This window comes from Pongo pygmaeus, chromosome X (genome assembly GCF_028885625.2).
Source record: "Pongo pygmaeus isolate AG05252 chromosome X, NHGRI_mPonPyg2-v2.0_pri, whole genome shotgun sequence".
Classification (NCBI taxonomy): domain Eukaryota; kingdom Metazoa; phylum Chordata; class Mammalia; order Primates; family Hominidae; genus Pongo; species Pongo pygmaeus.
In genome coordinates, this window is record NC_072396.2 from 102,061,400 (window position 1) to 102,133,488 (window position 72,089).

The window sequence follows — 72,089 nt, forward strand, 5'->3', positions numbered from 1 at the left end:
AAAACAGATAGTATGGAAAATTGGGTGTGATACTATGAAATAATGTATAATCATATATATATAGAAGATTATATATATAAGTAAAGACTGTATGTGTGTGTATGTGTGTATATATAGAGAGAGAGAGAAAGAGAGAGAGGAGAGAGAGAGAGAGTGCTCCTAAGAGCTTTATAATTTCCTGAGTGATAAGAGGATAGGGCAAAGGCCTCCAAAATCAGGTGACAGACTCATTATTTGTTCTAATGAGGTAACTTTTGGTGGGCTCCTGGATAGCATCAGGATGGGGGCTAGTTGCCAGGAAAATGACCCATGTCATTAGATGGGTGGAACTGTCAGTCCAACCCCCACCTCCAGGAAGGAGAGAGGGGCTAAAATTGAGTTTATGACCAGTGGCCAATGATGCAATCAACTATACTTGTGTAATGTAGCCTTCATAAAACCCCAAAAGGACAGGGTGAGACGAGCTTCTGGATTGCTGAAAATATGGAAGTTCCTGGAGGATGTTATGTTTGGAAAAGGCACAAAAGCTCCATGCCCCTTCCCACATACCTTAATCTGTGCATCTTTTTCATTTGGCTATTCATCTGTACCCTTAGAAATATCTTTCATAATAAATGAATGGATGTAAGTAAAGCAATTCCTTGAGTTCTGTGAGGCACTCTAGCCAATTAATTAATGAGGAGAGTGTTATGGGAACCCCCAATTTATAGCTAATTAGTGAGAAGTGTAGGTTACAACCTCCTGCTTGTCATTGGAATCTGAAGTCAGGGGCAGTCTTGTGGGACTGAGCCCTCAATCTGTGGGATGTTATGCTATCCCAGGTAGATAGTATAGGAATTGACTTAAAATTATAGACACCCAGTTGTTGTCCATTGTGAGAAATCTCTGCACATTTTGGGCACAGAAGTGTACTGTGTTGAGTAGCATAAGAGTAGAGAGAAAAAAATTTTTTTTTAAGATGGGGTTAGAAACTTGGAAGATAGAAATTGGGAAGTAAATGATGATGATAATAATAAAGTGAATAAAGAGTTTAAAAGGGATGCGTGAGGCAATGATAGACTTAGAAGCCTGGCAAAGGAGAGTGAACTTATGTGTAACTGGAGTACCTAACGAAGAAAACTAAAACAATGAAATAGAACAAATATTTCAATACATTATTCAATGAAACTCTACTAAAAAAGAGAAGGCAAAGCTGTATATATAGAAAGCCTGTGTAAGGGACACTGTGTGTGTAAGAGAAGATGGAACCAGAATGGTCAATGCTGGGAAATGTCCTAGTAAAGTTGTGGGTTGTTAAAGATAGTTAAATAATTCTTTGAACAGTCAGACAAAAAGATCAAGTCATGTATAAAGAGAAAAGAATTAAACTAGCCTCAATTTTTTCCATAGAACAATTCTATACTAAAAGATAGTGAAACATCTACAAAGAGTTCAAGGATAGAAAATGCGAGCCAATGATTTACATCCAGTCAAACTGTCCTTCATGTGTAAAGACTGTAGACACATGCATTTGAATTGGCCAGATTTCAGAGGCTATTGTTCTGTGAGCTTTTATGAGGATACTGCAAGAGAACCATTTTGAGCCAAAAGAAGTGATGACAAAGAAAATTAAGCTAAAAGATTGGCAATGAATTTTGAATACTTTTAACTGTATAAATAAAGCCAAAACAAATGTGGGAATAGAGTGAAAGAGCAGAAGGTAAATGTTATATGCCTTAAGAATGTCAAAGTCATGTAATTAATACCAATTTGGAGAAATAGAGAAAAGAATGTGTAGGTAGAGTAAGTGTACTGATTAGCTAATTGTAATAGATGGGAATCATCTTATATGCCTTAAATATAATAAGGCATAGGAATAGTTGAGGTAAGTAATAGCTATATATTTGACTATACAAAAGAAAATTCTGAGAAAGGGTATATTAGTGCATTCATTATTTTGTTATAAAAAAAGAACACATATACCTTTACCATCTGCAAAGATAAATAGACTTGCATTACCAATTTAAGGAAAAGAGGAATTTAAGATTGTATCACAAAGCAAAACTAAACTCTACATTGTATATATAAGAGATACACATAAAGCACAGTTATTCAAAAGGGTGGCAAGTAAAAATATATCACAGGTAAATGCAAACAAAAAATGGCAAAGGTCAGGTTTTTAATACAAACAAGGTAGAATTAAGGCCAAAAGCACTGAAACGGATGGAGAAGGACACGCCAAAGTGATAAAGGATGCAATTTATATATAAGATAAAATAGTCATATATTTAACGTTAAGTAACATAGTAACAGCATTCATAGATCAGAAATCATAGAAAAAAAGGAGAAATTTATAAAAGAATCCACAGGTAGGATGATGATTCATTACAATGAAATAAGTCTAGAGATTTATAATTCTTTTTTTAAATTATGAAAACAGTTTTCTGTATGCAAATTGAAAACAGATCCCTGTAATTTTAGAGCATCAAATAGGAAATACAAAATTGAAGTATATTGTCTCTAAAATAATATAATAAAAGCATTATACATCACTACCTGAGAGACGCAGCTAAAGCAATGCTGGGGGAAAATTCAGGACTTTAAATATGTATATCAGTAAAAAAGCAGAATGTAAGCAAGTGAATTAGTAATCTGACTTAAAATTAGAGATACAGCAGCAAAATATTAAAGTTTGAATTAATAAATTAACAAAGATAGAGAATATGAGATTTGGGGGGGGTTGGAAAAGTATCCAAACTATATCGTTCCATCACAAGCCACCAAAATCTCATGTCTTTCTCACATTGTAAAATACAATCATTTTCCCAGTATGGACTTTTGGGACACTCTCACAAACACACTCAGAAATAGGTTTTAACCTGGGCATTCCATGTCCCAGTCAAGTAGCCACATGAAGTAAACCATCATGGAGTACTTAAAGGAAATAAAAGGAAAAGAAAGGGCACTAGATGGAATTTCCAATCCACAATATTCCCTAAAGTCTTAACTCAGTTCACCATTAACTTTAAAGTCCTAAGTCTAAAGTCTCAACTGAGACTTGCTAATTTCTTACAGCTCTGAGCCTGTAAAATTAAAAACAAGTTATTTCTAAGATACAATGGTGGTACAGGCATTGAGAAAACATTCCCAACCCAAAAGGGAGAAATTAGCCAAAAGAAAGGAGTAATAGGCCCCATGCAAGTTTGAAATACAGCAGGGCAGACAATAAACCTTATAGTTCCAAAATAATCCTTGACCCCATCTCCCTCTTCCTGAGCACACTGGTGCGAGAGGTGAGCCCTTGAGACTCAGACCGCCCTGCCCCCATGGCTTTGCTGATTCAAATGCTAATCTCATCCAGAAACACTCTCACAAACACACTCAGAAATATGTTTTAACCTGGGCACTCCATATCCCAGTCAAGTAGCCACAAGAAGTAAAACATCATGGAGTACTTAAAGGAAATAAAAGAAAAAGAAAGGACACTAGACACAATTTCCAATCCACATGAAATAAATAGAAGCCAGGAGTAGTACTCATGCCTGTAATTGCAGCGCTTTGGGAGGCCAAGGTGGGAGGATTCCTTGAAGCCTGGCATTCAAGACTAGTCTGGGTAACAAAGTGAGATTCCATCTACAAAAAATTTAAAAATTACCCAGTGTGGTGGCATGCACTTGTAGTCTCAGCTGCTTGGGAGGCTGAGGTGGGAGGATTGGGTGAGCCCAGGAGTTTGAGGCTGCAGCGAGGTAAGATCACATTCTGTCTCTTAAAAAAGTAAGTAAATAAATAGGTGGAGAACTAATAAAAGCAATTACATAAGTAAATATAAAATAAATATATTTTTGAAATTTTTTTCTATATGATTAAAATGAAAGTAGACTAAATTCATAGACACACAATACATAAAGATGTAATTTTGATGACAACAGCACAAATAATATGAAATGGAGCTATGTAGGAACAAAGTGGTTTTTTTTGTTTTTTTTTTTGAGACAGGATCTCTTTCTGTCACCCAGACTGGAGTACAGTGACATAATCATGGCTTAATGCAATTTAAAACTCCTGAGCTCAAGCAATCCTCCGGCCTCAGCCTCCCAATTAGCTGGGACTACAGGTATGTGCCACCACACCTAGCTAATTTTTAAATTTTTTTGTAGAGGTGAAGTCTCTCTGTGTTGCTCAGGCTGGTCTCGAACTCCTAGCATCAAGTGATCCTCCTGCGTCAGCTTCCCAAAGCACTGAGATTATGAGCTTGAACCACTGGGCCCAGCTAAGGAGCAAAGTTATTATTTTTTTGAAATTAAGTTGGTAATGATCCCAAAAAATCATTAGAAGTTCAGATGCCAATTGCAAATTCCACAGAAACATCTGAGATAATCTAAAAACATATAGCAAAAGAAGCAACAAGATAATTAAAATAGTATAGAACACTAAATATCCATTTAATACAGAAGACTAGAATAGTGGAGGCATACAGAAAAAAAAGACATAAGACATATAAAAAACAAATAGCAGACATAAATCCTACCTATTAGTAATTACATGAAACACAATGGATTATGTTCTGATTAACAGACAGAAATTGGCAGCATAGAATTTCAAAAATTATCGAATTATATGATGTCTACAGGAGGGAAACGCTAGATTCAAAGATGCAAATAGATTGAAAAATAAAATAATGAAAAAAATATGCAAACATTACCCAAAAGAGAACCATTGTGATATTTATATTGGACAAAATAGACTTTAAAAACAAAAATCTTACTAGAGACAAAGAAGAACATTTCTTAGTGATAAAAGAGTCAATCCATTAAGAAGATATAACAATCATAAACATATATGCACCTAAAAACAGAAACTTAAAAACTACAAGAATTGATGGGACAAATAATTTAACAGTAATAGAGATAAATATCACAGATACATAATCACAAAGGAAAAAGAACACTTGAACAGCACTACAAACCAACTATATTTAACAAACATCCATATGACACTCCATTCAACAAAAGCAGAATATGTATTTTTCCCAAGTGCACATAAAACAATTTCTGAGAAAAACCATATCTTAGGCATAAAATAAAAGTCACTAAATTTAAAAGCAATGAGGGACTGGGGCAGAGCAAGATGGCCAAATTGATGGTTCCACCAATGGTCCCCCACTTCCACAGGGACACCAAATGTAACAACTACCTACAGAAAAAAGCACTTTCATAAGTACCAAAAATCAGGTGAGCACTTACAGTACCAGGTTTTAACTTTATATCACTGAAAGAGGGACTGAAGATGGTAGAAAAGATAGTCTTGAATCACCAACACCACCTCTCTCTGCCATTCCCTGGCAGTGGCCATGTGGTGTAGAGAGAGAATCTGTGCACTTGGGAAAAGGAAGGTGCAGCAATTGTGAGACTTTGCATTGAACTCAGTGCTGCCCTGTCATAGCAGAAAGAAAACTGGACTGAACTCAGATGATGCCTTCCCATGGAAGGAGCATTTAGACCAGGCCTAGCCAGAGGGGAATTGACCACTCCAGTGATCAGAACTTCACCTTTGGCAAGCCTTGTCATCATGGGCTAAAGCGCTATGGGGCCCTAAATGAACTTGAAAGGCAGTCTAGGCCACAAGGACTGCAATGCCTAGGCAACTCTTAGTGCTGAGCTAAGCCTGGAACAAGTTGACTTGGGGGGTGTGCAACCTACTGAGACAGCAGCTGGGACAGGTAAGGGAGTGCTTACACTATCTGTCTGCCAACCCTAGGGACCACAGCTCATGGCTCCAAAAGAGACCGTTTCCTTTTGCTTGAGGAGAGGAGAGGAGAGGAGAAGAGAGGGAAGACTGAAGAGGACTTGGTCTTGTGCTTTGGATACCAGTTCAGCCACAGTAGAAAAGGGCAATGGGCAGACTCATGAGGCTCCCATTCTAGGCCATAGCACCCAGATGACATTTCTAAACACACCCTGGGTCAGAAGGGAATCCAGTGCCTTGAAGGAAAGGATCCAGTCCTGGCAGTATTCATCACCTGCTAACTGAAAAGCCCTTGGGCCCTGAATAACAAGCAGCTATACCTAGGTACTACACTGAGGGCATTGGGTGAGCCTCTGAGTCTTGCTAGCTTCAGGTGAGATAGCACATTACCAGCTGTGGTGGCTATGGGGCAAACTGCTTCTTTTGGAGAAAGGCAAAGGGAAAAGTAAAGGGGACTTTGTCTTGCACCTTAGGTACCAGCACAGCCACAGGCGATAGAGCATCAAGTGAACTCTTCTGGTCCCCAGTTCCAGGACTTGACATTTGTTCTGCATTTCTAGACCTACTCTGGGTCAAATGGGAGCCCACTGCCATGAAAAGTGAGGCCCAGGCCAAGGAGTATTCACCACAAGCTGACTTAAGAGTCCTTGGGCCTTAAGGGAACATTGGCTAGTAGTCTGGTAGTACTCCTTGTGGCCTTGGGTGGCAGTGGCTATGGGATGAGGCTCCTCAGCCTTTGGAAGGGGGAAGGAAGAGTGGGAAGGACTGTGTTTTGTTGTTTGAAAGCCAGCTCAGCTGCAATACAATAGAATAACACGTATACTTCTAAGGTTTTTGACTCTAGTCCCTGACTCCTGGATAGCACCTCTGAACCCACCTGGAAGACCTTGCTGCCCTGAAAGGAAGAAGGAAGGACAGAGACTTGGGTAACTTTGCCACCTGTTGATTGTAGAGGCCCAGGGTCTTGAGAAAACATAAGCAGTGGTCAGGGGGTAGTTACAGTGGGCCTTGGGAGAGATCCAGCACTATGCTAGCTTTAATACATGAAAATTAAATACTGTGCTCCTGAATGACCAGTGGGTCAATGAAAAAATTAAGAAGAAAATTGAAAAATTTTTTGTAACAAGTGATAATGGAAACACAACATACCAAAACCTATGGGATAAAGCAAAAGCACTACGAAGAGAGAAGTTTATAGCTATAAGTGCCTACATCAAAGAGAGGAAAAACTTCACATAAAAAAAATCTAACAATAAATCTTAAATAATTACAAAAGCGAGAGCAAAGCAAATGTAAAATAGCTAGAAGAAAAGAAATAATAAAGATCGGAGCAGAAATAAATGAAATTGAAATTAAAAAATACAAAAGATGAATGAAACAAAAAGTTGGCTTTTTGAAAGTTAAACAAAATTGACAAACCTTTAGCCATCCTAACTAAGAAAAAAAGAGGGACTGTCCAAATAAATAAAATTAGAAATGAAAAAGGAGACATTACAAACTGATACTGCAGAAATTCAAAGGGTTGTAAGTGGAGACTGTGAACAACTTTATGCCAATAAATTGGAAAATCTAGAAGAAATGAACAAATTTCTAGATACATACAACCTACCAAGATAGAACCATGAAGAAATGCAAAACATTAACTACCAATAACAAATAACAAGATTAAAGCCCTAATAATAATAATAATAAAGTCTTTCAGTAAAGAAAAGCCTGGGACCTGAGGGCTTCACCTCTGAATTCTACCAAACTTTTAAAGAACTAATACCAATCCAACTCAAACTATTCCAAGAAACAGAGGAGCAGGGAATACTTTGAAACTCATTTTATAAGGCCAGTATTACCCTGATAAAAAACAAAACAAAAAACCAAAAAACAAACAAACAAAAAACAAAGACACAACAACAAAAAAGAAAACTACAGGCCAATATATTTGATGGGTATGGATGCAAAAATCTTCAATAAAATACTAGAAAACAGAATTCAACAATACATTAGAAAGATCATTCATCATGACCAAATGGGATTTGTCCCTGAGATGCAAGGATGGTTCAACATATGCAAACCAATCAATGTGATACATTATATCAACAGAATAAAGAATAAAAACTGAAAAAGCATTTGATAAAATTCAACATCCTTTCATGATAAAAACCCTGAAAAACTGGGGACAGAAGGAATATACCTCAATATAATGAAAGCCATAAACAACAGACTCACAGCTAGTATCATACTGAATGGGGAAAAACTGAAAGCCTTTCCTCCAAGATCTGGAACATGACAAGGATGTATTCAACATAGTCCTGGAAGTCCTAGCTAGAGCAATCAGACAAGAGAAAGATATAAAAGGCATCCAAATTGGAAAGGAAGAAGTTAAATTATCTTTGCAGACGATGTGATCTTATATTTGAAAAAAACCTGAATACTCCACAAAAAAACTATTAGAACTGATAAATACATTAAAGTTTCAGGATACAAAATCAACACTCACAAATCAGTAGCATTTCTATATACCAACTATGAACAATCTGAAAAAAGAAATTAAACGTAATGCTATTTACAACAGCCACACATAAAATTATATACCTAGGAATTATAAATTATTTTTGACTATAGTTACCCTGCTGTGCTAGCAAATTCTAGGTCTTATTCTTTCTGTGTAACTATTTTCTTTTACACCCGTTAACCATCTCCACATCAAAAAATGGAAAAATCTTCCATGTTCACAAATTGGAAGAATCAACATTGTTAAAATGTCCATACTACCCAAAGCAATCTACATATTCAATGCAATCCCTATCAAAATACCAATGACATTCTTCACAGAAATAGAAAACACAATCCTAAAAAAAGACCCAGGATAGCCAAAGCTATCCTAAGCAAAAAGAACAAAACTAGAGGAATCACATTATCTGACTTCAAATTATACTACAGAACCCTATCTCTTGTTATATACAAAAATCAAACCAAAATGGTTTAAAGACTTAAACTAAGACCTCAAACTGTGAAACTACTACAATAAGACAGTGGGGAAAATTTCTAGAACATTGGTCTGGGCAAAGATTTTTTGAGCAACACCCAGCAGCACAGACAACCAATGCAAAAATGGACAAATGTGATTGCATCAAGTTAAAAAGCTTCTGCACAGAAAAGGATACAATCGACAAAGTGAAGAGACAACCCACAGAATGGAAGAAAATATTTACAAACTATCCCTCTAACTAGGGATTCCAATCAGAATATATAAGGAGCTTAAACAACTCTATAGAAAAAATTCTAATAAGCTGATCAAAAAATTGGCAAAATATTTGAATAGACTTCTCTCCAAAGAAGACATTCAGATGGCAAACAGACATATGAAAAGGTGCTCATCATGTATTGATCATCAGAGAAATGCAAAACAAAACTACCGTGAGATATTAACTCACCAGAGTTAAAATGGCTTATATCCAAAAGACAGGCAATAACAAATGCTGATGAGGATGTGGAGAAAAGGGAATCCTTGTACACTGTTGGTGGGAATGTAAATTAGTACAACTACTATGGAGAAGAGTTTGGAGGTTCCTCAGAAAACTAAGCATAGAGCTACCATTCAATCCAGGAATTCCACTGCTGGGTATATACCCCAAACAAAGAAAATCAGTATATTGGATATGTATTGGATATATAAAATTCAACATCCCTTCATGATAAAAACCCTGAAAAACTGGGGACAGAAGGAATATAAGTGCAGTATATATCTGCACTCCCATGTTTATAACAACTCTATTCAGAATAGCCAAGATTTGGAAGCAAGTTAAGTGTCCATCAGTTGATGAATGGATAAAGAAAATGTGGTACATATACACAATGGAGTCTCCAGTCATTTGCAACAACATGAATGGAACTGGAGGTCACTATGTTAAGTGAAATAAGCCAGCAAAGGAAAACAAACATTGCATGTTCTCACTTATCTGTCGGAGCTGACAATTAAAATAATTGAACTCATAGACATAAAGAATAGAAAGATGGTTACCAGAGGCTTGGAAGGATAGTGGGAGGGAGAGTGGGAAGGGAAGTGAAGATGGTTAATCGGTGTAAAAAAATATTTACACAGAAAGAATAAGACCTAGTATTTGCTAGCACAGCAGGGTAACTATAGTCAAAAATAATTTATAATTTAATTGCACATTTAAAATAACTAAAGAGTATAATTAGATTGTTTGTAACACAAAGGATAAATGCTTGAATACCAAATTTGCCCTGATGTGATTACACATTGCATGCATGTATCAAAATATTTTATGTGCCCCTTAAGTATACACACCTATTATGTACCCATAAAATTTAAAAAATAAAAAATAAAAAATTAAAGCAATGTAATCTTGTAAAATATGTGCTTCAGCCACAGTGGAATTAAATTAGAATAAATAACAGAGGGAAATCTGGAAAAATTTCAAATGTGTAGAAATTAAACAATGTACCCTAAATAATAAGTGTGTTGAAGAAAAAAATCACATGGGAAATGATAAATGAAAATAAGTAAATGAAAATGAAAATATAACATATTAAAATTTATGTGATGCAGTGAAAGCAGTCCTTATGGGGTGATTTAGAGCTTTATATATCTATATCAGAAAAGAAGAAAAATCTTGAATCGATAATATAACCTACCACCTTAATCACTTATAAATAGAAGAGCAAACTGAACCCAAATCAAGCCAAATAAAGGAACTAATTAGGATTACAGAAGGAATAAACGAAATAGAATACAGAAAAACAATAAAGAAATTTAATGAAGCCAAATGTTGGTTTTCGAAAATAACAACATTGAAAAAACTAGCTAGACTGGCCAAATAAAAGTGAATGGAGACTCACATTACTAAAATCAACAGTGAATGATGGGATTGTGGTTCGTGCTATTAGGTTCGTGCAAAAGTAACTGCAGTTTTTAATGGCAATTACTTTTGCCCCAACCTAATAACAACCTTACAGAAATAAAAAGGATAATACAAAATTATGAAAAATTGTGCCAAAAATTAGATAACGTGGAATGCAATGAACAAATTCTTAGAAGTACACAAACTACCAAAACTGACTTAGAAAGAAATAGAAAACCTGGATAGAAATATAACAAATAAAAAGTTTGAAAAATAGTTCCATAAAAGAATCCCAGGACCACATGGCTTCACTGATCTCATGAATTGTAGCCAACATGATAAAATGAATTAATACCAATCTTTCATAAACTCTTAAAGAGAAGAAGACATTTTCGAGCTCATTCTATGAATTCAGAATTATCCTCATACCAAAAACCAGACGAAAACATTATAGTTAAGAAATCTATAGCCTCATATCCCTTATAAATAGACACAAAAATGCACAACAAATAACTAGCAAACTGAATTTAGTAATGTGTTTTATATAAAACATTATCTATCTATCTATCTATCTATCTATCTATCTATCCATCCATCCCATGTGCAGGTAGTTATCTCAGAAAAGCAGGTTGGTTCAACATATGAAAATTAATATAACATACCATACTAGTATAATGGAAAAAAACACATATGATCACCTAAATAAACACAGAAAAATCATGTGAAAAAAATCCAACACCCTTTCCTGATAGAAATGCTCAACAAACTAAGAATGGAAGTTAACTTCCTCAACCCAATAAAGTACATGAATTAATATCCCACAACTAACATTATACTTAAAAGGTGAACAACTATAATTTGTACACCTAAAATCAGGAACAAGAGAAGAATGTCTGCTCTCACCACTTTTATTCAATGTTGTACTAAAGTTTTAGCCAGGGCAATTAAATTAAACATAAATATATCGGTTTATTTTAGAATGCTCAATTTTATTCTATTGATCTTTATGTCTACTCTTATGCCCAAACCATACAATCTTGATTACTGTTTCATTATAGTAACTTTTGAAATCACAAACAGTGAGTCTGCTTTGATTTTTCACAAGATTGTTTTGACTATTCTGGGTTCTTTACATTTCCCTATGAATTTTTGGATCAGCTTAATTTCTGCAAAAAAAAAAAAAAAGTCAGCTGGAATGTTGATGTGGATTGCATCGAACCCATAGGTCAATATTGGGATTATTTCCATCTTAACAATATTATGTTTTGCAATCCATAAACACGAGATGTCCTCTCACTTATTGTTGCTATCTTTAATTTCAACAAATGTTTTGTACTTTTGAGTATGCAAATCTTCACTTCTTTTGTTACATTTATATATAAATTTCTCTTTTATGGTATTGGTAAATGAAATTATTTACTCTATTGCATTTTTGGATAGCTCACTGCTAATGTACGAAGATATAATTGGTGTTTTTATATTGATCTTATATCCTATGAACTTGCTGAATTTGGTATTAACTCTAATAGATTTTTTTGTGGATTCCTTAAGATTTTCTATATATGAGATCATTTCATCTACAAATAGGTACTTTTTTCTTACCAACCTGAATGCCTTCCATTTAGTTTTCTTGCCTATTTTCAACAAGGTTGCCAAAAAATTTAATGGGGTAAAGAATAGCCTTTTCAACAAATGGTACTGGGACATCTGGATATTCACTTCTAAAATATGAAATTGGATTCCTATTTCACACCATATACAAAACTTAATTCAAAATAGATTAAAAACCTAAATAAAAGAAGTGAAACAATAAGACTCTTAGAAGAAAACATAGCAGTAAAATCTTTGTGACCTTGGATTAGGCAATGGGATCTTAAATATATATGTATAACACAAGCATCAAAAGGGGTAAAAATAGATAAATGGGAATATATCAAATTAAAAATGTTTGTGCTCCAAAGAATACTATCATGAAAGTTAAAGGAGAACTCACAGAACGAGAGAAAATATTTTTAACTCATATATCTGAAAAGCATATAGGACCCAGAATATATAAAGAATTTAACATTAGACTATAAAAAGACAACCAAACATTTTTTGTTTTGTTTTTTCTTTATTATTATACTTTAAACTCTGGGATACAGGTGCATAACGTGCAGGTTTGTTAACATAGGTATACACGTGCCATGGTGGTTTGCTGCACCCATCAACCCATCATCTACCTTAGGTATTTCTCATAATGCTATTCCTCCCCTAGACCCCCAACCCCCAACAGGCCCAAGCATGTGATGTTCCCCTCCCTGTGTTCATGTGTTCTCATTATTTAACTCCCATTTATGAGTGAGAACATGTGGTGTTTGGTTTTCTGTTCCTGTGTTAGTTTGCTGAGAATGATGGCTTCCAGCTTAATCCATGTCTCTGCAAAGGTCATAAACTCATCTTTTTTACGGCTGTACAGTATTCCATGGTGTATATGTGCCACATTTTCTTTATTCAGTCTATCATTGATGGGCATTTCAGTTGGTTCCAAGTCTTTGCCATTGTGAACAGTGCTTCAATAAACATATGTGTGCATGTGTCTTTATAGTAGAATGATTTATAATCCTTTGGGTACATACCCAGTAATGGGATTGCTGGGTCAAATGGTATGTCTGGTTCGAGATCCTTGAGGAATTGCCACACTGTCTTCCACAATGGTCGAACTAATTTACACTCCCACCAACAGTGTAAAAGCGTTCCTATTTCTCCACATCCTCTCCAGCATCTGTTTCCTGACATTTTAATGATTGCCATTCCAACAGGCATGAGTTGTTATCTCATTGTGGTTTTGATTTGCATTTCTCTAATGACCAGTGATGATGAGCTTTTTTTCATATGTTTGATGTCCACATAAATGTCTTCTTTCGAGAAGTGTCTGTTCATATTCTTCGCCCACTTTTTGATGTAGTTGTTTTTTTTCTTGTACATTTGTTTAAATTCCTTGTAGATTCTGGATATTAGACCTTTGTCAGATGGATAGATTGCAAAGATTTTTCTCCCATTCTGTAGGTTGCCTGTTCACTCTGATGATAGTTTCTTTTGCTGTGCAGAAGCTCTTTAGTTTAATTAGATCCCATTTGTCAATTTTGGCTTTTGTTACCATTGCTTTTGGTGTTTTTGTTATGAAGTCTTTGCCCATGCCTATGTCCTAAATGGTATTGCCTAGGTTTTCTTCTAGGGTTTTTATGGTTTTAAGTCTTACATTTAAGTCTTTAACCATCTTGAGTTAATTTTTGTATAAGGTGTAAGGAAGGAGTCCAGTTTCAGTTTTCTGCATATGGCTAGCCAGTTTTCCCAAAACCATTTATTAAATAGGAAATCCTTTCCCCATTGCTTGTTTTTGTCAGGCTTGTCAAAGCTCAGATGGTTGTAGATGTATGGCATTATTTCTGAGGCCTCTGTTCTGTTCCGTTGGTCTATATATCTGTTTTGGTACCAGTACCATTCTATTTTGGTTATTGTAGCCTTGTAGTATAGTTTGAAGTCAGGTAGCACAATGCCTCCAGCTTTGTTCCTTTTGCTTAGGATTGTCTTGGCTATACGGGCTCTTTTGTGGTTCCATATGAAATTTAAAATAGTTTTTTCTAATTCTGTCAAGAAAGTCAATGGTAGCTTGATGGGGATGGCATTGGATCTATAAATTACTTTGGGCAGTATGGCCATTTTCACAATATTGATTCTTCCTCTTCATGAGCATGGAATGTTTTTCCATTTGTTTGTGTCCTCTCTTATTTCCTTGAGCAGTGGTTTGTAGTTCTCCTTGAAGAGGTCCTTCACTTCCCTTATAAGTTTTATTCCTAGGTATTTTATTCTCTTTGTAGCAACTGTGAATGGGAATTCACTCATGATTTAGCTGTTTGTCTATTATTGGTGTATAGGAATGCTTGTGATTTTTACACATTGATTTTGTATTCTGACACTTTGCTGAAGTTGCTTATCAGCTTAAGGAGATTTTTGGCTGAGACGATGGGGTTTTCTAAATATACAATCATGTCATCTGCAAACAGAGACAATTTGACTCCTCTCTTCCTATTTTAATAGACTTTATTTCTTTCTCTTGCCTGATTGCCCTGGCCAGAACTTCCAATACTATGTTGAATAGGAGTGGTGAGAGAGGGCATCCTTGTCTTGTGCCAGTTTTCAAAGGGAATGCTTCCAGCTTTTGCCCATTCAGTATGATATCAGCTGTGGGTTTGTCATAAATAGCTCTTATTATTTTGAGATATGTTCCATCAATACCTAGTTTGTTGATAATTTTTAGCATGAAGCAGGTGTTGAATTTTATCAAAAAACTTTTCTGCATCTTTTGAGATAATCATGTCATTTTTGTGATTTGTTCTGTTTATGTGATGGATTATGTTTACTGATTAGTGTATGTTGAACCAGCCGTGCATCCCAGGGACGAAGGTGACTTGATTGTGGTGGATAAGCTTTTTGATGTGGTGCTGGGTTCGGTTTGCCAGTATTTTATTGAAGATTTTTGCCTCAATGTTCATCAGGGATATTGGCCTGAAATTTTCTATTTTTGTTGTGTCTCTGCCAGGTTTTGGTATCGGGATGATGCTGGCCTCATAAAATGAGTGAGGGAGGAATCACTCTTTTTCTATTGTTTGGAACTGTTTCCGAAGGAATGGTATCAGCTCCTCTTTGTACCTCTGGTAGAATATGGCTGTGAATCTGTTGGGTCCTGGGCTTTTTTTTGTTAGTAAGCTATTAATTACTGCCTTAATTTCATACCTGGCTATTGGTCTATTCAGGGATTCGATTTCTTCCTGGTTGAGTATTGGGAGGGTGTATGTGGTTCAGGAATTTATCTGTTTCTTCTAGATTTTCTAGTTTAATTGCAGAGAGGTGTTTATAGTATTCTCTGATGGTAGTTTGTATTTCTGTGGGATCAGTGGTGATATCCCCTTTATCATTTTTTATTGTGTGTACTTGATTCTTCTCTCTTTTCTTCTTGATTATTCTGGCTAGCAGTCTATCTATTTTGTTAATCTTTTCAAAAAATCAGCTCCTGGATTCATTGATTTATTGAAGGGTTTTTCATGTCTCTATCTCCTGATCTTAGTTATCTCTTGTCTTCTGCTAGCTTTTGAATTTGTTTGCTCCTGCTTTTCTAGTTCTTTTGATTGTGATATTAGGGTGTTGATTTTAGAGCTTTCCTGCTTTCTCCTGTGGGCATTTAGTGCTATAAATTTCGCTCTAAACACTGCTTTAGCTGTGTTCCAGAGATTCTGATATGTTCTGTCTTCGTTCTCATTTGTTTCAAAGAACTTATTTATTTCTGCCTTAATTTCATTATTTACCCAGTAGTCATTCAGGAGCAGACAACCAACCTTTTAATTAAAAGTTGGCAAAGAATTTCAATTGACATTTCTTTAACAAAATAGAAATGACCAATAAGAACATGAAAATATGCTCAATCCCAAGAGTTATTATGAAAATGCAAATCAAAACCACAATTAGGTACCACTTAATACTCACTTGGATGGTTATATTAAAAAAAGGCAATTACAAATGTTGTCAAGGATATGGAGAAATTGTAAACTTCATTAATTGCAGATAGGACTATAAAATGATGAAACCATTTTAGAAAATAGTTTGGCACAGAAAGCTACCATTAAATCCAGTAATTCTACTCCTAAGTATATTCTCAAGTTAATAGAAAACTTATGTCCAAAAAATACTTTTACAGGAAAATCATAGCCACATTATTCATAGTAGCCCCAAAATAGAAACAATCCAATTGTCCATCAATGTATAAATGCATAAACAAATGTGATATATCCACACAATGGGACATTATTTAGCAATGAAAGGCATGAAGTACTAATACACGCTACAACATGGATGAACCCTGAAAACATCATATTAAGTAAAAGAAGCCAGACACAAAGGCCACATATTATATGATTCCACTTAAATAAAATGTCCAGAATAGGCAAATGCATAGGAGGAGAATGGAGATTAGTGTTTGCCAGAGGTTAGGGATGGGGGACTGAGAAGGAGGACTGAGGTAAGGAGTTTCTTTTTGAGTTTCTTTTCGGCGTCATAAAAGTATACTGAAATTGATATTCATGCTTGAGTAACCTTGTAATTTTAATAAAAATAACCGAATTATACACTTCAAAAGAATACATGTACCCCTGAACTTAATAAAAGTTGATGAAAAAAAAAGAATGAATCTTATGGTATGTGAGTCATATTTTAATAAAAAATTACAGAAAAAATTCTCATCAAAATCAACAGAATCCAGCCATACATTATAAGAAACAAGAGCAATGGAATTCATTGTAGGAATCAAGAATTGTTTACTATTTGGAAATCTATTTTTAAAATTGATCATATTAATTGATCCAATGAGAAAATTATATGTCATCTCCATAGATGCTGCAAAGGCATTTGACAAAATTCAATGACAAATCTCAACTTTTAAAAGTTAGTGTGAATAAACCAATGCTTATTTAACATGATTAACTGCATTTATCTCAGCCCCAAATTCAGCATCATAGGGAAATACAGCAAATGTTACCACTAAAATCAGCTAGAAGTTAGGAATGTCCACAGTCTTCACTAGTATTTAGCATTATACTGCATGCAATAGCTAATACCATTACATAGGATAAGGGGAATCAAAGTATAAAAATTGGAAAGAAGAAAAAAGTACTATTTTTCATTGAAGATCATATAATTGTGTAAATGGAAAATACAAGAGAATCAACTGAGAAAACTACGGCAAGCAAACAATAGTTCAGTAATGTAGTGGAATATATATTAATATATGGGATCAAAAGTATCTATAACTCATTTACAACAGACTAATATCATAAAATACCTAGGAGTGAGCTTATAAATAAGTTCTTAATAAGTTCATTATCTTTATGTGTAATACCTACATATTTATTTTTTCTTTTTTGTAAATCATCTAGTTTATTTCCCGGACACAGCAGGATTGTTTACTTTCTTAATTTCATTTTGTTACCAATAACCGATCTTCATTTTTCATTTGCTATACTTTTGATTGTGGTAAAATACACATACCATAAATTTGCCCTCTTATTCATTTTTAAGTACAAAATTCAGCAGTTTTTTTTCTACTTATTTATAATTTCAACTTTTATTTTAGATTCAGGGGCTACGTGTGCAGATTTGTTACATAGGTATATTATATGACACTGAGGTTTGGGGTACAAATAATCTCATCACCCAGGTAGTGGGTATTATACACAATAGGTAGTTTTTCAACTTTTGCTTCCTTCCCTCTCTACCCCCTCTAGTAGTCCCCAGTGTCACTGTTCCCATCTTTATGTGTATATGTACCCAATGCTCAGCTCCCACTTACAAGTGAGGACATCGGCTATTTGGTTTTTCGTTCCTGTGTTAATTTGCTTAGGATAATGGCCTCCAGCTGTATCCATGTTGCTGCAAAGAATGATTTTGTTCTTTATTATGGCTGCATAGTATTCCATGGCATATATGTACCACATTTTCTTTATCCAGTTCACCATTGGTGGGCACCTAGGTTGATTCTATATCTTTGTTATTGTGAATAGTGCTGTAATGAACATACAAGTGCATGTGTCTTTTTGGTAGAATGATTTCTTTTGAGTATATACCCAGTAATGGGATTGGTGTGTTAAATAGTAGTTTTGTTTTAAGTTGAGAAATCTCGAAACTGCTTTCCACAGTGGCTGAACTAATTTACATTCCCACCAACAATTTATAAATGTTCCCTTTTCTCTGCAGCCTTGCCTGCATTGGTTGTTTTTGAACTTTTTAATAGTAGCCATTCTGACTGTTGTGAGATGGTATCTCATTGTGGTTTTGATTTGCATTTCTCTGATTAACCATGTTGAGCATATTTTCAAATGGTTGTCAGCCACTTGTATGTCTTCTTTTGAGAAGTGTTTGTTCATGTTTTTTGCCCACTTTTTAATGGCGTTATTTGTTTTTTGCTTGATGAATTGTTCAAGTACCTTATAGATTCTGGATATTAGACCATAGTTTGTTAATATTTTCTCTCATTCTGCAGGTTGTCTGTTTATTCTGTTGGTAGTTTCTTTTGCTCTGAAGCAGCTCTTTAGTTTAATTAGGTCCCACTTGTCAATTTTTGTTTTTGTTGCAATTGCTTTTGAGGACTTAGTCATAAATTCTTTCCCAACGCTGATGTCTAGAATAGTATTTCCTAGGTTTTCCCCTAGGATTCTTATAGTTTGACGTATCACATCTAAATCTTTAACTCATCTTGAGTAAATTTTTGTGTATGGTCAAAGTTAGGGGATTAGTTTCATTCTTCTGAATATGGATAGCCAGCTATTCCAGCATCATTTATTGAATATGGAGTCATTTCCCCATTACTTATTTTTGTCAACTTTGTTGAAGATCAGATGGCTGTAGGTGTGCAGCTTTATTTCTGGGTTCTCTATTTAAGTTCAGTACTGTTGAAGAAAACTTGAAAAAAATCAAAAGAGTTCAATAACACATGGATAGGCCTGCCATGTTCCGATGTATAAAGATTCAGCGTTACATAATATAAATTATTCCCAGGAAAATTTATAATGTAGCCCCAATAATAACGCTAACAGGTTATATCTTTAATCTGGGATTAGAGAGAAGCTAATTTTTCAGTCATATGGAAAAATACAAAAATATACAACAACAATACCAAACAAAATTCTGAAGAAAAGAAGCAATGGGGTTATGTTTGAATGTGGCCCACCCTGACAGATATCTTCATGTGTGATGAATTGCTTATAGTTTCCCTGTTGCTCCCCTTTGATATCTGCCTTCTGTCATGTCACCCCCATCTTAACAGTCAAATCTGAACCCCAGCTATATACAGAGTTATTTTCTCCTCCATGAGAGCCCTGGACAAAATTCATATAAGGAAACATAATATAATCCCTGTTTAAGTATCCCTGAACATTCTACAATAGGGAGGATTTGTATACTCTGATCAAACAGAAAGCCTCTTAGAGTGTTGTTTACTGCCAAAGGCTAGCTTATTCAAGTTTTAGCTCTGGCTTCATGAAGATACTTATAAACTCCAATAATCAAGAGGTAAATAAGAGGAAGTGCAAGACAATTCTACTACCATCATGAACCAGGACCCTGTAAGCATCTTCTACACAGGAAAATATTCCATCATTATTTGTCATCCAATATAATCTCCCTGGTCAACGAAAAGATTCTCCCACACCAACTGCAGGAATCTTGAATATTTAAAAGAAGATGTGCCTATGTTAGTGATTTTCTTCTGTTTACAGGTGAGGCTTCAGACCTTTTTCACAAGTGCACATGTTAAATATGCAGTCAATTCTCTATCCTAATCGACATAAATGCACAGCATCCTGCCTATCATTCATACTGAGTTGTGTGTTAACTTCAAAAAGGGATGGATTCACATTTCAATGAGCAAATGGATTTGTATGTGTGTATAAGGTGACAGGTAATCTAAAGGAAGGCTCATGTAAATTTAGTATGTATATTTTTCTCTGTACATGTAATTAAGCTGTTAAAAAGAAATATTTTCCTTAATGTATCTGTTAGCAAGATGTTAATGTACCTCCTGAAATATTTTACTTGTTACTTCATATACAACTTAGGTTAAAGAAAAAAAGAGCAACATATTAATATTGAACATGTAAGAATCAGTTAAGGTAGATTGTCTAAGATTGCCTGTGTGAATATGTGATATAAAAATACTTATGGATATTATGATCAACTGTTCTAACTTTATAGCCTACAAATCATTTTACCCAGTTTCATTTTTGTTCTTTCTTTTATGTATTCTACTTCTCCTTCCCACTTTGAATTGAAATTTGGAAAATTTAACACAGGAAAAGATTTCTGGATAAGGTGAAGAGTAAAGCAGCCATTACTTGGAGCTTTTCTCAACATAATGTTTTACTAAACCTTGAAGGAAGATGATGATTACACTACCTTATATATTTAACTCCTGTCTATCTTACAGACTAATTACCTGTGGAGTTGTTACTAAGTGATCAATCTAATAATTCAATTTAGTTCTTAAGGTGACCAAAAATCTGGACTGTGTTCAATTTCTTTTTCTTGGTTGCCCCATATCATAATCAAACAAGTTGTTATGTATAATAAAATAAAGATTGCCCCCCAAATACTGTCAGTAATGTTCTTCTGTCAGTATATGTCTCCACTGTAAAAAAACTCTACTCTCATTTGCTATGTAAGTGCAAAAAATGAGCAAACAATATATGCTTTCATTTAATGACCATCATATATTTAAGACTGTTGTTTCCAATGTTTTTCATTTCATGCAAATATGCTTCATATAGCTGTCACCTCTTCCATGCTTGGTAGCTGAATTTCCTGCTGAGCTCTTTTGCTCTTTTTGATCAAATAAAGACCATCATTTTGTTGGGAAGTTCCATTTGTCTTTTTCTGCATTGTAGTATGAAACACCTAAATGCTCTTTCCAGCTGCTTTAATTTCCTGATAGTCATTATAAATCTTTGGACTCTATTCTAAAACTAAAAATAGTTTCCTTTTAAAATCCAACAGAAAAATCTGTCAGAATACCTTATTAGGCTCGCTTCCTTGCTCACCTGCCAAAAAGATCATGATTATATTGATAGAAATAAATATATAGATTAATTGACCTAATTTGTTAAAATTTCAAGAGCACATCCTGTGTGTGCAAACTAAAGAGTTGTTTTTACAAATGAGCTTCACAACTATTGACACTACATTATAATTTTCCCTCTTTTTATGAGGTGATAAAACCATATTAATAAAGGTTCCCAGGCATATGTATAGAAAATAATATAGAAATAGTGAGTAACAACATAGTAAATGTGTAAAAAGTACATTAAACATGCATGATGTATTGAGTGAAATCAGAAACAAATTAATCGCTCTGCCCCATTAACATTTATTCAGAGGGAGAAAGATCTTTTTTTATTATGGATAAAAACTTGGAAAATCCCATAATATTTTTAGAACAATGTTCTTCAGTCACTTTTAGTGACAAAAATCAATAATTATATCTTTTCCTCTTGGAAAATACCAATATAAAATAGGAAAAAATGAGGATGAACTCTTGATGTTACATTTGAATTAGAATATCGATACGAACTCGTGATTTCTTAAAAGTGTATAGTGTCCTCATAGTGTCTATTAGCAGAGTGTAGAAGCAAAACCATTGAGTAGTAATGAGTACTCTTAGCACCCAGATCTTGGTTTCTAAATACCATTTTCCATAAAAGAAAAGGGAGCTCCTTGAAAAAATAAACAATTCCCAGTCCGGAGCAGGCAAGGTACAGATAATTCTGTATAAGAACATTGAGTTGTGCTAGAAAGCAAGTATTCAGAGAATGATGGGGGATGTCAAAAAAAGCTACACATCAAAAAAGGGCCCTCATTGTCCATATCTGGAGCAATTTGAGCATCAGAAAAAAATGGTAATATCTTGTAACATATTAGAAAATAATTAACGTGTCCATAATGACACTCAAAAAGAGGGTGGGAAGAAAAGCTTTTCTTTACAGATGAATGACAGCTAATAAAATAGAAGGAATGATGTAAACAAAATCATCATTTTAGAACTACAAATAAAATAATCGATTAAGGCATGAATGCAAGGTTATTGGGGAATAGGATATTCACATAGTTTCAAAGTATTACTCTGTAGATTAAATACTAAATTACAAAGGTGAAAAATGTACCTTTAAAGTGGACAAATCTAGGATTTACCACTTTAGATGCAGATAAAATATTTTGGGCAGGAACACTATGCGGCTAATCTTGTGTATTTTCAATCATGACATTACTGAGTCAACTGGTAGAGAAATAACTTTTTAAAAGAAAGCAATATTCCTTAGAGATCATATATATGGTTTTAAATTATAGATGAAAGCAAGGGAGTAATAAACAAAATTTTGGATAGCGCTCCCTTAGAAGGAAAAGTAGGTGTTGTGATGGGGAAGGCACATAGGCAGCTTAAAGATACTGATATTTAATCAAGTAAATGGGTGGTTTTATACATGGGTGTTCATTTTGTTATTCTTAAACTGTACACATGCATTATATATGCTCTATTTTATGTATGACAAATTTCAGAAAAAACAAAGGATGAGCCAATATCTAGCAGACAAACTCACAAAGATAATTTTTAAGAAAAATTAGAAACTACATCTTTTTTTCAGGCACATATGAAAATGAAAATTTGATATTTTAATTTTTTCATTAAAGTTCTGGGATACATGTGCAGAATGTACAGGTTACATAGGTATACATGTGCCATGGTGGTTTGCTACACCTATCAACCTGTCATCTAGGCTTTTGTCCTAATGCTCTTTTTCCCCTTACCCCCCAACCCCCCAACAGGCCCTCGTATATGACGTTCCCCTCCCTATGTCCATGTGTTCTCATTGTTCAACTTCCACTTATGAATGAGAACATGTGGTGTTTGGTTTTCTGTTTCTGTGTTAGTTTGCTGAGAATGATGGTTTCCAGCTTCATCCATGTCTCTACAAAGGACATGAACTCATCTTTTTTATGGCTGCATAGTATTCCATGGTGTATATGTGCCATATTTTCTTTATGCAGTTTATCATTGATGGGCATTTGGGTTAGTTCCAAGTCTTTGCTATGGTGAATACTGCAGCAATAAACATACGTGTGCATGTGTCTTTATAGTAAAATGATTTATAATCCTTTGGGTATATATCCAGTAATGGGATTGCTGAGTCAAATGGTATTTCTGGTTCTAGATCCTTGAGGAATCGCCACACTGTCTTCCACAATGGTTGAACTAGTTTACACTCCCACCAACAGTGTAAAAGCATTCCTATTTCTCCACATCCTCTCCAGCATCTGTTGTTTCCTGACATTTTAATGATTGCCATTCCAACAGGCATGAGATGTTATCTCATTGTGGTTTTGATTTGCATTTCTCTAATGACCAGTGATGATGAGCTTTTTTTTCATATTTTTTTTGTCCACATGTCTTCTTTTGACAAGTGTCTGTTCATATTATTTGCCCACTTTTTGATGGGGTTGTTTTTTTCTTGTAAATTTGTTTAAATTCCTTGTAGATTCTGGATATTAGCCCATTGTCAGATGGATAGATTGCAAAAATTTTCTCCTGTTCTGTAGGTTGCCTGTTCACTCTGATGATAGTTTCTTTTGCTGTGCAGAAGCTCTTTAGTTTAATTAGATCCCATTTGTCAATTTTGGCTTTTGTTGCAATTGCTTTTGGTGTTTTCGTCATGAAGTCTTTGCCCATGCCTATGTCCTAAATGGTATTGCCTAGGATTTCTTCTGGGGTTTTTATGGTTATAATCATTTTTATAACATCCCAGCTCTAGGCAGAGTTAAAGCCTTCTCCCATAATCTGGATTTTGAGATTCCCCTGCGGGGATGTATTTTCAGAGGCAGGTGCACCCTTTCTTGTACTGCAGAAACTTAGTTTTTCTCCTGTCTCCTGGAAAATGCTGCAGCAATCAGACAAGAGAAAGAAATAAAGGCCATCCAAATTAGAAAACTGGGAGTCAAACTGTTCCTGTTCACTGATAATATGATTATATACCTAGAAAACCCTAAAGACTCACCCAAAAAGCTCCTAGATCTGATAAGTGAATCCAGTAAAGTCTCAGGCTACAAAATCAACGTACACAAATTAGTAGCACTGTTCTACACCAAAAATGACCAAGATGAGAATCAAATCAAGAACTCAATCCCTTTTACAACAGCTGCCCAAAAAATTAAAATGGAGTTAGAAATATACTTAACCAAGGAGGTGAGTGATCTCCACAAGGAAAACTACAAAACACTGCTGAAAGAAATCATAGACAACACAAACAAATGGAAATACATCCCATGTTCATGAATGAGTAAAATAAATATTGTGAAAATGACCATACTGCCCAAAGCAATCTACATATTCAATGCAATTTCCATCAAAATACCAACATCATTCTTCACAGGACTAGAAAAAAACAATCCTAAAATTCATATGGAATGAAAAAGAACCTGCATAGCCAAAGCAAGACTAAGCAAAAAGAAGAAATCAGGAGGCATCACTTTATCCAACTTCAAATTATACTACAAGGCTATAGTTAACAAAACACATGGTACTGGTATAAAAATAGGCATGTAGACCAATGGAACAGAAAAGAGAACCCAGAAATAAAGCCAAATACAGACAACTGATCTTTGACAAAGCATACAAAAACAGGAAGTAGGGAAAGGACACTCTATTCAACAAATGTGCTGAGATAATCAGCAAACTACATGTAGAAGAATGAAACTGGATCCTCATCTTACTTTATACAAAAATTAACTCGAGATAGATCAAACAGTTAAACCTAAGACCTAAAACCATAAAAATTCTAGAAGACAACATCAGAAAAATTCTTCTAGACAATGGCTTAGACACAAATTTCATGACCAAAACTCCAAAAGCAAATGCAACAAAAACAAAGATAGATAGATGGGACTTAAGTAAACTAAAAAGCTTCTGCACAGCCAAAGAAATAATCAGTAGATTAAACAGACAACTCATATAGTGGGAGAAAATATTCACAAACTATGCATCTGCAAAGACTAATACCCAGAATCTACAAGGAATTAAACAGATCAGCAAGATTAAAAAAAAATCCCAGCCAAGCGCAGTGGCTCACGCCTGTAATCCTAGCACTCTGGGAGGCCGAGGCGGGCAGATCACGAGGTCAGGAGATCGAGACCATCCTGGCTAACATGGTGAAACCCCGTCTCTACTAAAACACAAAAAATTAGCTGGGCGTGGTGGTGGGTGCCTGTGGTCCCAGCTACTTGGGAGGCTGAGGCAGGAGAATGCTGCGAACCCGGGAGGCGGAGTTTGCAGTGAGCAGAGATCGCGCCACTGCACTCCAGCCTGGGCGACAGAGCAAGACTCCGTCACAAAAAAAAAAAAAAAAAAAAAAAAAAAAATCCCATCAAAAAGTGGGCAAAGGACATGAATAGACAATTCTCAAAGAAGATATACAACCAACCAACAAACATGAAAAAATGTTCAACATCACTAATTATCAGGGAAATATAAATTAAAACCACAATGAGATATCACCTTACTCCTGCAAGTATGACTATAATTTAAAAAATCAAAAAAGAATAGATGTTGGCATGGATGTGGTGAAAAGGGAACAGTTTTAAATTGCTGGTGGAACTGTAATCTAGTTCAACCACTATGGAAAACAGTATGGAGATTCTTGAAAGAACTAAAAGTAGAACGACCATTCAATCCAGCAATCCCACTACTGGGTATCTACTCAAAGGAAAAGAGGTCATTATATGAAAAAGACACAGCATACACATGTTTATAGCAGTACAATTTGCAGTTGCAAAAATATGGCACCAACCTAAATGCCCATCAACCAACCAGTGAATAAAGGAAATGTGGTATATACACACCATGGAATACTACTTAACCATAAAATTGAATGAAATAATGGCCTTTGCAGCAACTTGGATGGAGCTGGAGGCATTATTCTTTGTGAAATGACTCAGGAATGGAAAACTAAATATCATATGTTTTCACTTATAAGCGAGAGCTAAGCTATGAGGATGCAAAGGCATAAGAATGATAGCATGGACCTTGAGGACTCGGGGGGAAGAGTAGGAGTGGAGTGAGGGATAGAAGACCACATATTGGGTACAGTATATACTGCTCAGGTGATGGGTGCACCAAAATCCCAGAAATGACCACTAAGGAACTTATCTAACCAGAAACCAATTGTACCCCCAAACTATTGAAAAAAAAAGAGAGATTGTTATTTCTATTATGTACTTTCTCTTGAATCACTCACCATGGAGAAACCAGCTGTCATGTCATGAAGACACCAAAGCAGCTCTATGGAGAGGTGGTAAGAAACTGAGGTCTCCTGATAACAATCAGAACTAACTTGTCAGTCATGTGAATGAACTGCCTTGGAAATTAGTTCTCCAGGCCCAGTCAAACCTTTAGATGCCTGCAGACCCAGTGACATTCTTGACTATAACATCATGAGAAGCTGAGCTAAAATGACCTAGTTAAGGCATTCCCAGATTCCTGACCCACAGAAATTGTATACATTTAATTGTTTTAAACTGTTAAGTTTTGATGTACGTTTGGTGTAAAATTTTGGTGTAATTTGTTATGAAGCTGTGGAGTACAAGATTTTGATCTATAGCCTTTGTTCAGTTTTCACTTAGTTTCTGTCTATTCTTAGAGTTCCCCTATTCTTCTAAGATTCCAGTCAATAGCCTGTCCCATTCAGTTATTTGAGAATCTTATTATCTTGGATTTTAGTTGATTTCTGCTCATCTGTAGTCATGGCACCAATAATTTCCGCTCCTTCCAAACTGAGTCAACCTAGACCAAGACAGGGAGGTAGAATAGACTGTTTTCTTTTACCAGTGAGTAGGCTCTAATTATTCTATTTTGGTGCCTTTTATGGCATGGATGACACCTTCAGCCTCCTCTCCCTAACTCTTGTCATGTTTACATGGATGATAGTTCTTAGACTGGAATAGAGCTATAACTCTGGCTTGAACCCAACTTGTTTAGCTGAGTCCCAACACTCTAAATCTGAGTTTGAATCCCAGTTCTACCACTAATTGGTGTATGATTTAAATAAGTGATTCAATTTCTCTGTACTTACTGGTTTTCCAACTCTAAAATATGGATAGGACTTACTTTACAGAGTTGTAAGGAGAAAATGAGATCATACATGTGAAGTTCTTAGCCCAGTGTGTGTGGGAATGAATCTTTCATGTACCATTTAAATCTATAATATAGCTACCATTTTGACTCTAAATTTTGCACTGCTAAAAAAACTCACACTACTGGACCCTTCCAACAGACTAAACCTCCTTGGATACTAATTTCAATCCACTTAAAGTTTTAATTTAACACTATTCTTTGAACATCATGATCTTAAATCTATAGTCCACCCTCTATAAAAGATAGTTGCTCAAATCCTGGTCTTTTCCCCTTTGTCAGTAGCCATCCCTAGAATTCCCCAAATGTGGTCAATTTTTTTCTGTGTTTTCACAACCTGGGGCTTCACTGTGATTTTTAAAAAGGAATATTATTTTTCTGCAGGTATTATATATGTTGCTTTGTCTGATCAGAATACTTTCCTTTGGTAAACAGCCCATTTCTTACTACACATAATTCTGATAGGGCTGTTACTTACAAGACTCTGCTCCATGCAAGACCATAGGGTGGGTATGTGACCTAAGCTAGGCTTATCCGATGTTTTTTCCTGCTAATTTGATTGTTGAGTGGTTATACATGGAAACTAAGGTGATGAGACCTATGAGTTCAAATGGAAGCACCCTGTAGAGATGGTGCTGGAATAACTAACTAAGATATTTAAAATTGCTCTGGTTCTTTTTCTTTGTGAGGCCTGATTTCTCTAATCATCCTTTGCTGTAGTGACGGACACTATATCCATCCCATAAATTTCTTTTTTATGATTTAATCTAGTCAGAGTTATATTTTAATGCTTTCAAAATTTATTTTTGAAAAAGTCTGCAAAACATAACATTCATTGTAAAAATATTGGAAAATATAGATTTGTAGAGCTAAAATATTGGAAATCACCCATATTTCCACTATCTAGGGAGATCTACCATTTTGTATTACAATGCGTACAGCTTTATTTCACTTAACACTATGTCATAAGATTTTTCTACAGCATTTCGCTTCATAAATATAATTGTAGAGGTTGCTTGGTTTCCTTTGTATATATATGCCATAATTCATTTAATTGTTTTATTATCATTGGATATTTTGTTTTTTTCCAGATTTTTGTATTTTAAAGATTCCTGCAATGGAATGTCTGCACATGAATTTTTGTTTTCATTGTGAATTACTTTTTTTTTGTAGTGTGTTGATTGAGCTAAACTCCATCTAGATTTTCTTTATTTCATTTCTAGTCTCCTTTGATCTAGAAGTGGTCATTTGACATACTTTAGAACAGTGAAATGGAAGCAGAAGTTGCTGGGTGAGACTTTTGTGAAAGATTTTTAAGAGGTTTAGAGTTCTTCTGGCATACCTTCTTTTCCAAATCAAACAATGATAATAATAATGGAAGGATAAAGGGCCTTCATCTGCTACTTTTACTGTGCTGAAAACACTCTCCTTACTATGCTGTCCTCTGTATGAATTCTCTCAGCTATCTTCTCTGCCTAAATAAAAGTTTTAGGCCACCTAGCCTAAAAGTCCCTGACCTTACCTTTAGTTACACAGTCAATGATTTTACTACCTACATCTTACTTTCCTGCTATCCACCACAAGGATCAACTACGCCCCACCTCTTTGCATTCTTATTGTCCTGACTCTGGCCTGCATAATAGAGGAAAGGAAGGTCAGAATGTGAAAAGAATTAAGTACAGCTTAGTAATTAACAGCATGTTCTCTGGAGTCCAATTGATTTTTATCCTGGCTTTGTCATCAGCACTTTTCTTAATCTCCCTGTTTCTCAGTTTCCTTATCTATAAAATGGGGAAAATAATTGTAGTCACTTCACAGGATTGTTATGAGGACTAAGCAAGTTAATAATTAGAAAGCACATGTATTAAGTGCTGCATGAATGTTTATAAAATCCTCCATCTCTTTCTGTCTGATCTACCATCCTCAAATTAAAAAGAATAAAAAGAAGAAAGAAAAGAAAACCAACAGCACCACTGCGTTAATTACTGCTCCCATGGCTTTCAGACTTGAAGATTTTCTATTCTGGTGTTCTTGTTATGTAAAACAAAACAAAACAAAACAAAGAACACAAAACATTATCACAATTTCTCTGTCTCATTCAAGACTGCTAATCTTTACCGATCCACTGTTAGCAGACATGCAGTCCCCCCACCCCATGCTTAGAAATGGGTTGGTTCAGCTCAACCAGCAGAAATTATCCTCTTCTTTTGATCAGTAGCCCATGTTTGTGAGTGGTTAAATGAAGACAGGGGTACATTTTTTCTAAATTAAATTTTATCTACCCTTATTCCACATATAATGCAGTGGATCTGAGACATTTCATATTTACAAAAGGCACTTTGTAAATACTTCCCTACCATTCCTGAAATAGTTGATATTTTAATTTTACTGTCTGTAACTGTGCCTACTTTTTAAAAAAGGCCAGATTGAAAATTATTAATAAAGTCCTTAGGGCCGTCAAATGGATAATATAATGGTAGCACTGCTTATTGGATCAATTGTGTCATTCAAGAGAAACAAAAATAAAAATAGAATCAAATAGATAGAGAGGGGAGAACTTGGCAAGACCATTCTTAACATTTGCATGACACAGAATTTTCCATCATAAGTTATTACAGAAATGGTGAAATTCCTTATGATTTGATGAATTTTTGTTTTAAGAAAATATGTATTTAATTAAATGAATCTTGTTGTTCTTAAAATATTTTCTCTGATCCAGATGATAAGTTCATATATATGCCAGCTAAAAGAATCGTTGTTTTTGTGGTTGATCTATTCATAAAGAGTCACTACAAATAATATTTCTTATATTTGAATCTTTAGAGGTGGCACAAGGGCAAAATTACCTGTTAACCAACATTCCTTCATTTAGAAGTGATAACCTTTCCCATTTTAACAAAATTTTATCTGAAGAAAAAAATGGATGAATGTAATGTCATTCACTTTAAGATATTTAGATTTCTAGTTAATAAGATCTTTTTTTTATCCATTAACTACTTGAAATGTCTAATATTCATTCATTCAAAAAACTTTTATTGGTTCTTGTAATATGTAAGGCATAGGGAAAACACAAATAACAAAGACAGACAATATTTAGCTATAATAGCTTCTTCCCAGATATTTGGAAAAATTTCACACTTTAGTAATAAGGCTTGTATTCATGAAGATCACAAATTTTCTCAATAAACATATATATCTTGCTTTATTAGTAATTAATAAAATTATCTTAATGTATAAAACAAAAAAGTTTCTCATCAGCAATGAGTAACACCTAAAATGTCTATATGCTGTAATTACTTTAGCTGTAGAATAAAGCAAATATAGACAATTAAAAATAATCCCCTCCTATGTTTAAAATGATCTCTATGTTGAGAAAATCACATATTTAACAATCAATATATTTTCAGAAGTACAAAGGTAAAGTTATACATAGAGAGACCAAGAATAAAAATACAAGCCTGTCATCAACGGTACAACTTCTTTGTGAATGCTCCACAGACTTAAAATATAAAAGACAAAATCTTCCCCAAAGCACAATTTTAAAATAAAGCAGTTTAGAATAATCTTAGCCCAATTGATCTGTCCCCTCTTTCACATCAAACACAGTCACAAGACGCCTACATCCTGAAATCATCTTTCACCAAACTGACAGATTTAATGGATCACATATTCTGAGTTTAAGTGACCTATTTTGTCTTACGTTTTCTTTGGGATTTAGAAAACAAATGTAATGTAACTATATATACTTACCTTTCAGTTTCAGGACATAACAGGTCAATTGCCAACATTTCTTACAGGAAGAAATTGATAAACTCACAAACTTTGTAAGACTATCTTTAAAATAAAATTCACCCCATCTTTTTCACATTTATTTTGTTAATTTTATTCTTACTTCTCACTTGCTTGTAGATTTTCTAAATACCAAATTGCCACGTGAGACCTCACTGGTCGACTGTAAAATCTGTAAAGCCACAAAACTGAAAAAATGTCCCTTGACAATAATAAATCCTCAAAAATTCAGCAATACCAATTGCTTTTTCCATTCACCTTGCTGATAGCAAAGAATATTTATGAAAGATTTCTTAGACTGTGAGACCTTTAGCACGTCATTTCCATTCAATATAGTTAGCATTCCATAATAATCAACTATTTCCAGACACAGTTTCTAAAATCACAGCAAAAGCCCCTTGGAAAAGTATTTGGTTTCTTATACTTTTTATTTTAAAAATATGATAACTAGAAAAACAAACAAAATCGCTGTCCAGGATGGTGTTTCATATAAGAACTTATTGTATGTCTCTTCTTCAGACTAGAAATAGTGTAATAACAGTAAAAATGGAATTCTGTAAATAATTTCTAAAGAGTCAGAGTAACAATGAAAAACAAAGGTTTACAATAAGAGGAATTAGCTGGTTTAGAGATTTTTTAGTATGAATGGATTTGTCTTAGCAACATTTTTTGGCCTCTTCAAAAATTCAGTATTATTACTCTCAGACATTTTTAAAAAATTAAGTAGGAATTCACAATACACTTCTCTTATCTATTTTTAAATTAATCTGTGGAAAGTGAATAAACACAGCAAGAGTCCAATGTCAATCATGAGGGAGTAAGAGTTTGACAGTTCCAAATACTGGAGGCCAAAACACAAGGTCATTGAGCAGATTTTCTAAAAATGTCAATAATTCTCAGACTATCTCTGCAACACTTATATGCATTATGTGTTCTAGACCAGTGAATCTCAATATTCAGGCCTTGACCAGCAGCATCAGCATCACTTGGGAAATTGCTAGAAATGCAAATTATCAAGTCTCTCATCAGATGGGCTGAGTTGGAAACTCTGTGGGTGGCACTCAGCCATCTCTCTCTCTCTTTTAAAAATTCCAACTTTTATTTTAGATTCAGGGATACGAGTGCAAGTTTGTTCCATGCAAATATTGTGTGATATTGAGGTTTGGGGTATGAATGATTCCATCATCTGAGTAGCAAGCATAGTACCCAGTAGGTAGTTTTTCAGCTCTTGCCCCTCTCCCTCCTGCCTTTGGGAGTCCTCATTGTCAATTATTCTCATCTTTATGTCCATGTGTACCCAATGTTTAGCTCCTACTTGTAAGTGAGAACATGTGATATTTGGTTTTCTGTTTCTGCATTAATTTGCTTAGCATAATGGCCTCCAGTTGAAACAATGTTGCTGCAAAGGGCATGCTTTTGTTCTTTATTATGGCTGCATAGTATTCCATGGTGTATATGTACCACATTTTCTTTACCCAATCCACTGTTGATAGGCACCTAGTTTGATTTGATGTCTTTACTATCATGAGTAGTCCAGAAATCTGTTTTAACAAACCCTTCAGGTGATTCTGATGCACACTAAAGTTTGATAATCATTATAGAATGTTACATTTAATTTTCAGCAGTTGTAAACAACTCATCATGGAATGAACTTTTTACAAATGCTGTATTGTGTATGTATTACAAGGACATTACAATAGCACAATGTGGTGAAACTTAAACTTTAAATGTATCATAATATAAGAACTGAATTATGCCCTTTTTCTTTACCAATTTGATTCTTTTTCCTTCCCTCTTCTATCTACCTCTAAACAGGAGATTACATTAATTTTCCCATTAAAGTCCTTTAATGGTTGCCTATCTCACTCAAAAAGCTAACTCTCCTCAAAATGGCCTACAAGTCCATGCAGGATCTGCTGCCCACTTTCCTCTCCTCATTATTTCTCTGACCTCATCTTTTTCCACATCTGCACTCATTCCTTCAACATCAGCTATAGTACCCTTCTCACAGCTCTTCATAATTGCCAAACATACTCTCGTATCAGAGACCTCGAATCTACTGTTCCCTCTGTCTGTCAACACTCTTCCTTCAGACATTTGTGTGGCTGACTTTATGTTTTATTCCTCCTTTGGGTCTTTGCTCCAACGTTTCTTTCTTGATGATGCCTTCCCTGGCCACCCTTTCTAAAATTGCAATGTTCTCTCCATTCTCTTGTCCCAATTGACTGCTATATTTTCCTCCTTGGCATTTTATGTCTATTCTTGGAATATATTCTGTTTACATCTTTTATGGAAGTATGTCCCCACTAGAATGCACACTAGTGATAGCCATGATTTCAATCAGTTTTATTCATCGCTGATTGCCAAGTGGCTAAAACAGTACCTGACACAAGGTTGGATTTGATACATACTTGGAAAATGAATGAAGTGAGAAAAGAGGGAAGGAGGAAGGGAGGGAAAAGAGAAGGAGGGAAGATAACTTGGTAAGGTTCCTCTACTTGTTAGAGCTACTCTCAACTTGGCATAACTATATTTTCTATATAGTATCAAAATTCTCTTTTTGCCTAAACATCTCAAATATATGCTTATATTTATAATCTTTGCTACTTATCTATCAAGTAGTTTCCTTGTAATCTTTCTACAATATTGATTTCTTCCTTACATTTTAACTAAAACTGAATGCCATCTTGTCTAATTTTAATAAGATCATAATCTATGTTTTCTTTTTCTTTTTCTTCCCCAAATAAGTTTATCCATTATTTTCTTTTCTTTCTTTTCTTTAATTTTATTATATTTTATTTTAAGTTCTGGGATACATGTGCAGGATGTGCAGGTTTGTTACACAGGTAAACATGTGCCACGGTGGTTTGCTGTACCTATCAACCCATCACCTTGGTATTAAGCCCTGCATGTGTTAGCTATTTATCCTGATGCTCTCCCTCCCCCTACGCCCCATGAAAGGCCCCAGTGTTTGTTGCTGCTCTTCCTGTGTCCATGTGTTCTCATTGTTCAGCTCCCACTTATAAGTGAGAACATGCGGTATTTGGTTTTCTGTTCCTGTGTTAGTTTGCTGAGGATAATGGCTTCCAGGTCCATCCATGTCCCTACAAAGGACATGATCTCATTCCTTTTTATGGCTGCATAGTATTCCATGGTGTATATGTACCACATTTTTCTTATCCCGTCTATCATTGCTGAGCATTTGGGTTGATTCCATGTCTTTGCTGTTGTGAATAGTGTTGCAATGAACATACTCATGCATGTATCTTTATGATAGAATGATCTATATTCCTTTGGGTATATACCTAGTAATGGGATTGCTGAGTCAAATGGTATTTCTGGTTCTAGGTCTTTGAGGGATCACCACACTGTCTTCTGCAATGGTTTAACTAATTTACACTCCCACCAACAGTGTAAAATCTTTCCTATTATTGCACCATTGCACTCCAGCCTGGCCAAAAAGAGCAAAACTCTGGCTCAAAAAAAAAAAAAAAAAAAAAAAAAAAAGCATTCCTATTTTTCCACAGCCTCTCCAGCATCTGTTGTTTCTTGACTTTTTAATAATCACCATTCTGACTTGCATGAGATGGTATCTCATTGTGGTTATGATTTGCATTTCTTGAATGATCAGTGATGGTGAGCTTAGAGAACCAAGAAAAAACAACCCAAAAGCTAGCAGAAGACAAGAAACAACCAAGATCAGAGTGGAATTGAAGGAGATAGAGACATGAAAAACCCTTCAAAAAATCAATGAATCCAAGAGCTGGTTTTTTGAAAAACTTAATAAGATAGACAGATCATTGGCTAGACTAATAAAGAAGAAAAGAGAGAAGAATCAAATCGACACAAAAAAGAATGATAAAGGGGATATTACCACTGACCCCACAGAAATACAAATAATCATCAGTGAATACTATAAACACCTCTATGCAAATAAACTAGAAAATCTATCTATATATATATACTAGAAGAAATGGATAAATTCCTTGACACATACACCCTCCCAAGACTAAACATGGAAGAAGTTGAAACCCTGAATAGACCAATAACAGTCGTGACATTGAGGCAGTAATAAGTAGCCTACCAACCAAAAAAAAAAAAAAAAAAAAAAAAAAGCCCGGGACCAGATAGATTTACAGCAGAATTCTACCAGATGTACAAAGAGGAGCTGCTACCATTTCTTCTGAAACTATCCCAAACAATTGAATAAGACGGACTTCTCCCTAACTCATTTTATGAGGCCAGCATCATCCTGATACCAAAACCTGGCAGAGATACAACAAAAAAGCAAAACTTCAGGCCTATATCCCTGAGAAACATTGATGCAAAAATCCTTAATAAAATACTGGCAAACTGAATCCAGCTGCACATCAAAAAGCTTATCTACCACGATCAAGTCGGCTTCATCCCCGGGATGCAAGGCTGGTTCAACATATGTAAATCAATAAACGAAATTCATCACATAAACAGAACTAGAGACAAAAACCATGTGATTATCTCAATAGACACAGAAAAGGCCTTCCATAAAATTCAACATCCCTTCATGTTACAAAGTTTCAATAAACTAGGTATTGATGGAATATATGTCAAAATAATAAGAGCCATTTATGACAAACCCACAACCAACATCATACTGAATGGACAAAAGCTGGAAGCATTCCCCTTGAAAACTAGCACAAAACAAGGATGCCCTCACTCACCACTTCTAGTCAATATAGTATTGGAACTTCTGGCCAAGGCAATTAGGCAAGAGAAAGAAACAGAGGATATTCAAATAGGAAGAGAGGTAATTTGTTTCTCTTCATAGATAACATGATCCTGTATTTAGAAAACCCCATCTCTCAGCCGAAAAGCTCCTTAAGCTGAAAAGCAACTTCAACAAAGTCTCAGGATAAAAAATCAATGTGCAGAAATCATAAGCATTCCTATATACCAAAAACAGACAAGTAGAGTGCCAAATCATGAATGAACTCCCATTCACAATTGTCACAAAGAGATTAAAATACCTAGGAATACAGCTAACAAGGGAAGTGAAGGACCTCTTCACGAAAGCTACAAACCACTGCTCAAAGAAATAAGAGAGGACACAAACAAATGGAAAAACTTTCCATGCTCATGAACAGGAAGAATAAATATCATAAAAATGGCCATACTGCCAAAGTAATTTATGGATTCAGTGCTATTCCCATTTAACAACCACTGGCATTCTTCTTCACAGAATTAGAAAAAAAAAAACTTTAAAATTCATCTAAAACCAAAAAAAGAGTTCATATAGCCAAGACAAGCCTTAGAAAAAAGAACAAAGCTGGAGGCATCACGCTAACTTACTTCAAACTACACTACAAGGCTACAGTAACCAAAACAGCATGATACTGGTACAAAAACAGACATATAGACCAATGGAGCAGAATAGATATCTCAGAAATAAGACTGCACATCTACAATGATCTGTCTTCAACAAACCTGACAAAAACAGGCAATGGGGAAAGGATTCCCTATTAAATAAATGGTGCTGGGAAAACCGGGTAGCCATGTACAGAAAATTAAAACTGGATCTCTTCCTTTTACCTTATAAAAAATTAACTCAAGATAGACTAAAGGCTTAAATGTAAGACCCTAAAATATAAAAACTCTAGAAGAAAATCTAAGCAATAGGTCAGGTACGGTGGCTCATGCCTGTAATCCCAGCACTTTGGGAGGCTGAGGCAGGTGGATCACCTGAGGTGAGGAGTTCAAGACCAGCCTGGCCAACATGGTGAAACCCTGTCTCTACTAAAAAAAAAAAACAAAAAAAATTATCTGGGTGTGGTGGTGGGGACCTGTAATCCCACCTACTGGAGAGACTGAGGCAGGATAATTGCTTGAACTCAGGAGGTGGAGGTTGCAGTGAGCTGAGATCACGCCATTGCACTCCAGGGTAACAAGAGCAAAACTCCGTCTCCAAAAACAAACAAACAAACAAACAAAAGGAAATCTAGGCAATAACATTCAGGACATAGGCACAGGCAAAGATTTCATAACAGAAACACCAGAAGCAATTGCAACCAAAGCAAAAATTGACAAATGGGAGCTAATTAAACTAAAGAGCTGCACAGCAAAAGAAACTATCATCAGAGTGAACAGACAACCTACAGAATGGGAGAAAATGTTTGCAATGTATCCATCTGAAGAAGGTCTAATATTCAGAACCTACAAGGAACGTAAACAAATTTACAAGAAGAAAACAAACAACTCCATTCAAAAGTGGGCAAAGGACATGAAAAGACACTGACCCCACAGAAATACAAATAATCATCAGAGAATACTATAAACACCTCTATGCAAATAAAGTAGAAAATCTAGAAGAAATGGATAAATTCTTGGACGCATACATCCTCCCAAAGCTAAACAAGGGGTTTTATTTTCAATCTGTCTTAATTACTGTGTTTGATGCGTATTTCTTGTATAAAAATTGAGTTGGATTTATTTTTCAGGTATAATCAAAAATCATTTCTTTTTTAATTGGTAAGTTTAGTCAATTCATATTTATTGATATGACATATTTTGTATATTTTTATTTTCATAAAATAAAGTCTTTCACAGTGTTATCTGCTTGTTTTGCTTTATTTTAAATCTATAGTTTTAAAAAACTTTATTTTACCATGTTAAGAACACTTAACATGAGATCTACCCTCAACAAATTTTCAAGTGTACAACAGAATATTGTTGACTATGGGGTCAAAGTTGTATAGCAGATCTCTGGAATTTATTCATCTTGTGTAAGTGAGACTATGCACATTTATTAGCAACTCCACATTTCCCCCTTCCCCAGGTTCCTGGAAGCCACCATTCTACTCTCTTGATTCCATGAGTTTGAATATTTTAGGTACCTCATATAAGTGAAATCATGCATATATGTTCTGTGACTGGCTTATTTCACTTAGCATAGTATCCTCAAGATTCATCCATGTTGTTGCATATTTCAGGATTTCCTTCTTTTTTAAGGCTTAATAATATTCCATTGTATGCATATTCCACATTTTCTTTATGCATTTATTCATTGATGGACATTTAGGTTGTTTCAATATCTTTGTTATTGTGAATAATGCTGCAATGAACATTGGAGTGCTACTATCTCTTTGAGATCCTGATTTCCATTCTTCTGGATAAATACCCAGAAGTAGAATTTCTGGATCATATAGTCGTTCTATTTTTAATTTTTGTGGAATTGCTATACGTTTTCCATAGTGGCTATGCCATTCTGCATTCTCACCAACAGTCTACAAGGGTTCCAATTTCTTCACATTCTTGGTAACACATTTTTGGTAACACTTGTTGTCTTTTTAAAAATAACACCTTACGTCCTAACAGATGTGAGGTGGTGTCTTAACCCATTGTGGTTTCTATTTGTATTTTTTTGATGAATAGTGACATTGAACATCTTTTCGTACACATGTTGGACATTTCTAGGTCTTCTTTGGAGAAATTTCTACTCAAATCTTTAGCTCACTTTTATAACTGGGGTATTTATTGTTTTGCTATTTGAGTTTTATGAGCTCCTTACATAGTTTGGAAATTAAACCCTTATTTGATATATGCTTTGCAAATATCTTCTCCCCTTCTATAGGTTGCCTTTTCACTCTTGTTTCCTCTGCTCTACAGAAACTTTTTAGTTTGATGAAGTGCCACTGGTTTATTTTTGTTTTCATTACCTGTTCTTTTAGAGTCATATCCATAAAAATCTTTACTAAGATCAATCTCATGAAGCTTTATCCCTATGTTTTCTTTTTAGAGTTTTAGGTCTTATATTTAAGTATTTAATCCATTTTCAGTTGATTTTTTTGTATGGCATAAGATAAGGATCTAATTTCATCCTTTTCACTATAGATATCTAGTTTTCCCAACACTATTTGTTGAAGAGACTATTTTTCCCCCTTATGTATTGTTGGTATCCTGTTAAAGATCAGTCGAATCTTATATTGTGAATTGATTTCTGGACTCTATTTTGTTTCATTGGTTTATATGTCTGTGTTTATGTCAGTTCCCTAATGTTTTAACTACTGCACCTTTGCAACATATTTTAAAACCAGGAAGTGTGATGCCTCCAGGTTTGCTCTACTTTCTCAAGATTGTCTTGGTTATTTAAGATGTTTTGTGGTTCCATATAAATTTTAGTATTATGTTTTCTATTTATATAAAAAATGCCATTGAAATTTTGATAGAGATTTCATTGATTTTATATCACTTTGGGTAGCATGGATATTTTAACAATATTAAGTCTTCCAATACATGAACACAGAATGTCTTTCTATATGTCTGTGTCTACTTTAATTACTTTCATCAGTGTTTTCTAGTTTTGAGTCTACAAGTCTTTCACGTTCTTAGTTAAGTTCATACCTGAGTATTTTATTATTTTTGGTGCTATTGTAAGTGGATATCTTTCTTAATTTCCTTTTCAGATAGTTTATTGTTAGTGTCTTGAAACACAACCAATTTTTGCATGTTGATTTTGTATGTTGTAATGTTACTGAATTTGTTTATTAATTTTAACAGTTTATTTGTGAACTATTTAGAATATTCTACATATGAGATTGTGTCATCTGTAAACAGGGACAATATTACTTCTTCCTTTTTGGTTTATATGCCTCTCATTTCTTTTTCTTGCCTAATTGCTCTGGCTAGGACTTCCAGTACTATGTTGAATTGAAGTGGTGAGAGTGGACATCCTTGCCTTCTTGATCTTAAAGGAAAAGCTTTTAGTTTTTCACCATTGAGTATGAAATTAGCTGTGGAATTTTCAAATATGGCCTTTATTATGTTGAGGTAATATCTTTCTATTCCTAGTTTGTTGAGAGTTTTTATAATGAAAGGGTGTTGAATTCTGTCAAATGCTTTTTCTGCATTTATTCACATGATCATTTAATTTTATACTTTGTTCTGTCAATGCAATGTATCAGATTGATTTTCACATATTGAACCATCCTTATATCCCATAGATGTTCATATAATTATTCATAGTCATCTCCTATGATTTTTATTTTTCTGACATCAGTTGTGACCTGACATTTTCACTTATGATTTAATTCATTTGAGTCTTCTCCTTTTTCTCTTAGTTTAGCTAAAGGTTTAGCATTTTTTCTGAACTTTTAAAAAATAACTCTGCTGATTATTTTCTATTGTTTTATGTTTTCTATTTCATTTATCTCTGCTGTTATCTTTATTTTGTCCTTCTGATAACTTTGGGCTTAACTTTTTTCCTTTCTGTAGTTCCTTCAGGTATAACATTAGACTGTTTAATATATTTCTTCTTTTTCAACATAGATGTTTTTTGCTATAAAGTTCTGCTATGGTCTGAATGTTTGGGTCCCTCCAAAATTTATATGCTGAAATCCTAAGCCCCAAAGTGATGGTATTAGGACATAGGACATTGGAGAGGTAATTAGGTAATGAGGGTGGTACCTTTATTAATGGAATTAGTGTCCATATGAAACACAACCTGGAGTGCTCATCCCCTTCCCACCCAACATGGGAGTCTGCAGCAAAAAGACAGCCATGTAGGAAGTGGCCCTTGCCAAACACTGAGTATGCCAGTGCCTGGATGCTGGAATTTCCAGCCTTTAGAACTGTGAGAAATTTTTGTTTATGAGCAACACAGTTTTTTGCTATTTTTGTTACAGCAGCCTGAATGGACTGACAACTTCCTGGTTAGTAATGACTTTGTTGTACCCAAAAGTTTTGGTATGTTGTATTTTCATTTTCATTTGTCTCAAAGTATTTCCTAATGTTTCTTTTGATTTATTCATTGACCCATTGATTGTTCAAATGTGTATTGTTTAACTTTCACATATTTGTAAATTTTCCAGTTTTTCTTCTGCTATTGATATCATTCCATTATGGTCAACACAGATTCTTGGTACGACTTTAATTTTCTTAAATTTGTTAAGACTTATTTTGTGACTTAACATGTGATCTATTCTGGAGAATATCTGATCCTCTGGACAATGATATATATTCTGCTGGTGTTGGGTGAAATGTTCTATATGTGTCTATCAAGCCCATTTGGTCTACAGTTTTGTTCAAATCTGCTGTTTCTTTGTTGATTTTTTGTCTAACCCTAACCCTAATCCCTATCCATTACTGAAAGTAGGATATTGAAGTCCCCTACTACTGTAATATTATGGTATTTCTATCCATTTCTCCCCTCAGTTCTGTCAATGTTTTCTTAATATATTTAGGTGACCTGATGTTAGATGTATATAAATTTATATTGTTATGTCTTGCTGGTGAATTGACCCCTTTTTATTATATAATGCCCATCTGCATCTCTTGTGATAGTTTTGACTTAAAGTCTATTTTGTCTGATAGCCATTCCTGCTCTCTTTTGGTTGATCTTTACATAAAATATCTTTCACTATCTCTTCACTTTCAGCTTGTGTGTCATTAAATCCGAAGTGAGTTTCGTGTAGACAGCATATAGTTAGATTTTATTTGTTAATATTTTCAACCATTCTATATCTTTGGATTGAGAATTTTAAGCCATTTACACATAAAGTAATTATTATTATTATTTATTTCCATAGGTTATTGGGGAACACGTGGTGTTTGGTTACATAAGTTCTTTAGCGGTGATTTGTGAGATTTTGGTGCACCCATCACCTGAGCAGTATATACTGCACACTGTTTGTAGTCTTCTATCCCTCACCCACTTCTTACCCTTTCCCCCTGAGTCCCCAAAGTCCACTGTGTCATTCTTATGCCTTTTCATCCTCATAGCTTAGCTCCCACTTATGAGTGAGAACATACGATGTTTGATTTTCCATTCCTGAGTTACTTCACTTAAAATAATAGTTTCCAATCTCATCCAGGTCACTACAAATGCCATCAATTCATTCTTTTTTATGACTGAGTAGTATTCTGTCATGTGTATATATATATATATATATATATATATAGGTATGTAGGTATATATATATATATATACCTACATACACACCACAGTTTCTTTGTACACTCATTGATTGATGGGCATTTGGGTTGGTTTCACGTTTTTGCAATTGCAAATTGTGCTGCTGTAAACGTGTGTGTAAGTATCTTTTTCATATAATGACTTCTTTTCCTCTGGGTAAATACCCAGTAGTGAGATTGCTGGATCAAATGGTAGTTCTAGTTTTAATTCTTTAAGGACTTTTCACACTGTTTTCCATAGAGGTTGTACTAGTTTACATGCCCACCAGCAGTGCAGAAGTGTTCCCTGTTCACCGAAGCCATGCCAACATCTACTATTTTTAAATTTTTTGATTATGGCTACTCTTGCAGGAGTAAGCTGGTATCGCATTGTGGTTTTCATTTGCATTTCCCTGATCATTAGTGATGTTAAGCATTTTTTCACATGTTTGTTGGCCATTTGTATATCTTCCTTTGAGAATTGTCTATTTGTGTCCTCAGCCCATTTTTTGATGGGATTGTTTATTTTTTTCTTGTTGATTTGAGCTCATTGTACATTCTGGATATTAATCCTTTGTCAGATGTATAGATTGTGAAGATTTTTTTCCCACTCTTTGGGTTCTCTGTTTGTTGACTGTTTCTTCTTCAGGCCAATATCTTTGATGAACATAGATGTGAAAATCCTCAACAAAATACTAGCATGTTAAAAAGCCTTCAACAAATAAGGCATTGAAAGAATATACCTCAAGCTAATAAGAGCCATCTATGACAAACCCATAGCCAACATCATATTAGATGAGCAAAAGCTGGAAGCCTTCCCTTTGAGAACCAGAAGACAAGAATCCCCATTCTCACCACTCCTATTCAACATAATACTGGAAGTCCTAGCCAGATCAATCAAGAAAGAGAAAGAAATAAAAGGCATCCAGATACGAAAAAAGAAGTCAAACTATCTCTGTTTGCAGACAGTATAATTCTATACCTGGAAAACCCCATTGTCTCTGCCCAAAACTTTCTGATAACTTCAGCAAAGTTTTGGGATACACATCAATGTACAAAAATCAGTAGCATTTCTATACACAAACAGCATCCAAGCTGAGAGCCAAATAAAAAAGGCAATCACACTCACAATACCCACAAGAAGATTAAAATACCTCAGAAAACAGCTAACCAGGGGTTGAAAGATCTCTACAATGAGAATTACAGAACATTGCTGAAAGAAATCAGAGATGACACAAATGGAAAAATATTCCATGCTCATGTATTGAAAGAATCAATATCATTAAAATGGCTACACTGCTCAAAGCAATTTACACATTGAATGCTATTCCCATCAAACTGCCAATGGCATTCTTCACAGAATTAGAAGAAATTATTTTAAAATTTGTGTGGAACCAAAAAGAGCCCAAATAGCGAAAAATAACCAAAGCAATCATAAGGCGGGGGGAAGCTAGAAGGATCACATTTCCCATTTTCAAACAATACTACAAGGCTACAGTAAACAAAACAGCATGGTACTGTACAAAAACAGACACATAGACTAATAGAACAGAATAGAGAGCCAGAAATAAAGCTACGCACCTACAACTGACGGATCTTTGACAAAGTCGACCAAAACAAGCAACGGGGAAAGGACTCCCTATTAAATAAATGGTGCTGGGATAACCAGCTAGCCATATATAAAAGATTGAAAGTGGACTGTTTCCTTATACCATTTACAAAAATCATCTCAAGTTAGATTAAAAAATTAAATATAAAACCTAAAAATACAAAAAAAACACTGGAAGATAATCTGGGAAATACCATTCTGGACATAGGCCTTTGCAAAGATTCTATAATGATATCTCCAAAAGCCACTGCAACCAAAACAAAAATTGACAAATGAGATCTAATTAAACTAAAGATTTTCTGCACAACTAAAGAACCTATCAACAGAGTAAACAGACAACCCATAGAATGGGAGAAATATTTGCAAACTGCGCATCTGACAAAGGTCTAATATACAGAAACTATAAGGAACTTAAATTGATAAGCAAAAAGCAAACAACTTTAAAAAAGTGGACAGAGGACATTAACAAACACTTTTCAAAAGAAGACATATGGGTGGCCAACAAGCATATGAACAAATGCTCAACATCGCTATTCATTAGAGAAAAGCAAATTAAAGCCATAATGAGATACCATCTCACACCAGTCAGAATGGATATTATTAAAAAGTCAAACAATTATAGCTGCTCGCAAGGTTGTGGAAAAATGATCACTTATACCCTACTGGTGGGAATATAAATTAGTTTAACCATTGTAGAAAGCATTTTGGTGATTTTTCAAGGAACTTAAAATAGAACTACCATTTATCCCAGCAATCCCATTAAATCCCATTATTGGGTACATACCCAAAGGAATATAAATAATTCTACCATAACAACATATGCACATGTATGTTTATCACAGCACTATTCACGATAGCAAAGGTGTAGAATCAACCTAGATGCCCATGAGTGGTGGACCAGATAAAGGAAATGTGGTACATATACACCATGGAATACTATGCAGCCATACAAAAGAACACAATTATGTACACTGCAGCAACATGGATGCAGCTGGAGGTCATTCTCCTAAGCAAACTAACATAGGAGCAGAAACCAAGTATCACATGTTCTCACTTGTAAAAGGGAGCTAAACATTAGGTACACATGGACACACAGAAGGGAACAACAGATACTGGGGACTCCTTGAGGGTGGAGGATCAAAAAAGTACCTATTGGGCACTATGTTTATTACATGGGCAATAAAATAATCTGTTCACCAAACCCCCATAACACGAAATTTACTTATGTACAAACCTGCACATGTGCCCCTGAATCTAAAATAAATGTAAAAAGAAAGCTAAATAGTGAAAATAAAAAGAAAAACAAACAAATAAATAAACTTACAAATAAAGGCAGATCTTTAGAATAAATTACCAACAACAACAGAATAATTGGTTATGGGCAAGTAGAGTTGATTCCAGGAATTTTAAGCTTTTTAAAATCAGGTAAGATATCAACATAATCCATTAATTACATTAGTATATTTAAGATAAAAATGAGAAACCAATCGATTATACTTAGAAGTCATTAATAATAAATCCCCAAGTAAACTGTTAATAGAAGGAAATCATTTAAATATAATGTGGGCTATTAAAGAAAAAATTATTTAAAACAAAAATTAAAGTATTTAAAAATTCTTACAAATGCATTAAGAAAAAATAAAATAGAAGATTTGAACTTAAATATTTAATGGAATATATGTATACTTGTACATATATGTGTATATATATGCATATGTATATTCCTTTGCATTTAACATTTGGAGGGCATACCTTTTATTTTTAAGAACACATGGAACAATCACAAGAATTGAATACATATTAAATCATAAAGAAGCTGGCAAAAATTTCAGAGTGTAGGGATGTGGAGAATAAAAGGCTCCACAGATCATCCTCCCATTCAAGGACACTCATTTAACAACTGTCTACACAGAAAAATCACCTTCATAAGAATCAAAAATCAGGTGAGCATTCATAGTACCTGGTTTTAACTTCGTATCACTGAAAGAGGCACTGAAGAGACAAAACAAAAGAAACAAACAAAAAAAACAGTCCTGAATTGCTGGCACCATCCCTCCCCCACTACCCAGCAGAAGCAGCATGATGCAGAAAGCATCTCTGGTCACTGGGGGAGAGAGAGCACAGCAATCGTGAGGCATTGAACTTATAGCTGCTCTGTTAGAGCAGAAAGGAAAACCGGACCAAACTCAGTTGATGACTGCCCATGGAGTGACCATTTAAACCAGCTGTAGTCACAGGGGATTTGCTGATCCCAGCAACTGGAACTTGAATTCCTGCAAACCTCATCACCACAGGCTACAGTGCTCTGGATCTCTTAGTAAAATTGAAAGGCAGGCTTGGCCACAATGACTGCAACTCTTAGGCAAGTCCTAGTGCTGAACTAGGCCCAGAGACGGTGGACTGTGGTGGGGCACAGGACGAACTGAGACACAAGCTAGGATGACTCTGGGGTTACTGGTATTACCCCTCCCCTAAATCAGGCTGCAAAGCTCATGACTCCAAGAGACCCCTTTTTTCTGCTTGAGAGGAGAGGGAAGAGTGGGGAGAACATTGTCTTGCATCTTGCAAGGATAAAGCAGGATAAAGTATTGGTTAGAGTTGTCAGGTCCCCATTCCAGGCCCTAGCTCCAGATGACATTTGTAGACATACCCTTGGCCAGAATAAAACAAAAAACAAAACTGCTGCCTTGAAGGAAAGGACCCAGTAATGGCAGCATTAATCACCTGCTAAGTGAAGAGCCCTTGGGCCCTGAATAATCAGCAGTGATATCCACACACTTCACTGAAGGTCTTGGGTGAACCTCTTATACATGTTGGCTTCAGGTGAGACTCAGCACATTACCAGGTGTGGTGGCTATGGGGTAAAATGCCTTCTGCTTGACAAAAGAAGAGGGAAAAAGAGGACTTTGTCTTCTACCTTAGGTACCAGCATGACTACATGGGGATAGAGTACCATGTGGGGATCTTGAGGGTCCCCGATTCTAGAACTTGACTCTTGGACAGCATTTTTGGACATATCCTGGGCCAGAGGGGAGCCCACTGCCTTGAAGGATGAGTACCAGTCCAGGCAGCATTCACCAAAAGCTGATTTAAGAGCTCTATGGCCCTTCAGGAAAAATTGGCTGGTAAACTGGTAGTACCAGCCTGGGGTGGCAGTGGCTACAAGGTGAGGCTTCACTGCCTTTGGAAAGGAAAGGGAAGAGTGGAAAGGAAAGGAAAGGAAAGAGAAATCTACACCATGTAGACTTCTAAGGATTTTGACTCTAGTCCCTGAAACCTGATGGCACCTCTGGACCCACCTGGGGCCTGGGGGAACTCACTGCCCTGAAGGGAAGGACAGAGGCTTGGCTGATTTTGCTACTTGCTGATTGTAGACCCCCAGGGCCCTGAGCAAACATGAGCACTTTCCAGGGAGTGGTTACAAAAGGCCTTGGGTGAGACCAAGTGCTGTGATGGCTTTGGGTCTGACCCCAGTGCAGCCATAGTGGTCATGGCCACAGGTGAGCTTGTGTCACTCCACCCTCAGCTTTAGATGGCTCAAAACAGAGAGAAAGACTCTATTTGTTGGGGGGAAAGTAAGGGAGGAGAACAAGAATCTCTGCCTAGTAATCCAGAGAATTCTCCCGGAACTTGTCCAAGACAATCAAGGCAGTACCTCTATGAGTCTCTAAGAACCACAGCATTACTGGGCTTAGGGTGCCTCCTAAAGCACACACAACTTAGATCACAACACCAAAGTCCTTTAGAATATTTAGAAAGCCTTCCTAAGAAGGATGGGTACAAATGAGGCCAAACAGTGAAGACTACAATAAATAAGACATACTATTTGATAGTCAATAATAATTTAATTGTACAATTTAAAATAACTAAAAAAGTGTAATTTGATTGCTTGTAATACAAAAAAATAAATGCTTGAGGGGATGAATATCCCATCTTCCATCATGTGATTATTTCACATTGCACGCCTGGATCAAAACATTTCATGTGCCCCATAAATACATATACCTACTATGTACTCATGGAAATTAAAAATTTAAAAATTTTTAAAAATTCAGAATTGATATTGGGCAGATTATTTTCTAAGGACAATGCAAGTAATTTGGATTATCAATAAGAAAAAGAATAAGAAAGGACCCTGAAATTTTCAGACATTAAAATGCACTTCAAAATCACTCATGGGACAAATAAGAAATTATAACAAAAAATTAAAATACTGGCCAGGCGTGGTGGCTCATACCTGTAATCCCAGCACTTTGAAAAGCCAAAGCGGGTGGATCACCTGAGGTCAGGAGTTCAAGACCAGCCTGGCCAACATGGTGAAACCCTTCTCTACTAAAAATACAGAAATTAGCTGAGCGTGGTGGCAGGTGCCTGTAATCCCAGCTACTCGAGAGGCTGAGGCAGGAGAATCACTTGAACCTGGGAGGCAGAGGTTGCAGTGATCCGAGATCACACCATTGCACTCCAGCCTGGGCGACAAGAGCAAAACTCTGCCTCAAAAAAAAAAAAAAAAAAAAAAAAAAAAAAATTAAAATACTTAGGCATAAACAACAATAATAATAAAGTCAAAACTTTTGAATGAAGCCAAAATGCCTTTTTCCAGTCTCTTAAGCTGTAATATTCAAGGTCTTCATGTTTATTCCTGCCTCCACACCTTTGCTAGTGCTAATTACTGCCACCCCCAAAAAGATCATTTTTTTTAGTTCAAATTTTCTGAAGTTCACCTGCAGTTTCACTTTGTTTGTGAAGACTTAGCATCCACTTGTTTGCTAATTATTTCTCATGTTAATTTTGGATCCCAAACTGGTTGGTAAGGTTTTTGAGGGGACAGGGATCTTGCTTTATTTATATACTTTGCATTTTCCATAGCACAATGTTAAGCATCACCCATTCCCATCTCTGTGCCTACTATTTGGGTTCAAAAAAGGCTTTTGAATGATTTATGAAATTATTTAATACCTTGCAATGAACTATTCCAGTATTGTTTAGGACACTGTATCATGGAACAATATTGCTACATAGTCTGCTGGCTTTATATCTTGCTTCATTCCTCTTCAAAACAAGATTTATGACGTAGAAAACTTTGTCATTTAAATTCAAGGTTTTAATTTGAAAATAACGTGTATTTTTTTGCTAAGTATACCATTAGCAACTTGAGCTTTTTGTGGGGGTATGAGGTGTAAAATTGTGCTTAACATGAAGTGACAAAAAAAAAAAAAAACTCGCATCAGAATAAGCAAAATGAAGTCTTTAATCAGTTAACATTTTACACATTTTATCATTTCATTTGTTATACTAATAATAGGCCAATACACTCAACAGGTGGAAGTGCTTGAGGGCCATTGAGCATTGAATTTTCCTAAAGTAGCGCAATTAAAGAAACACCTGTGTTAAATAACCAAGTGCTAATTTACTATGAAAATATGCGAAGTGTTTAACAGTGCTCCAAAATTGTGATTTGCTTTTGATCGACTTAGTGGATTTACAATGAGTAAATGACAGTTTATTGTCAGGCAAATGATTACACTTTATAAATTAGTTAAAACTATCCATATCCTCATTAAATACATATGGAAACAGAGATGTATGCAGAGTGAGGTCTCTTCAAAGAAGCTCTGTTTGCTCTCTCATAAGGTAAATATAAAAGAAAGCAAACAAAAGTTTGCCCTCTCTTATCCATCTCATTAGAGGTTTTGGTTTTGATTTTTAAGATTGGATTTTGTAACTCTACCCAAAAAGTTGCATGAAATGGCTAAAACTTCTTCTAGAGAGATAATAATGTATCTTTTATGTGGATAAAACAAAAAACTAGGAATGCAATCAAAGTAGTCAGTAACGTATAATACACACTTAGAGGAAGGACGGAGGAATCAATAGTTTCTAGAAGGGAAAAGACAAAATGGATGAGGAAAGAAAAAATATTTTCATGCTCTTCAAAGGACATTACAAAACTGCAAACAAAAACTGAAATAATGTGGTGGTAGACTCTGACTATTGGAAGTAATGTTGATTCATCATAATATTGAATTGTCTAAAGCAAGAGATAGACAAAAGTAGATTTTAACATCTTTTAGACAAAGACACAGCTGTTTTTATAAGTAAAAATGCCACAATGGATTAAGGGAGTCTGAAAAAATCTACAAAATAATGTATTTTGGACTCTACCCGAAGACTTTCTCTGTATTTTGGCCTATAATTATTCTCAGAAACACATTTTGCCTTTCTTATATATGAACTCAACCAACGAAATAGAACTCTAATGCACTTCTAAGAGGATAAACACAAACGATAAACAAATCATTAAATAAGTTACTGAAATATTAGATCCCTCTTGTCCCCCAGCAGTGTTTTTCTCCCTTAGTCTACCTTCAGTTGTAGGGCAAGGAAAACAAGACCCACTTTGGTTTTAGCTGAACTGTAAAATATACAGGATTAATTCTCCACCAAGCCAGTGTATATTTTGTCTGTGCTATAAGAGAGGAGAAAACTCGATCAATAAAGTATATATAGGTTTGGAAACACTTTTTGCATGTAAGATATCTCCCAAAATACATAGTGTTTTATACACACACACACACACACACACACACATATGCGTGCATGTGCATGTGCACACATTCTTTGGGTAGATGACTTTTACATCCATTGTTTAGACAAGAAAAGTAGCAAGGTTGGAAAAGCCTGGTAACAATAAAAATGCTAGGAAGATGAAGATTAAGTACCACCAGTTTTGCAAAAGGTAACTTGTACCATTTATATCCTGAGGAAGTGATTTTGTATGGGAGAGTTGGAAGGGAATATTGTGAAGAAACAGCAAGTATGGAGTTATGATAGAGGATAATGTTCCAGAAGGGCCTGTGGAGAGTGGGGATGAGGTGAGGAGTCAGGAGGGTTAGGAGAGTATATCAGTGATACTGATTCCACAGTGATGTTCTATAACAATCTCAAAACCTCATTAGCATACAACAAGTGTTTATTGTTCACGTACCTAAGACAGTTTTCTAGGGGATGTATTGATCTTGGTTGGGTTCTCTCACATGTCTGGGATTTGGCTGGCTTTTCAGTCATCTAAAGTGACCTGCACTGGCATGACTAGGGCAACTTGTGGCATGTGTGTTCTACACATCTCTCATCATTCTGCAGGTTATCCCAGGTATGTTCTTATGGCAATGGAAGAGAAAAAAAAGAGAAAAGACATGCCCAATCATCCAACCATTTTCAAGACTCTTTTCATTTCTTTTGCAAACATCCCAAAGGACGTCATGTGATGAAACCCAGAGTCAAAGACCCTGAAAAATAATATGGCAAAAGGGCATAGATAAAAGGAGAGATGAGACTATTTTTGTAACCTACCATAAGGTTCCTGGGGAGAAGAGACAACTCTATCCTCAACTTTGTAGCCCAAAGGTAAAACAAAAACAATCTAACATCTATAGTGATAAAACTTCAACAGGCTTAGAGATTTTGTTTCTTTTTCATTTTTTTTTCTCATCAAATTGTGCTAGATTATGCTGCAGTAACTGCAAAACCTCAAAATCTTAGCTGCAAGTAGGGTCATGCCCAGAGCAGTAACCTAGGGATCTGCGCTAATGGAAGCTGTGTCTCAAGCCCTGCTTAAACTGCTGCTGAAGATGCAGGAAATACGAAAAAGGCAAAGTGAACACCAGTTATTAAGTTTTTATCTATGAAGTAACACATGTCCTTTCTGCTCATATTTTGTTGGTCAAAGTAAGTCACGTAGCCTCAACAAAACACAAATGGGTAAGGATGTACAATCAAGTCCTCCAATGTAGCAGAAGGAAGAGAAACGGTATTTGTGAGGGATCCTAAAGACTGTAGAGTTTTGCACTGGGGAGTAGTTCTTAAAGAGGCCATCAATATATCCCCACCTAAGAAAGAAGCAAAAAGCACTTCAGTTGAATTATTTTGTTTATAAGCAACTTTGAAGAATAGTATTTATTTTTATAGTGAGAAATGCCTAACATATTGAGAAATATCTGGAAAAAAATTATCAAGTTCATTATTATAATTGCCTTTTTGAAAGAATAGGTAGGTCAGCCAACCCACAGTGGAAATACTTAAACAATTTTCAGAGGCAAGACTATTAAAAGCAAAGTTCTAATTAGCTAATTTGGCACAAAACAACTTCCTTTGGCCTATAAAATTTTCAAACATTATTTGATTGAGTTCAGAATACCTGGGATTAAAATTGATATTTCTAGTTCAATGTCCTCATATAACAAACACTATGCTGTGATCTTGTGAAGAACAAAAAATAATATAGGCACACTGAGAAACTGGAGAAAAAAATAATCTGAAAGCCAGATTTCTATATTAGGAAGTCTTTCAAATTATTGGCTGAAGTAGTTATTGTTATTTTAAACAGGCTGCTGTTGCCATCAAATCTAATGCTCTACTTCTTATTCTCCCCATAAAAATAATATTTTGTGAAGTTTTTTTTCTGAAAAACAAGGCAAAATAAAGTATTACATTTTGAAAGTATCTGCATGATAAACAGAAAAGTGAAACCAAAGGAATATGTGCTCCCCTTCTTACATTATTATAACTGTAGAATCTGTGATTAGCTGGAGACTATCATGGGGTATACTGTGTACATGTTTGTGTTTCTTAAAAGAAGGTGATGCCCTGCAGCTCACAGATAACACAAATAGCATATGATGCAGTAGTTGCTAAGGGCAACCACACGTATTTTCTGTCATTTCTTTATCCCTAAATGGCTGAACTTAATGATGTTCCCAATACCATAAAATCTGTGGATCTGTCCTTAGAAGTTTGACAGGATACAGTCTATAATGATTATTGGTTGTGTGTGTATTGGGGAGGGGGTGTGAGGCATTTCAAATGAGTGGACCTAAAATTCATTGCTTTATGCTGAGAAAAAAAAGTATGTACACTATATTAAAATCTGACTCAATATCAAATAGACCCAAAACATGAATAAATATTGAATAATCCAAGAAGATTGATTTAGCATGTGATATTGCTACCTTTTATGTTCAAATTTCCATAATGTGGTTGGGCCAACAGTAGAAAATGAATTTTATGCATTCTTTTGAAAAAATTCTAAAGATCAAAAAATTATTCTGGTTGATGATAACCAGAGAAATACTCAGCAACAAATATCATCAGCTGAGGGAACAGGTATTTGTATCCACTTTTGTTTGAATTTAATAGAAAACTATATAATAGAATTCAATAGCAATCTCTTCTAAAATAGAAAAGGAGATTAAGAGAAAAACATATAACTCATATTTTCAAGGAAGAATCTGTGTTTCATAGGAAATAGCATACATAGTAAAGTTCTAATTAGCTAATTTGGCACATTTAATCACATTAAGACTAAGCACAAATGCTTACTAAATGTGAATATTCAGTTCCACCCACCAAGATTTTCAAGTTTTTGTGTTGTCCTTTGTTTTGGAAATGATGTTGCTATTGTTGCTTTCCTCAACTTCTGCCACAGGGGTCCATAATAAAAAGTGAATGGGTTCAAAGAGAAACAATGGCTAAAGGATCTCCTGTCACTTTGGAAGAATTATTATTGTCTCTGCACCTATTGCCCTTCAGAGTTCTAACACAGCACCAAATCCTTGGTAATACAAGGGCTTGAATAAAGAATAGAAAATGTGTCCACAGAGTTAGTTTTTACTTGTATTGAATCTATAGTTGACTATTTACATTCAAAAATATATATTTATTTCTACATAAAAAGTGTTACTAGAAAAATGTGGAGCTTCAATATTCAAACTTAAGTATGCTTCCAGGTCTCAGAATATTGTAATAAAAAGTTAGTTTCTAAGCACATTTATTCTTGTCAACCACAAAGTTATAAATGACCCTTGTAGGCCTTAGGATATATTGATTCTTGTGTTGCATTAATAATTTGCTAATTGACACACTAGTGTGCATTTAGTTATAAAAGGGTACGTATGTGCATCAATGTGTGTGTGTGTGTGTGTGAAATTACTGAGTTAGATCTGAGCACAGGAGAGCAGCTTTCTTCCCATGTTTGGTCTGCCCTGAACATGAAAATTTCTGGCATTACTGCTAAGGATCATGAAAGCAAGAAAAGGAATAAATCAGCCCTTTATGTAAAATGGCCTTTCAATGTGTGGAAAGTGATGTCAACTCAGGGAATTTGTTTTATGAGAAACAAAAGAAAAGTAGAAATAAAGGATGAGAATAGAAAGACAAAATTTCTTGATTATTTTAAGCTTCTGTTTTGAAAAATTTATCATTTTCCAAATTCTTAGCCAGTTCCTACCAATCAGTAGCCACTATGAGCCAAAGAGTAACTTCTGAAATAGAATGTAATCCATCAAAAGCAATGAATCTAAAAACACATGAACACATGAGTGTACATGAGTGTGTGTGAGATATGTGTCAGTTTCCAGATAAACACTTATCAGTGCCCTACAATCCATACAGATGAAAATAGAAGTTTGAATGGTAGAAATTACCATACCCTGGTGGTGCTACCTTGGGAAGCTTGCTGCAGGAGGTAAATAAATCTCCAGTAGAATTTTGAAGGGAAAAATTTGATTTGGCAGAGAAGTAGAGGCTGAAGAGGTTATAATGGTAGGAGAATAGCATATTCTGCACACCGCAGAAAGGGGATAGTTATGCTTGGCAATATCACAGCGGACTAAGCAGAGTACAGTGGGAGAAGATGGTGAAAGGGTTCAAAAAATACAATGTCTAAAAGGCCTCCTGTCACTTTGGCAAAATTATTATTGTGTCTGCAGCCGTCATGTCTTCTGGTGGCAAAGGAACCCTTGTAGGACAAAAAAGTTTCTAAAATGCACTGACTCTTGGAGGCCATTAGTATATATTGATTCTTGTGTTGCATCAGTAACTTGCTAAGTGACACACCAGTGTATATTTAGTGAACTGCAGCAATGCTTTGCCAAATGAAATCCTAGTGGCCATGACAGAGTTAATGTACCCCTGAACCTTTTGGTATATTCTTCAGAAGAACCTTGCCCACAGAGAAAATTTGCAAAACACGGCTCTCTAATAGGATTGATTTTTTTTTTTGTAGTTCAGCCTATTCAGAACATTTAGGGGAGGAGGCTAATATCTGTTTGACTAGGCTTATAAGACAGGACAGTCTTTTTTTTTTTTTTTTTTTTTTTGAGGCTGAGTCTCGCTCTGTCACCCAGGCTGGAGTACAGTGGCATGATCTCTGCTCACTGCAACCTCCGCCTCCTGGGTTCAAGTGATTCTCCTGCCTCAGCCTCCCAAGTAGCTGGGATTACAGGCACCCGCCACCATGCCTAGCTAATTTTTGTATTTTTAGTAAAGACGGGGTTTCACCATGTTGGTCAGGCTGGTCTTGAACTCCTGACCTCAGGTGATCCACCTGCCTCGGCCTCCCAAAGTGCTGGGATTACAGGTGTGAGCCACAGCAGCTGGCCTTTTTTTTAAAAAATTTGGCTTACAATGTTTGTTTGCTTATTTGTTTGACCAAACATTCTACGCCCCTTTTCTATCTGTTTGCTTGCTTATACCCTAGCTTATTCCAAAAAGGGTTTAAGGTAGTTTTGCTTAATTTGCTACTTAATGTGTCTGATTTATATTAGCATTACTACCTCTGTAGAACTAAGATCCCACCAGACTCTTCTAGGATCACTAGAGTTTGATTGTATGTGAAGCATTCCATCTCCTCCTCAGTCCTCCTTTTCTAGGGCCTATTCTCACTTCATTTAGAAAGGAAACAGGCACCTCATTGTTGTAGTACCTCAGCCTGATTATATCATATATGAAATAATCACAGTGCTAATCAGGCTGGTTCTGCTGGTCTCACTCCACGACTGCAAATCTCAGCAGCACACAGCAGGGCCTGACAACTTCCATACTGACAACTCCTCCCAGAAAAAAATGCTTACCAATTAACCTTCAGTCACAGTGGATCGAAGACTGACATTCATTATTTTAATGAAAACAGTAAGAAAGAACACTATTGAAACACCCAAAGACTAACTCATTATTCTGTTGGATGTTCGGCTTAGCAAAGTACAAAAAGCAAGCTCAGGGTCAGAAAGACAGGACGCTGGATGTAAAGGAGAAATAAAGAACAGGTGCCCCCTGCTTCTCATGAACCATCTCCGAAAGCTTTTGTAACCATTTTCCAGAGGAGAAGAGAATAGAAGTCGCTTGTACCTCAGGAGGGAACTATTTCAAGATGACTGAAGTATAACTGCACATAAAATGTTACCATGGCTTTCTTCTTAACTTTTCTGTTCCCGTGGCCAGTGATATGTTTCTTCTAGAGGCTTTGCTTTGTTGTTATTCTGCATCTACACTTTAAACTCAAACTTTTTGGAGCAAAAGTTACTTTATTGATGTATTTGACAGAGTTAATAAATAATCTTCCTTTTTTTCAAGAGTATTGTTGAAATAACATAAAATGTCCTCTTCGTTCATGCTTAAGGAATCAAAAATATGTATTGAACCATTCATTCACCTTACACTTATTGAGTGCCTACTATACGCCAGAAATCTCACTACATACAATGGATCTAATCATGTATAAGACAGAGGTCTCTGCTTTTGGGAAACTCACTGTTTAAAATCTTGGGGTGGGAGGGGGGATGTGTTTGGTAACATAGCCTTTCCTTGCAGCCACTTTATTTGAAATACTTCATACAGGCAAGCCCAGGCCTGAGGAAGGCCTGTGATACTGTTCAGACTTTTCAGCTCTACTTCAAAGCCCACTTACGTAGGGATGCCAGTCGGATCCACTGCTTTTTTGAATCATGGAAATTAGCTTAGAATTGAAATCTAAATCATTAAAAAAGAAAGTAGAAAAAGACTATGAGATTGGGGCAGGAGGGCATTCAAAAGCTCACGGTAAATCCAAACAATAGACCCCTGCTAGAGTTTAAATGTCTTATTTTGTTCTCTTAGTTTTTCATGCATCATTTCAGGATATTTTTTCTTTTCAATTAAACATAAGCATACAGACTATTTCGCAGGAGCCTAAAAGAAATGTGCTCTGGAACCATCTGGCTCAGTCTAACCTTTTCAAACATTGAGCGTTATCTCTTTTGTGCACAGAGAACTAGAGGAACTTTCTTCGGGTACAGCCCCAGAGTCTTCCCTGGAGGCCAGCCCAGGCTCAATTTTTGTTGAATAGCTGAGCTGTGATCAGTGGTCTATACATGTGATTTGTGTCTACACTTCCTTATACATTTCTAGAGACACAAGTCATCCTGGAAGCAGTATATCATCTCTTTGTTTCGGTATTGTAGACAGTGCCAGTCTGGCTATTAGGTGTTATAGAGAGGAGTAACCATGTTCAGTTCCAAGGTAGGGGAGCGCAGATGGATTTCCCTGCCTTTCTTTCCTTGCTTCTGTAAGCCTTGATCAGATTTGCTTTTATATAAACCTGTTCTCCAATCCACTTGAACAGAAAATCAAGCAGGATACATTTTCAGACCTATCACATCTCCTACCTAGGATTTCTAGCATATATGTAATTTACATATATTAGAAATATTTAGAATTTGGAGATCACCCAGTCTCTCTTAAACCAAATGGCATTTGATCTCAAAGCCAACATTTTCAACAGAAGGGATTTGAAGTGATTCATTTATGCATAACATACAAGGTCAGAACATGAATTTATACTCAGGTTAGGGTTTGTCTCAGTAATTACAGATTACTGTAATTACTCCCAACAGGACTTAAAAAACAGTTGCAGTGTACCGGTTAAGAGAACAAATATTAAAGATGGGCTGTTGGGTTCAAATCATTATCCCTACACATGCTAGCTGTGGCTTTGAGTAAGTTGCCTAAACTCTCTTTGCTTCGGTTTGTATATTTGTAAATTAGAATCATTATTTGTCTTCTACCATTACAACATAGCTCACAGGGAATCTTGTCTTATTTGCTGTTTCTCAAATGCACTGTGCCTGTTAACAGGGCAGATGCTTAAGATTTATTGAATGAAGAGAGCCTAACTACCGAACTTGGGTTACAGGAGGATTAAATAAATGTATATACAGAAAGTGGTAGTGCCTGTTATGCTGTAAACCACCAAAACACGGCAAGTGACTATTATTATCATTATTATACCCTCAAACTTGAATAGGAATGAGCAGGCTTCCCCACCTGCTAAATTTGGAAGCTCCATCATAAGCTTTCTCAACAAAACATGTGTTCTGATTGAAATATGTTACTTATTGAGGACACATTATGTGCCAGGCATGGTGCTAGATGCTTTACGGTATTTCATATAATCCTTTTAGTAACAGTTGGAGAGACCTGTTATGTTTATCTTACAGAAGACAATATAGAAGTGGTCTGCATTTGCAGCAAACATTGTGGGGAATACAGAGATGTGTGAGATGCATATTGTTTGCCCTTAAAAACATGAGATAGTTACAATAATTACCTTTTGGGGCTGTTGTAAGGTTTGAATGAGAAAGTAAACGCCATCTACTATGTACCATACCAGGGACATAGTAAATGCTCAATAAATCTTAGCGATAAGGATGAGGATGATGTCAATGATGACTGATTGTGAAGATCATGATGTTGGCATGATGTAAGGGAGGAATAACAATGAAAAGGTGGGATGAGAACAGAGAATCTTTCTTGAGAGCCTAGGGACTCTGGCCTGAAGCAAGGAATCAACTGACTTGCCATTTGATTTCCCTTTCCTGTGGGGCAGTTATAGTATTTCTATTAGGAGAGATATCCAAAATCCATGTAATCAATGGTAGATATAACAGGAAGAGGAAATTCTTATGCTCTTGACCTGCATAATGACTATGGGACACATTTTACCCTCCTTCAATTGAAGGTCAAAATTGAACTTTTAAAAAATTCTTAATTATTTTTTTCCAATCTATTAGTTTACATATTATGACTAATTTTTTTTCTTGCTCAGTTTTAACAAGGTGGGGATTTGGGAATAGAGTTAATTACAAAGAAATACACATTTATCACCATATTGTAACACTCTAGGTAGCGCTTAATTAAAGATTAAATTCTTTTTAAATTAATATATGACACTTTGTCTTTCCAGACAAAAGAGAAGGTTCAAGGTTTAGAGGAAAGGGAATCGAGCTTGAAGTTGCAAGAGTTCCTTAAATAGAAAATGACCCAATGAAATTGGGTAAGTTAGTCAGCATTTAGAGCTTTAATTTCCTAACTTTTCAAAATGTAGTTTATAATAAAAATATTGCATATTTGCGTGCAATGTAGCCATACTTGTGCTCTTCTTTTGTTCTTTACGATGACCCTGAAAGGAGTTGGGCAGGCATTATTATACTAGCTTAACAATGAGGAAACTGAGTTTCAGAAAGGTTAAATAAATGTCCAAGGTCACATACACAGCTAGTAAGGGTTACATCCAGAGCTCAAAACCTTGTTTTCTATTTCACATACATTGTTTTCTTTACATTACACACACAAGTTCTCCAGGAAGAAACGTGATGAATGGAAAAGGTTGTCTCACCAAGAAGCTGCGTAATATTGGACAAGTTACATTCCTTCTCTGTGCCTTCTCTTCTTTACTCATAAAGTGAGAGACATAATTAATTTTTGCAAAGTCTCCACAGAGCATGCTTTATCATCATTTTCATAAATAAGGGAACCTAAGCAGATAAAAGTAACCTGCTTTGCTTAATATCACACAGAAAGCAATAGAGAGAAGCTGCTTCCATCTCCAGAATGATGTAACTTTTGCCTAGCAAGGGGTAATTATCTACACAGTTCAAAAGAGGAAAGAAAGAAATGAATATATTTTTACATGCTAGGATGCATAGTGAAGTCTACTTCCATGGTATAAATAACAGGTAAAGAGGAGAAATTTCTACTGCCCCAAAATTCACAAAAATCTCTATCTTTGGAAATCTACTAAGTGATGACAAGGGTGATAGATTACTCCAATTATGCTACCAAACATTGGTTCTTGCCAACATTTTCCTAAGAGCCATATTCAAGTATCTGAAAAGGGGGAACTTGTAGATAATTTTGTTGATTTTCGTGGACTGTGTACTTTATTCCTACACTTAGGAGTAGTGATGATGTTGCTAATAATGGAGATGACTGCTAATGAATAATCCATGCATGCTGTTGAATTGGCAACAACAAGGCAAACTTTTACAATTTTATCTTTAATTAGCTTTTCCTCTGAGCACATACTGTGCATTCTCTATGCCTAGAAAGCCACTCCCCTGATGACATTTGCACCCAATCTTTCCCTAGTTAATTCCCCTCATCCTTCCTGTCTCAGTTCAATAATGACACTCCTCCAGAAAACCTTTCCTAAGGTTTATGCTAGTTCTCCTCTTAAGTAGAAATCCGTTGTTTTTACCAACACAACAATGATTTCGCTTCAGAGAAATACGGCGTGGTTTTCTTTGAAAGAACTTTTCCCCCATGCATGTAGTGTTGATAGGGCTATCAATCAAGGCCACTCTTCTTTCCTAACCAAGTAATGGAAATTTGACCTGCACTAGGCCACTCTGACTCTCCCTCACAGGAATTTGTACCTTGTGCAGCATTGCAAAGACGGAAAATCGAGCCAATTCATCTGACAACCCTGTCCATTAATCCCTGCTCCCTGGATACCTGAAGCTGCTCTACTACTTGTTTCTTAGACTCCTGGTTTATCAGCTATTCCTTCTTTACAGCCTTACATACTTTTAATTTTTACTTATGTTAATCCAAATAACCTAATCATACATCCCTGTTATATGGTCTTACGATACATGAAGTTCTTAATAGCACTTATTTCATTTTGTAAGTGTATATTTTGGCTGATTATTTGGTTAATGTTGGTCACCATCACTGGGCTGTGAGCTCCTGGAGAACAAAATTATATCCTCAATTCTTAGAATAGTTTTAGCACTTTCCAGTAACTTAATACAATTTTATTTAGTGGATGAATGACTGGAATTTCAGGTTCTGATTGCTCTCTACTCTTTCTTAGGATGGGGATTCTCCACCAGCACATGCCATCAATACTTCCTTTTCTAAAGTCTCATATTTTGGGCCTTTTTTTTTTTTTTTTTCAATCTCTTGCTTTCCCTCCTCTTCTTGCCATCTCCCTGTCCCCTCCCCTTCTTCTCTCTCTTCCCAGTCTCCAATTATGCTGATGTCTTCTGGACTGGGTTTCTCCCTTGTCATAAAACTCTACTTTGACCATCTTTTACTTTCAGGAAAAATTTCCAAGGTCTTTCATGATCTTAAGCCTGATTGCTTCTGTTGTCATATATCCTGCCTTAACCACACTTGTCTTTTCGACTCTGGGCAGGTAGAACTCTTACAGTTCTTGGATGCACCAAACTCCCTTATATCCTTGCCCTTTTGAAATAACAACTGTCAGCTCTTCCTGCAGTGACCTTTATCTTCCTCTGTTCCTCAGTTCTCAGCCCTAAAGTTTCTTCCTCCATGAAGCTTCCCCCCACCACAACATCCACCTTTGCCTAATCTTGGACTAGTTTGGATAACCTGCCTTTGTGTTCCTAAATCTCCTTCTCTACCACTTTATTCTTACATTTGTTATTTATTTTATTTTTAAATTTTTCTATTGTTTTACCTTCTCCTTTTAAACTGAGGCTTTTAAGGGCAGAGACCTAAAATTTTTACCTGTATCTCCTCAGAGCCCAGCATGATACCTGGAATACAGCAAGTGTTCTGTAAATGTTAAAAAAAAAAAAAAATTACTAAATAAAAGATTGACATCCTCCTAGCTGAACTCTTTTCACCGCAGTTTTAGTGTCACACTTGTAATCCTCTCTTATAGTTTTTATTGATTTCAACTTTTCATTATAGATATCTGTATACATGTCTTACTTCTATGGTTTTTATACCTTAAAAGTAGAGCCTACTTCTTTATCTATAAATGTATTCTGCAGCATCTGGCATACTTCCTGGCCTATAACGGGTGCACAACAATTACCTGTTGAAAAAAAATGAATAATGAATCAAGCCATACTAGTGATATGGTGTATTAAAATGTATAGATGAAATAGTCACATTTCATAAATAGTTTTTAAGATGACAGTGACTTATTTCTAAAGGAATGAATCCCAAACATGGAGTTTCAGATCAGTTAAGACAGAAATGAGAGGATGGAAAGCCTTTCGTGATACTTCTCAAATTTTATTACATTAGCAACTATAATTTCACCCTAAATAAGTCCAGCCAGCCTTAAAATTAGATAGTTATCTGAAATATTAGGCTATTTAGTAGTATGCAGACTACAGGATCTACAGTATGATATCAGATACTTCTTAGAATAATACAATACTACTGATTCAATATATATATTTCAATGACACTCTGGATGAAAACAAAAAGTCTTTTTTTATCAGAACACATAGGTGTAAATCCCTAGTTTTCTTTAAATGACAGAGGGATGAGGAAGACAAGTCCAAGACTGCACAGGCACATTTACGTTACTCCACCATGAATAGCTAAATCTTTGTGGTTGGCCTCATGTTTGGTTTGTTAGAAGATGAGGTTTGTTAGTATAATGTCAGATGAGAGACAGAGAGAGGTTTAGTAATGCACAATGCATTTCTTTGTAGAGTTTTTGATGGTGAGATTCTTTCCTAATTCAACTTGAATAAGCAAAACTTTCTGGAAGATATAAGATTAAAATGAGAGATAAAGAAAGAGAAGGTGGTAACTTGGACTTGGACCTTGTTTTTAAACAGTATTAAAATAATACAATCACAGGCATGCTAGCAAAGCAAGACCAAGTTTAATGGGAATTGAGTTTAAATACCTAGTTGCAATTCCCCTTTATACCAAAAGGCCAGCAGTTCACATCCCAAATTCAAATAATCACTTTTTGCACAATGTTACTAGTGGCTGTGATTTGATATGGGATGAAACAGAAATAGATCTTGAATAAACTTTTTAGGTTCAGGATGGTGCACATACCATCATCAATGATTCCAGATGTTTCAATATATCTGTTTTGCTTGAATACACTCCCCAAAGTGTGAATCTTCTGAATTTACTCCTCAAATGCTTGTCAATCTTATTAATCTCACACACCTCACCTAGAAAGTGGCTTATCAAAACTAACCCCAGAGATTCTCCATCAGTTCTTCTTTCTCTTCTTTCTCTGTCTCCCTGTCTGTGTCTATGCTCTTTTTTTTTTCTCTCTCTCATTTATAATACTTCGGGAGGAACACAAACTTTAAGATAATAGAAAGAGCCTGTACTGAGAATCAGGGGAATTGGAATCTACCTCCAAAACTGCAGATATATAATGTATATGAACTTTTCAAAGAATCATATAAATCCTGCAGGAAAGATATTTAGTCCAACATCTCATACATTTATTTGATAACATAGCCTTTTTCCCTCAAAACCACAATTGAACATCATGAAAAACAACTGCAGAGACATTGATTATAATATTCTAAAATTCACTGCATGTAAAAAGTGTTTGAAAATGTTTGTGATATTTAATCTTGGAAAAGAAGAGACTTGGGAAGTTGTATGTGTGTGTGTGTATGTATTAATACATAATACATATATATGTACAGTATTTTTTTAAGATATTTCAATTTACTGTGTGCCATTGTACAATACACCGAAAACAGCCAAGAAGATGTTGGAGGATATCTGTTTTGGTCAATTTGTCACAGAAGTTAGATTATATCTAAAATATCTTCCAACTCTAAAACTAGATGATTTTGTAAATAATTAGCATATGTTTTTTTCTTTGAATTTTCATATTTCATTTTAATCTCAGATGTGTTCCTACATGGAGACAAAGAAGGTACTTCCATCATGATCTAATTCAAGGGGTAGAATTACTGCCTTACCCCCGACCCCCATCATTACAAATATTTTTCCTTCAATCTTGCCACTTAGCCCCAAATAGTAGTAGGTCTCACAGTGATATATGAGGATGGAGTTTTGGAGATAGAAAGACCCAATTCTGAATCTTGGCTTTGGTTCCTACTATCTTTGTTATTTCAGGCAACTTACTTAGGCTCTTTGAAACTCAATTTACTCGTCTATAAACTGTGGATTATAAGGATTAGAGTTAATACATCTAAAGCAGCCACTATATTGTTAACCTTCAGTAGGTGCAAAATGGAAGATGGCTATTGCTATTTCTTTCTGTTAAGTTACTGTTTTCTTCATAAGTTATCTGTTAAAATTCAAATAGTCTTGAGAGCAACACGTTTGAACATTATCAACCATTATTACTGCAGTCCAAGTAAATGAGTCAGATATTTGAGCACAGGAGAGATATGTTTTGCTCAGTGGAATGGTGGAGGTAGGACATAGAAGGCTGAGAAGCAAGGGAAGTTACTGAAAGATCAGGTAGGGACCACTGAAAATAAATATTTCTTGGGGCCATCTCTGATCAACCTCTTTGAATTCTGGAGAGCTAAGAAAAATAGAGGCTAAAAAATAATTCACAACTGGGAAAACACAGATACCTACCTCTGATCCCTTGTTTAGCCCTGCCCCGGGACTAAACAATGGACCAGAAAGAGAAATAGCAATGGAAAACAACCATCATTTCGGCAACACAGTAAAATTTTTTTTCAAAAAAGATATTAATCCCTGTATTATAATTTATGCTTAAATACCTAAAATGAATTATATACTATTCTCTAGTCAAAATGAATTTAATAGCTTTCTAGCTAACTGGTAATTCCACCCTCTCCCCCAGGGGCAGAAAACATGTCACTATGTTTAACCTTTTTAATGTTTTTAACCCTCTCGGTATCTTTAAAGAGAGATAAGCTTTCATTTTACATTTTTAAATGCTATGTATCTGGTTTACACACCATAATACAACTCCCTATGCACCAAAACTGCTTTGACAAATGGAAATTTGATTGGTAAGGGCCTTTTAGCAAAAATCCACATTTTAGAAATAATTCCCTACAAGCATTGTACATTTTCTAAATAAGATACGTGCCACCACAGGCAAGGTTAGATTGCCCTTATCTTATGGAGCTCAGCAGAGTTTCCATTTTTTGAATAGCATCAGATAAGCAGTCTGTAAAGGCTCTACAACACTTCATTCAGTGGCAGTATTTCCACAAATGTGTAGCTACATGCAGCGCACAACAGGTTGGAAAAATTGAAATTGCATTAAAAAAATCTGCCACAGAATTTCTATATTCTTTGTAACTGATATCACCACCTGGAGGGTTCAAATAGGTAATAAACCTATTTGAGCAAAGGCATAGCAAATACTTCTGTAAGGAGAAAAGAGCTCTGCAAGGGAGCCCACAAGGCTTCAGGCAATTCTCATGTAGCAAAATCCCACTTAAAACAAACCTCCCCTTTCTCTTGGGATCTCCTGTAATCCTGGAATTAGATGGATCAGTACTGGCTGTGGTTGCTCTTTGCTCAGAGAATTTGCTCAGGTTGTATGGGGCTCATTCTGTTTTCCTTCAAATTTCAAAATTGAGTGTTGAGAACATTTTACTTATTAATGAATTTCTCAAGGTGGTCTTTGATCCATGATTCTACTTTGTATTCTCCAGAGGCAAATTTGAACCTCGAAAGCCTTAATTTCATCAGTTTGGAATGAACAATGCAAATTTTGCCTCTAGTGTCTCTCATCTATCAGACTGTGAGTTTTTCTGGGACATGGATATGGCCTATTTTTCCTTCATATCCCTCCTCTCTAGCATAGTGCCCAATATGATAAAGGTTGAATAAATATTTGTAGAATGAATGAATGAAGGAAGGAATGAATGAATGGCATAAAGTACTAAAGAATATGGCTAGCATGTAAGAGCTCACCTGCCTGTTTACTGCTGTATGGAATTAGCTTATGTGGGTAATCTACACAAGTGATCACTTACAAACTTTTGGGAAAAACTTACATGTTGATTTTAGTCTATACAAACAAAGATATCCCTTTAGTTTTCCCAAATGTCTCCTCTCTTTCAAAATTCTTTTGTGAAAACGATGGGGCAAATGAAAACACTCTTGTCTTCCTGTGATTAAAATTTTAAAGAAAAAGCATGGTATTTTCCCAAAAGGATTCTTGACTTTGAAATCTCCTTGCTCTACTTACTGCTAAAACTTTGGTTTATTGACCTGTTACAAGGTCTATCAATGTTAATTTTACTTACACTGGGTAAACAGGAAGTATTTTCTTTTCATTTGTTAAATGGTTGTCTATTGTGTCTGTATCATATAAAGAAGTACAAACTATTTTAATGGGAATTTCTCAAATACATGAGCTATAAATATAGTACATTAAGCAGATATAAATACTATGCATTTTTCATAAATTCAAAAGATTTGAGAGTCAGGAAGATTTAAATTATAAATGCAATTTTTTGTCTTCCATCTTAAAACCTCCAAGAAACCTACAACATTTAACTCTTATCCTATTCCTTTAAGATGGAGTAGGAGGAAGATATTAAAAAGAGTCTCTGTTCTGCCTTCTAAGATCATTACTTTATTTTCCAGAAGTGTATCCTATTCCGGTAAGACAGATATGTCCCATTGATCTTAGAAACATGTTGTTCCACGGCTGCAATTTCTTTCTCTGAAATCATCTTCCGGTATTTTAAATTTATTACCAATTGGCTGGTGCAGTGTGGTTTTCAGTTGCTGAAAATTTAGAGTCCATTACAAAAGTGAGGTTTGGAGTAATTTCCTGGAGTATGTTTGGTGCCATAGTTGCCACAAACTGATTTTTTTGTCACTCTTTTGGCTGCTGATCCCAATGGGAAAATCAGTCCTTTTATTTGCACAGATCTGATACAAGGAATGCTATCTATAGACACCCTTTGTCAAAGTTGTAATCATCTGTTTTGTAAGAGAGAAATTTGAGGCAGAAACATTAAAATGCACCTGAAAAAATCAACAGTAGAAATCTGAGTTCATTCTGTTTGATGGCTTCCTCTGCTCCTAGACCTTAAGGCAAGGTCACTGTTGCTGTTATCATGGGAATCTGGGTCATGGGGAACAAAACTCAAACCCATTTTTTAACAGGATAAGAAAAAAAAGAATTTTTCCCTGAAGCAAATTATTCATTTTTCTTAAACACTCACAACCACAGGACAAGTTAGTGGTCTAGTCCCAAAGAGGAAATAATCTGTAACAGATGAAAGCTCAAAAGACATCTCCTTCACCAAGAAAAAGCAAAGCAACTCATGATCTATTAAGTAAAAGGTTAATTTTTATTAGTGACAAAGTTACTTATGAAAGCTACAATAAACCTGTAAAACAACAGTGTCTTCCTCTTGGTTTTTCAACTTGCATTTTAATTATAACAGGGTAATGGCACCAGGTGTTTCAGAGATTGGTGGAATCAGATTGAGTCTGACTGTCCACTAAAAACCATGCTCTCTGAAAGTAAAAGGAACAATCCTTTACCTCACCATGCTCTTCTAGGGATGGACCTATGCCCAAATTGCTTTTCAAAGTGTTTGGGCATGTAATGAACTCCAGTACTATTTGGTAAGTTTGATGATGTCCTCAGTTTGCACATACGGTTTTAACACCCCTTTTCTCTTTTCAACGAATGTACTGTAACAGTTTTCCGTGCACTAAATTGGATACTAAAATAAATCAGGTCTTATATCTATGAAAATATGTGTACATGCTTACATTTCTTATATTCTGTATTTCATTATACAAAAACATCTGAAAAAATCAATTTCTTCTTCACCTGTCCATCAAGAGTCAGATTAAGGATTTATAAGAATTGATGACAGCACTTGCAAAGCATACAGCACTCCCTGACTGCTCCTTTCCCTTCAGTTCTTTCAGAGCAGAGCTAGAATACTGATTTAGAATTTCTTCAGTTCTGTGAAGGAAATGTACTTTTAAATGTTCTCCTTTAAAATGTGAATGTGATTATCATTATACAAATGTATGTGGCATTACTGGCATATTTAAGTTTCAGCACATAATGCACACTCCTGATTTAGAAACTTAAATAGTTTATTTTTTAAGAGCTTTCCATTTCACCTTTAAGCTTGTGTTACATAAGCTTAATGGACTCACTCAGCTCCGTGATGGGGAGAATCCACCAGGTGAATGGCAGTAAGCTCATGAGCTTTGAAGGGCTTATTTTGCCAGATTGCAACTCCAACTTACTGTTTGGAGTAGCACTAGTCTGCATGCACTGATTACAACACCGCAAAGCTCTGATAATATTTATTTCAGAATGAAAATGTCTTTTGCCTCCATCCTCCTCCTTTCTTTTTGCATAAATACAGTAAGTTAAGCCTTAACTAAGGTGATGCTTGAATTAAACTGACAAATCCAACTGCCTGAAATTTAGGATTGCATTTATGGATTTCATCTACAGTATATCAGCATCAAAATGTCAGAGACAGTAAGTCACAGCCAGGAGAAGTTTTTATGAGTTTTGGAACTTTCATTTCATGCCACTGTTGTGTTATCTAGCACTGGTCAGAGCAGCAGGACTGATGAGGATGGTGAGACTTAAATTTAGTACTTAAATATTCCTTCAAAGTAGAGATTTACTCTGGCATATGGGAGGAATAAAGCATATCTTTAAGAAGAGTGTGTATATGTGTGTGTGTGTGTGCTTTTCAAAGAAAAAGTAAAACGCTAGTGAGACAGATTGAACCAGAATCCATTTTAGCAAAATGATACAAGAGTCTTTGCTTTGAGGACTCAAATGACAAAGCCTTCAGTTAATATTAGGAGAAATATTAATGAGATATCTTCTGAGAAGATATTATTGAGAATACAAGTTCTGCTAATTAATTACGTATCATTTTTCAAAATAGTATTTAAATTTTTTTCATGATGAAGGATCACACTTGGTTTGTGAAATAAATAACAAAAACTATTTAGAAAGAAACTTTGAGACTCTGCCATCTTCTGCTAGAGTCAGATTCATGGCAGCCTTTCAATGAAGGCCTCTGTAAAGTCATCCTGTGGAGCAGGCTGAGCTCTCTACTGCAGCCTTACTTGAGTGAGAATACCACTGTGGGTACAACCTAACAGTATAAAATAACTACTGTCAATATCACGTTAGAGTCCTGGGGAAATATTTCACCTCTTCTTCTTAGAACCATGAAAACTATACTGGAAATTAAATGGACGAACCTCAGATGAGTAATTCTGAGAGATGGGGGTGGTCTTGGCATTTTCTTTCCAGAATGGTGCTGAAGAGTAATCAGCATTCCATTGCAACATTCTGTTCCATTCCTTGGCCCCACAGCTTCTCAATCTTACTTCCTTTTTCTTTTCCTCTCTTCTTCTTCTCCCCAGCCAAAAAAAGAAACTGGAAATGTTTGGGTAGGGAAACACTAAATTGTAGATAATGGTGATAGGGGAAATTATTCATTTTCATTTTCCCAACTTAAATGTTCTTGACTCACCATTAAGGCCATAAAACAAAACCAAGTAGAACAAAGCAAACCCCCACTGCCAAGACGATAATCTCATTTAATTAAGCTCTTATTTCAAAAAGAAAAGTTTACTGTAGAAATCTCTAAAAGGGGAAGAAAATCTTGCAAAGACAAGAAAACATGAATCTGAACATATCATGGGGTGGCTGGGATGAGAGGGGACTGGATGGATACAGAAAAGAGAAACTTCAATAAGAGGAGGAAAAAAGAGAGAACCAGGAAAAGAGACAGAGGAAATGTAAGGAAGTCCACAGATGTCAAAGGATATTTATTTCTGTTACTTGAAGAGGGATAAATCATACTCTTGCATCAAAACCCTTAGTGCTTAGTATTATCACATTCACTAAACATAGAAAATAAATTATGCACATAATTTTTCAAAATAAAAAAATGAAGAGAGACCGAAGTTGACAATTTGTTAGCAATTAAGTAGCAATATATAACCTTGTGGGCAGAGAATACCACTAGGCCTAACCTTTTAAAATGTAGCATTTTGTCTACTTTTGGAGAAATATAACACATTCACTTTGTGTGTTTTATTAGTAAGAGTTCTCCAGAGAGACAGACCCAATAGGAGACAGATGAATAGATAGGTAGACAGATAGATATATGAGAAGATATTTATTAGGGAAATTGGTTCACATTATTATGGAAGTTGAGAAGTGCCACAAGAGGCCATCTGCAAGCTAGAGACCCTGGGATGCTGGTAGGATGGCTCAGTCCAAGTCTGAAAGCCTCAGAACCAGAGAAAGAGGTGTCTTAGTCTGAGGCTGAAGGCCCTTTAAGAATCCAGGAAAGGCACTGGTTAAGTCCAGGAGTCTAAAGGCTGGAAAGCATGGAGTTCTGATGTCCCAAGGCAGAAGACAAAGAGCGTTCCAGCTCCAGAAGAGAAAGAAGAACTCAGCTTTTCTATGCCTTTTTGTTCTATCGAGGCCCCCATGCAATTGGATGGTGCCCACTCATGCAGAGGGTCAGTTAATTGGCCCATTCATAGGCCAGTCTCCCCTGCAAACACTTTCACAGACACATTCAGAAGTAATGCTTTATCAGTTTTCTAGGTATTCTTTAGTCCAGTCATTTACCATTCATGTGTTTAAACAATATGTATGTATTTGGTACAGTGAAACACAAGTGTCTCTGTGCATTAGAAGAAAATGGAAGCTTGAAACTATTATTCAAATGTGAAAACAGTCCTCTAGGTATTTTCTTTAAAGTACATGGTACAAAGCAGTGTACAGCCCATCGTGGACTCTAGAATATGTAGCGCTTGCTCAAATTTGCAAAAGGAATGAATAGGCTGTGTAAAAGTACAGGAGATTTTCACATTTCTTTCATTCTAAGTAAATAATCCAAAGCAATTACAAGGCACTTTTTAATAAACTTATATTTTTGGTTTGGGGGTCCATGTGAAGGTTTGTTACATAGGTGAATTCACACAATGGATTTTTTAATATACAAATAAGTAACTAGATAATGTTACATTCATAGACATAACTTTAGATCACAAAGCACATTGTTTTATGTGATTATCACAGTCAATCTGTTAGGTTTGCAGTACAAGTTATATTTTCTCTCTTCTAAAGATGAAGAAACTGAAGCTCAGAGAGTTGAAGTGACTTGCTCAGGATTAAAGTATAAAAAAATGCAACTGAAACTCAGGTCTCCCAAATCCAAGTCCAATACTTTTTCCATCAACTACACTGCTACTAAAACTATGGGAATCACAATTAAGTCAGATTGAGTATGGTCATCTAAAAATCCTAGCTAAAGATTTAGAAGAGAATCCAGAAGATAGCCCAAATCCCACCCCCACTCCCCACCCCACCTGAGGTCACTGTATTTCTTTTTTTTTTTTTTTCCTGAGATGGAGTCTTACTCTATCACCAGGCTGGAGTGCAGAGTGCAGTGGCACGATCTTGGCTTACTGCAACCTCGTCCTTCCGGGTTCAAGCGATTTTCCTGCCTCAGCCTCACGAGTAGCTGGGACTACGGGCGCATGCCACCATGCCTGGCTAATGTTTGTATTTTTTGTAGAGACGGGGTTTCTTCGTGTTAGCCAGGATGATCTCTATCTCCTGACCTCGTGATCCGCCTGCCTCAACCTCCCAAAATGCTGGGATTATAGGCGTGAGCCACCGCGCCCAGACGGTCACTGTATTTCTTAGTGCGTCATATACCAGACATCTTTTCCTGCATCATTCACAACTCCTAGCAATAGTGTGTCCTAGGTATACAATAGGTGTTCAATCAATACTTATTTGGTTCAATTACTGCTCAAAAGGCTTAAAATTAATAATCAATCTAATAAGCTGCTAGTGTTTCCATTAACCTTTTGAATTGTTGAAGAAACTCTAGAATTAAGGAATATGTGGTGTTAAAACTGCCTATAAGATATATCAATTTTATTGACATGCTTTTTTGCAGAGATGTACTATAGACTTTTTTCTTCTTTTAAATTCAGCAAGCTTCTCATGCATTCAAAAATATAATTACAAAATGCTCCAAATATTATTTCAAAACCTATTAGCTGCTTCTTGACCACAAAATAAAAACTTATTAAAATTATGTTTGGAAATAAATATTTCTGTGACAATTGTAATAAATGTGGGGGAAAAAGAAATACATAGGTTAAAAGCAAGAGTTTATGTACATGCATATTCATTTTTCTCTAATAAATGCATAAAGGTACACTAAACTCAAATTCAGGACTATTCATTCTCTTTTTCTTTTTGTTTCTAAATAGGGGCATGTATAAATGTAGTCGTTTTTCTTGAAATGTGGTAATAGCCAAATTCAAAACATTTAATTGGAATCATAAAACACTCATTTTGAAGGAAGCAATCTCAAAATGGGACCTAGGAGTTCTTATGTCATGCCATGTTTGGATTTACGGCTACTGGATTTATGGCTATTAAATGAAATAAAAGCCAAAAAGTTTCAAAATAGTATGTTTGTTAGTTGTGGAGAATCCAGTGGAAATTGTGGCTTTTGAAGTGTTAGAGGAGAGATGTCACAAAAATGTCCACATTTAGCATTTCTGCTAAAATAGA